This window comes from Rhinopithecus roxellana, chromosome 5, assembly GCF_007565055.1.
Source record: "Rhinopithecus roxellana isolate Shanxi Qingling chromosome 5, ASM756505v1, whole genome shotgun sequence".
Lineage (NCBI taxonomy): Eukaryota > Metazoa > Chordata > Mammalia > Primates > Cercopithecidae > Rhinopithecus > Rhinopithecus roxellana.
Window position 1 is genome coordinate 9,156,467 of NC_044553.1, and position 60,807 is coordinate 9,217,273.

The window sequence follows — 60,807 nt, forward strand, 5'->3', positions numbered from 1 at the left end:
ATTTCTGAAAACCTAATCTGAAGCTTACCTGCATAATTTCATAAATAGCTGGGGATGATACAACACATTATAAAATGGGCTGTAGCACAGCAATACTTTTAGGTGATAAGATTTAGAGAGACTAGTGGAACCAAACCTTTTTCTACAGTGATAATTCTTAAGTAGATAACTGACAAGCTTCCTTAGATTAAATCAGTTTTTTCATATGTGGTTCTTACATATGTGGTTCTTACATGCCACCTCCTTCAGAATTATAGGGGAGCTTATTTAAAAATTAATTATCCACTTCATTAATAACTTCAAGGTGGCATCCACACATCCACATTCTTACAGATACTGAGGTCTGGTGACCAAATTAATTCATCTTTCTTAAATTTCAGATACCCTAGTAATGCTTTGGCAAGTATTCCCGGTTATGACAGGATTCTAGGTTCAGCCTAAAGTCCTGATGAAGTTGGTGTTCTATAAATAACAGAAGTACAGGAAGCAGAGTTGACATTCAGTTGAAGAACTTTTCACTGTAGAAAGGATTTTGTTTTTCCTTAGAACACAAAAATGTTCTCAGTCTTCTGGATGCCTTCTTTTATGCATCCAGAAAAGTTTTCAGTTGTGACTCAAAAAGTTGCCATTAGAAAGCAAGAATGGGGAGTGAGATGAGCAAAAGAAAACCTAAATAAAGCAAGAACATCTAATTTTCACCTTAGTTTACGTAATGAGCAGAGTGGCAAAGCAGCGTAGACAAGGAAAATCTCAGGTGACAGATATTTTCAGTTATTTTCTAGGGACTTGCTTAATGAGCCAATTAAGATCCTGTATTGTGTTTCCTGATAATTCTGACTCTCTGGTGAATTTCTTGAATTAAATTCTGGAGCAGTTTGTTGGGAGTCCCCTTACCTGGTTATGGCTTTCTTCCTACATCCTTCTCACTTTGATACAGGCTCATGATTTTCTAGTGGAGGTTTTGCCAATGATAGAATAATAATACCTGTAAAATATGTATGAAAGACCACAGATTTTATACTGTTGCTTTATTTTTATATTAGTTAGTCATGTTTATGGTTGTTTTTAAAACCAACAGATGCCTGTTGTATGCGTGGCACATAGTAGGTGCTCAAAACGTGTTTGTAAAATGAGAGTACACACAGTTGTGTTCTCACAGGAATGACATGATTCTGCAGCCCCCCTCACCAAATGTATCGTGGACATTCTGTATCAGTACAGAAAGAACACCTCAGAAGACCATAGGTTTCAGTTCATGGAAGTGGAATGGTCTCAAAACTATAGCCCTCCAAGACCATTTTAGAATCTAGATTTAATGAGAGTATTTTGGCATACAGATACCTTGAGTTGTTAGAGGCTTTCTCAGAGACTGACCCTAAGTTTGTATGAAACCATCTAGTATCAGAATAAGGAAACTGAAAGTATGGTGAGGAGGAGATGCCTAGTATTTTTTCTTTCAGACAGAGCCTATACTCTGAAGTATACTCTCCTTGGGACATCTGGATCGTTGTGTAAAGTAAATTTACGATAGTAAAAAGAAGCAAAATAATACAAAGTAAGAAGGTGGGGATAAAAAGTAAAGTAGATGAATTAGTCACATTGTTTTTAAAGCATTTAGGTCAGAGTATGTATTAAGAAATTTAAGATATCCCTTGCACTTTTGAAAGCGAAGCTGGATTTTTTAAGTCCCATTCACAGCCAGGATTTCTCCAGTATGACTCATAAGGACATTTTGCATCAGAATTACCCAGAGCAGTGAGTAAAAATGCAGATTCCAGGCTGGACCCCAGACTTCCTGAATCAGGATCTCTGGAGTAAACCTAAGGATCTGTATTTTTGACCAGTTCTTCACTTGATTCTTTTTTTTTTTTTTTTTTTTTGAGACGGAGTCTCGCTCTGTCGCCCAGGCTGGAGTACAGTGGCCAGATCTCAGCTCACTGCAAGCTCCGCCTCCTGGGTTTACGCCATTCTCCTGCCTCAGCTTCCCGAGTAGCTGGGACTACAGGTGCCCGCCACCTTGCCCGGCTAGTTTTTTGTATTTTTTTAGTAGAGACGGGGTTTCACCAGGTTAGCCAGGATGGTCTCGATCTCCTGACCTTGTGATCCGCCCGTCTCGGCCTCCCAAAGTGCTGGGATTACAGGCTTGAGCCACCGTGCCCGGCCCACTTGATTCTTAATATACTCTGACATTTGGGACCTGAGGACCTCAACCTCTACCTCATTTTCCATAATTTATGAACATGGACATTTCTACCATTGTAAGATCTCATTTCAGCACAATTGAAGTAGCCAGAGACTATTCATTACCAGTCACTAAACCTTAAAACACAGAAGAACATTGGTAAGTGGCCTCAGATTAGTTCACTAAATGCTCCCATGAAATGAATGTATTAAATGAATACTTCAGACATTTGGAGCACCATTTGTTGCTTTGAAAGATAACTGATTAAGATTTAAAGGTTCTGCTGACCTTTGTAGAAGACTTAAGGTTTAACATAAAAATCTATTAGATTATGAATATTGGTTCTAAGTCACTTACTGAAGTATATTTAAAATCAATAACTATTCTGTATCCCAAAATTTTCCTATCTACATATGAGTAGTCACCACTACTGACTGCTCTCTCTCCACCCCTCCCCACCCACGCGTATGTGGGTATCCATGTGCATACTCACGTACAAACATTCTTACATATGAGAATACAGAGCATTGAATCGAGGATGGGGAAAAGGTGGAGCGTTAGGTTTTGACATAGTAATGATGACTTTCTCCTGGGTAATAGGAGCAAGGTACAGCATTCAGTGTTCATCCGTTTCTACAAAAGACCTTATGCATATTCTATATGTCCATTCAATATTTCTTGATAACAGGCCCTGTTATAGACACAGGGAAGATTACAATGAAAAAAAAAAAAAGTCAAATCTCTGTTAATGTGAAATACAGTTGAGGACAGTTAACTCTCTTAAGTCTAAGGGCCCCCAAACGATGAATTCATTGGTGTGTGTCCAAAGACCCTAGGTCTTTTGTATAAATATTTATTAGCAGGTTTAGGATATTGATTTCAGGTGCCATGCCCTTTATTTCCTTTCGTTATAGTTCCCAGACGCTTCTGTCTTTTCCAATTAGGTACTGAAAAGCATTCAATATAGATTCAGATAGTAATTTCATCTTAGAGTTTTACAGTTATAGCAATTATTTTAATAAAATAATTCTGGTTTCAGTATCATATCAATAAGCTGTCAATCATGACGTCAGAGAATCATTTGAACAACAGTGACAAAGAAGTTGATGAGGTTGATGCTGCCCTTTCAGACCTGGAGATTACTTTGGAAGGGGGTAAAACGTCAACAATTTTGGTAGGATGAATCTTTTTTTAACCTACTAATTTAGCTTGAATTGATGCGTTCCATTTTGTGGATTTAGGTTCAAAGTATTTGGGGGGTGGTGGAGAGAAATATTTAATGCTTTAGAGAGAGAAATCAGATGTTAATTTTTCAGGAACTTTGAGCAAAGTGGTTTTGTTTTGAGACAGGGTCTTGCTCTGTTGCTCAGGCTGGAGTGCAGTGGTGCACACCATAGGTCACTACATCCTCAAACTCCAGGGCTCAAGCCATTTCCTGCCTCAGCCTCCTGAGTAGCTGAGACTACAAGCATGCACCACCACACCTGGCTAAATTTTTAATTTTTTTAGAGATGGGGTCTGACTGTGTTGTCTAGTCTGATCTCAAACTCCTGGCCTTAAGCAGTGCTCCTGCCACTGCTGGGAAGTTTGTTTGTTTCTAAAGTACTAATGTATTCGTCTCTAGTGCATTCAACACAGTAAGAATAGATCTAATACTCTTAATACTCTGCAAATTCTTTTACAAGTGATGAGAAGACATTTCTGCAGAGGAAAATAATCTTAAGTCATGGTAAAAATCCACTTAGTGATGTGCACATTTGAAATATTACAAAAAAAAAATAGATCTCGGGAAAATTGTGAAATGCTGGGTTTGGTTTTTAAGTATAGGGATTAGTTACTGCTGAAGAAACACTTCGGGCCTTTTACAATGTGCAGATTTATATGCAGCTACAGTTTCAGCGGTATTAAAGATAACGTATTCTTATGAGTTGTATCAATTGCCATTTTGATGAAAATTTTGTTAACCTTTTATGCTATTTGAAAATGCCTTTGTACCAAGAATATGGTCCATAAGACCATGTAATGTGATTGTGTTAAAATCTTTATCATCTGTATTTTATGTCGTTCTGTTTATTAAGTAAGCTAGTTCTTGATATCAGATACCAAACATTAGAAAGAATTTCAAATACTAAAAAAAAATAAAAAAGGATTTAACTCTCTCCTAGGGTGACATTACTTCCATTCCTGAACTTGCTGACTATATTAAAGTTTTCAAGTAAGTACAAAAAGAGGAGGGATTCCAAATATTAATGACTGTCAGTTTTATAGTCATGGTCACATTGAAACTAACTGTAAGTTTGACTAACGCATCTACTGTAAACAGATTTACCAGTTAGGTGAACACCAAATTACCGAGAGAAAATAACCACTTTTATGAAATTAAAATCACAATGCTCATTCTTTTATCAGATAAACATTTTTCTTTTAAAAAAAAGATTGTGGGCCGGGCGCGGTGGCTCAAGCCTGTAATCCCAGCACTTTGGGAGGCCGAGACGGGCGGATCACAAGGTCAGGAGATCGAGACCATCCTGGCTAACACGGTGAAACCCCGTTTCTACTAAAAAAATACAAAAAAAAACTAGCCGGGCGAGGTGGCGGGCGCCTGTAGTCCCAGCAACTCGGGAGGCTGAGGCAGGAGAATGGCGTAAACCCGGGAGGCAGAGCTTGCAGTGAGCTGAGATCCGGCCACTGCACTCCAGCCTGGGCGACAGAGCGAGACTCTGTCTCAAAAAAAAAAAAAAAAAAAAAAAAGATTGTGAAACCTAGATTGCATCATACAGATGCTGAAACGGTAATACAGTGAGTGGCACAGCCCCTCTGGGCCTCAGTTGGAAGCAGTACATAATGAACCATGTTACTGCCAGCGATTATTTCCTCGTTCACAGCACAAGATTCTGTTGAACTCTGTTCATTTGTTCATGGAACATTTTATATAAAGTTCTAGTATATCTGATCAAGATTTGTAAACACTATCCAGCTACATTCCACAGAATCAGGAGAGCTCGGCATTAAGGCAGAGAGGAGAAAAAGGAAAGGAGGTGATGTGGAAAATACTGTTTTCTACTATATAAGATAAAACTACTCTAGAATAAAACATTTACCGTAGCTGAACATACAACAGTTCAAAATATGGAACATTTCTGAGATAAGGGCATGATTTCAGATGCCACTACCCTACTCTTTCTCCTTCCCCCTTGACACATTTCTCATCTACCTGCACATTAAGGTCCTTACACACCCTCATGACTGCTCTGTCATCTTCCTTCTGTATTTGACATTGGAGTGGCAAGTTAATGTCACCATTGGAATTTACCCTGAAGAAAGCAGCACTTCCCCCACTTTCAGTCCTGCCAGGTAAACTTGCATCTTTATAGAGGCCCCAAGGCAACTCTGCAGACACCCTAACCTGCAGGTAATTACAGGATTAGGACTCTTCCAATTACTGACATTTACTTCACCTTTCTTTTCCTACCCTTCCCATGTGACCTCCTAGTTAGTGATAGATGTGATGACTACAGCTGCAGAATACTGGAACATAGGCACGCTGTTCGTGTGATCTTCTAGAGTAGATTGAGAAGGGAGCTCGATCCAGTAACAGCAGCACTGACTCTAAGACACTGACCAAGGGGGATCGATGTCAGCACGTGTAAAACTTGACCCAGACCTTAATATTGTGAAAACTTTGCTAATATAGCGTTAATAAAGTTACTTCAAAGTGATTTTGTTGTTAATTCTGTTTCATACATAGGCCAAAAAAAGCTGACTCTGAAAGGTTACAAGCATATTGGTGCACCTTCAAAGACACATTCCATTTCTTGTTATAAGAGCAAAGAAGAATCCAGTGGCACGCCAGCTCATCAGATTGAACCTCGAGGGGGTAAGGAGAGCCTGTCCACGGCTGTTGATGGTGGCATCCCCATTGGCCTAACAGTCCAATGAGCCACTTGCTGGGATAAACAGGTTTTTTTAAAAATCAATTTCTTTACTCCTTTGGGTACCTTAAAAATGTATTTAGATATGTCTTTTTTTACACTATCGTCTTTTCACAGTTTTGAAGTACTCAATTCCACATAAATATTTCGTTGTAATCTCTTTGTGCAGACACTGACCTGAAATGTATGACTCAACTTTTCTTTTTTGTTTTTTGAGAGGGAGTCTTGCTCTGTTGCCCAGGCTGGAGTGCAGTGGCACGATCTTGGCTCACTGTTACTTCTGCCTCCTGGGTTCAAGCGATTTTCGTGCCTCAAGCCTCCCCAGTAGCTGGGATTACAGGTGTGCACCACCACACCCAGCTACAAGGGTTTCATCATGTTGGCCAGTCTGGTCTCGAACACCTGGCTTCAATTGATCTTGCCCACCTTAGCCTCCCAAAAGTGCTGCGATTATAGGGTGTGAGCCACCACACCCAGCTGATTCTGCATTTCTAACTTGTCAAGGAAGCGTATGTGTCTTTCCAGCTTCAGCATTAAGGACATTTAGAGTTCCCTTATTCTGCAGGGACTGCCTCCTTGTCTGTTTTTGGATTCTGCCTTATTTTCAGCCACGTTGTAGTCATCCCTGGGCTTTTCATCTTCAACACTCCTGCTCTTCCTTCACCCTCACTGATGACAGGCTGGTCCCACTCAGGGTCCTGAACCTCTGAATTTTCCTCTGGCTCACCAGTAGGGTCCCTGACACTTTCAGAGTTTGGGCAGGTCCTTCCCTTCCTCTTCCCCTTACCCAACACCTCTTCCTCACATAGTTTTTTCTTTGCTCTCAGCCTGGCTTCTGAGGCCACTCCAGGATATTCCTCGGAGGCGTTCTAGCTGACACCTTGAGTCTCCTTGGTTTCCTCTTGTCCTGTCTTTTCAAATCCAAAAGCTATCTCAGACCAGGGGCTGGTATTTGGGTGCTCATTTCTTTCCCTCAGGGCATTTGTGGCAGGCCTGCTTTCCTACAGCCTGGCCTAAGCCTGGATGAAGGCTAAGCTATTGGCTTTGTTTTGGATTTTTGTTTTTCCTTTTCTTCAGTAAGGTCTATGAGCTACAGCTTAATTCCTATTTCATTGATTTCTTTTATTGGTTCTTTGTACTTTCTCTTTCACCTTTTTCATCTGATGATGGCTGGCTCAGCGGTAGGGCGAATTTCCTTCTCCAGATTAGTCTGGTTCTCTCTGCAGATAGATGGCATTCTGCTGCTTGTGATTTCTTGCAGAGCATTAATGAGCCTCTCACTTGGGGTATACTTTTCAATAAAATCACCTGGTTCGCTTTCAGTTTGGATACCACTTCCTCCAGAAAGCTGTATCCCCTGAGGACCACTCCTCTGTGAGCACACCACCCTTGGCCCCCTGGCATGCCTTTTGGATGATGCAGGTCAATCGGCTGGCTCCTCACTGTCTGTTCCATAGTCCTCTTACTGTATCTTCCCTTAGAGCAAAGACTAAAAAACTAAAATACACTTTCTAGACTCATTTCCAGTGAGACTTAGATCCTAGTCAGATGCATTCATGGGAGACTTGAATTAGGAATAGAGTTAAGACACAGAAAATGAAAGGAGGGAGGTATTTCTAGGCGCTGGAGCTAACACCTGCAGCCATAGCCTCCTGGTTTCCCACCTGCTTGATAATAGCAAAGGTTGCACCACCCTTGGAAGCCAGTTCAGAGTTATTCCTAGTGGCCCAGCCCATCTCTTCTTTGGGTACATTTGTACATATACATGTTTTTGTAGGTAAGGCAGTATATGCCTTTCTAACTCGAAGTACTCAGATGTGGACAACAGCACCAAGGAAAAGGGCTTCAGACTGATTTCACAAAAATGACTCCCAAAACAATTTCATTTAACACTTAAAACACAGACGTGCTTTTCCTGATTCATATTTCTAAATTGTACTTGGTACCGTCATGTATCATTTAACAGTAGAGATACATTCTGAGAAATGTGTCACCAGGCAATTTTGTCATTGTGTGAGTATTATGGAGTATGTGTACTTACACAAACCAAGATGGTATAGCCGACTGCACACCTACGCTGTAGGGTATAGCCAACTGCATACCTAGGCTGTATGGTATAGCTGATTGCTCCTAGGCTACAACCTGTATAGCATTTTACTGTACTGAATACTGTAGACAACTGTAACACAGTAGTATTTGTTATCTAAACGTATCTAAATCTAGAAAAGGTACAACTTGGGGGGACACGGTGGCTCATGCCTGTAATCCCAGCACTTTGGGAGGCCGAGGCTGGCGATCACCTGAGGTCGGAAGCTGGAGACCAACCTGACCAACATGGAGAAACCCCATCTCTACTAAAAATACAAAATTTAGCCAGGCATGGTGGCACATGCCAGTAATCCCAGCTACTTGGGAGGCTGAGGCAGGAGAATCGCTTGAACCCGGGAGGCGGAGGTTGCAGTGAGCCGAGATCACGCCATTGCACTCCTGCCTAGGCAACAAGAGTGAAACTCTGTTTCAAAAAAAAAAAATGGTACACTTGTATAGAGCAGTTTCCATGAATGGAGCTTGCAGGACTGGAAGTTGCTCTGGGTGTGAGTGGGTGGTGAGTGAATGTGAAGGCCTAGGACATTACTATACACTACTGCAGACTTTATAAATACTGTATACTTAGGATGCATGAAATTTATTTTAAAACTTCAGTAATTTTCTTTCTTCAAACCTTTGCTTACTGTAACTTTATAAACAACTTTTAACGTCTTGACCCTTTTCTAATGACACTTAGCTTAAACATTGTACAGCTATACAAAAATATTTTCTTTATATTCTTAACCTTTTGTTAGCTTAAATCACAGGCACACACATTAGCCTAGACCTCCATGAGATCCGGTTCATCAGTATCACTGTCTTTTACCTCCACATCCTGTCTCACTGGAAGGTCTTCAGGGGGAGTAACAAGCATGGAGCTGTCATTTCCTCTGGTAACAATGCCTTCTTCTGGAATCCCCTGTTTAACAGTTAACTTTTTTATTTAAGTAGAAGTACATTGTAAAATAATGATAAAAAGAATAGTATAGTAAATACATAAACCAGTAACGCAGTCATTTATCATTATCAGGTATTATGTACTATTTGTAATTGTACATGCTGCATTTTTCTGTGACTGGCAGCAGAATAGGTTTGTTTACACAGATGTGAGCTATGATATTATGACAGCTACAGTGTCACTAGGCAGTAGGAATTTTTCAGTTCCATTATAGTCTTACGAAGGCACTGTCGCTGTCATATATGCAGTTTGTTGTTTACTGAAATGCTTTTATGCAGTGTGTGACTGTATATCGTACATTAGGATAGATTTACTGTATTTCAACACAGTGTTGAAATCTGTACCCTAGTACGTGAGCTCTGCCTGGTAGTCACTTAAACTGTTGCTTTTAAAGTTACACAGGGCGGGCGCGGTGGCTCACGCCTGTAATCCCAGCACTTTGGGAGGCCGAGGGGGATGGATCACGAGGTCAGGAGATCGAGCCCATCCTGGCTAACGCGGTGAAACCCCGTCTCTACTAAAAATACAAAAAAATTAGCTGGGCCTGGTGACATGCGCCTGTAGTCCCCGCTACTCCGGAGGCTGAGGCAAGAGAACGGGCGTGAACCCAGGAGGTGGAACTTGCAGTGAGCCGAGATCGCGCCACTGCACTCCAGGCTGGGCAACAGCGCAAGACTCCAACTCAAAAAAAAATAAAAAATAAAGTTACACAAATTAAAAAAAGAATAGAAAAACTCATTCCTGAGTAGAGAATTGCTGTTCCCACATGTTGGAATTCTGTAATTTACCTGAAATTCTTAATTAGGCTCACTGCCTTCCTCCCTCAGTCACGGGCATTTCACTTTTGGGTGTCTGTCATTCTTTGCTGCCCTCAGGATCCACTGCAGCCTTCTCCTGCTTCCCTCTTCAGCGGCCCAGGACCAGCATAAATGATCCACTGTTGACTTTGAGACTAGATCTGTCTTCTGGCCCCTGTTCTCACTGTCTCTCATCTTAACCTTCTTTCTGTGTAACTGAGAGATCAAGTCCTGGCATGGAATTAATAAGTTTATAAGTTGTTCTGTTTTCATCCCGCTGTTCCCAAGTCCTCTGAAAGGACTCATCACACTGATGATCACAGGCACCACACTGATAACACCTTGACCAAGAATCAAATGGCCTAGATGCTGCTCTTCCACTAAACAAGCCCTGTGATTTTTGTTGTTTCATTTTTTGAGACTGTGTTGTACATGCTTATCTCCAACTCTTGGGCTCAAGTGATCCTTCCACCTCAGCCTCCCGAGTAGCTGACACTGCAGGTGTACACCACTACACCTGGTTGAGATCTGTGATTTTGGAAAGATAGGACATCTGGGCCTATAGTGTCTTCTTCTGAGAAATGAGAGTGTTAGACTGGATGCCAAGGCTTCATAGAGATCTAAAATGCAAAGTTCTAAAAATTCATTTCAGCTAATACTAAGTGAACTCCTGTGCCACAAACTACTGGGTAGTAGAGATACAAGGGAGAACCACTTACAGTCCCAATCCTCAAGATGGTTTAGAGCATGTTTGGGGAGATAAATTGCAATTGGGGTAATAAATAGTACTTTGGAAAGTAAGGAAAGGAGCAAGGGGTAAGGGTGCTCTATAACTTAACCTTCAGTGAGGATGGAGAGACCTCATTGGGGATAGAGAGCCAGGCACAGTGGCACATTCCTGTAATTCCAGCTACTCAGGAGGCTGAGGTGGGAGCATCACTTGAGCCCAAGAGTTAAAGACCAACCTGGGCAACATAGCCAGACCCCATCTCAAAAAAACAAAGCCTAAAGAAAAGCACCAGCAACTGCAGAGAGTTTTGTGCTGCTGGAATATAGAATTTAAGGGAAAGGATGAATACTTCCTTAATAGCTGTTGAATGTGATTCCTACTAACATGAGAGATAGTCGCAGAAGAATCTGGCAGACATTAGATGATAAAAATGGTAAGGAGATTGTTTTTTGAACTAGCAGCAGTGACATGTCACTGAAAGAATATTAACCACAAAATGACAAGATCCATATTTATACCAGTTATGGTGCAGAGGAGTCATTTTAGAGAGATGATAGTAATCCAAATTAAGGTAATCAACATGAGATGAGAAAAGGGGCAGACTGAATAGATACTGAGGAAGTTTGGTCAATAGTCTGGGTGATTTATTTGGGAGGAGGTTGAAGTGGGGTCATTTTTCTGACTTGTGCATTGAGTGGATAGTGTGATACTGAGATAAGAATGTAGAAGAGCGAGCTGGGTTGGGGAAGAAAGATGAGTTAATGTGGGGGTATTTTGAATTTGAGGTGCCTATGGGATATCTGTTTGCAGCTAGCCTGTAGACATTGGGTTGGGGAAAGATGCACATGCTCCAGATGCTGATAGGGTAGCAGTTCGCAGTAATGGTAAGTGCAGCCACTGGAATGGTGGTCTGTAAATGTGAGAAGACAAGATGAAGAACAGAACCCTGCAGATCACCCATGTTTAAGAGACAGGGCAGGTTAGAAGAACGGGACCTTGCAAAGGAAACAAAAAAAACGCATAGGAAGACTGTGGCAATGAGGTATGATGAAAGCTAACATAAAAGTCATTTCAAAAGGACAGAGTAGTCAACAGTGTCCAATACTGTAGTAAAGTAAGGTAGTTAGGCCAGCATAGCATCTAGCCATGTGGTTCGTGACCTTGATAAGAACAAACTGAGTAGACTTCAGTGGTTTATTGAGTATGGAGCCGAAGTACAGTCATTGAGAAGTAGATAAGAGATGGGCACGGTGGCTCATGCTGGTAATCTCAACATTTTGGGAGGCCAAGGCCAGTGGTGGATTGCTTGAGACCAGGAGTTTGAGAACAGCCTGGGCAACATGGTGAAACCCTATCTCTATTGAAAAAAGACAGAGAGGAGACAAAGCTTTTTAATGAACCTTATCTGTGACAAGGAAGGGGGAAAGAGGTAACAGAAAAGGGAGGTATGTTGTGGTATAAGATGGGAGAGATTCGAGGAAATTAAATGCTGATGGAGATGTGGCAGTAGAAAGAAGGAAATCTAGTGTCTGAGAGAGAGGATCTCAGTGGTAGAGCGGGGTTCCTGGGATGGTAATGAACTCAGCCCACTTGGATAGGAAAGCTGGAGGATGACAGATGCCTCTCGCACTGTGTGGAAGCAAGGACAGCTAAGTTTATCTTCTAGGATGGCAGGAAATGGATGGACTTAACTTCTGGTGGCTTTCATTTTCTTGGAGACATAAGAGGTGGAGTTGTCCCTTGAGACTAAGTGACACTGTTGGATGTCTGAGAAGATTTGAAGTAGGCATTGTTGAAAATGTCTGTATAAGCACAGAAGGATGCAAGCATAAAGGGCCCAGTTGAGGTTGGTATCCATGAATCTCTAGTGAAACCTTTTTTACTTCTTCCCATCTTGCAGTGCTAAGCAGCCTGAGTGTAGGCAAGGAAAAGATAGAGGGATTTATTTACCTAGGGGGCAGATTTTACTAGGAGAATGTATAATGTGAAGACAGTGAGTCTCGGCAGTTGGAGTGGATGTCCAGTGAATGTGGTCCATGCTGGATTGGGAAGGAGGGAGCTGTTGCTTCCTTCTGTTGCTGTTGGGGAGAAGTAGAGAGGTTGCAGGATAGGGTTCCTCAAAGAGTTTGATAAGAGTTAGGATTGGCCGGGCGTGGTGGCTCAAGCCTGTAATCCCAGCACTTTGGGAGGCCGAGACAGGTGGATCACAAGGTCAGGAGATCGAGACCATCCTGGCTAACACAGTGAAACCCTGTCTCTACTAAAAATACAAAAAACTAGCCGGGTGAGGTGGCGGGCGCCTGTAGTCCCAGCTACCCAGGAGGCTGAGGCAGGAGAATGGCATGAACCTGGGAGGCGGAGCTTGCAGTGAGCTGAGATCTGGCCACTGCACTCCAGCCTGGGTGACAGAGCCAGACTCCATCTCAAAAAAAAAAAAAAAAAGAGTTAGGATTAGAGATTGTGATCAGAATCGGCTGTTTGCATTACACCTTTCAGAAGTACACTAATTGGGTAACTGAGGAAGTCCAGTGGTTGCCGTGGAAGTAGGTAGCTGAGGTGGCATGGAATGGGTGTTTGTTTGAGATGTGGCCCAGTGTATGCCTCTGAGCCTACACTAGTGGCTGAGTTACCACCCACTTTCTCTCTCCCTGTTTAGTTTTCTTGTTTTTTTAAAAGAGGCCTAATTATTATGGAATTGTATACTGTAAATCCTCTTGAATTATTAATGATACTTGTGCAAAAGATTGTGTACTTTCAAACAACTGTTTCAACTTTGTACATTTAACAGTTTGTCACACACGTTCTCATCATTCTAAAGCCTGTATAAAGGAGATACAAAAGAAGACATTTGTGTGTAGTAAATATTTTAAAAAGAAAACAAAGGGCAGGAGGGAATCCACCAAATTCATGGTACGAGTTGCTAGGGAGGAGAACGAAGAGGACCTCTCCTTTATTTAAAGTGTTTTTATTTAATACTAAAATATTTATGTAGAGGGGAAAATGACAATTTTAACGTTTGTTCTTTTGGATATGGAGTGTGTATGATCTTCTTATGTTCTGTGCCAAGAGGAATTGAAAAGGCAAGCCCTACTAACAGTTTAAAATTTTCCTCATCAAGCCTATTGCATGATCATATGACACTGTGCTTTGTTCATGTCATTCTCAGACAATTGGAATAAACTTTAGGAAGCTTCGACATGTGTATTATCTTATTTATCCTTAATCATCCCTGTGAGGTAGAGTTCAAGGTCAGGAAATGTAGACTTAGATAAGTTAAATGGCCCATAATTATTAATAAGTGACAAAGAAAAGTCTGGAACCCACATCTCTCTGCAGAGCTCTACTTTGCTGTATTTGTTACACTGTTACTACTTGTTTATGCCCGCTGTTATGCCATTATCTAACACCTAGTTCAGTAAATCTGCATTGCCTTCTGTAAAGCCTCCTACAAAGTGAATTCTGAATAGAGTTTTTGTTTGTTTATTTGTTTAAGAGACACAGTTTTGCTTTTGTTGCCCAGGCTGGAGTGCAACGGCGCGATCTCAGCTCACTGCAACCTCCACCTGCTGGGTTCAAGCGATTCTTCTGCTTCAGCCTCCCAAGTAGCTCTGATTACAGATGTCCACCGCCATGCCTGGCTAATTTTTTGTTTGTTTGTTTTTGTTTTGTTTTGTTTGAGACGGAGTCTCGCTCTGTCGCCCAGGCTGGAGTGCAGTGGCACATCTCTGCTCACTGCGAGCTCCGTCTCCCAGGTTCACGCCATTCTGCCTCAGCCTCCCGAGTAGCTGGGACTACAGGTGCCCACTGCCATGCCCGGCTAATTTTTTTGTATTTTCAGTAGAGATGGGGTTTCATCGTGTGTTAGCCAGGATGGTCTCCATCTCCTGACCTCAGCCATTTTTTATACTCAGTAGAGACATGGTTTCACCATTTGGTCAGCTGGTCTCAAACTCCTGACCTCAGGTGATCCACGCACCTCGGCCTCCCAAAGTGCTGGGATTACAGGCTTGAGCCACCATGCCTGGCTTATTTTCATTCCAGCTTCCCAAGTAAATGTGTATTACCTTCTGCAGCAGATGCCTTCATAAAATACTATGGCAAAATCCAACATGTTAAGATGCCACAAAATGAGAGCTGCTTATATTGACTTGAGACTTCTTAAAAGTAAATTTAGCCATTTTGATAATTAAAAATTTTTTGTTACAGGATGTGAAGTTACCCCAGATGTAAACATTTCGGGCCAAAAATTTAACATTAAACTCCTGATTCCAGTTGCAGAGGGCATGAATGAAATCTGGCTTCGTTGTGACAATGTAAGTCTTTCAGTTAAAAATACACTTCAATTTTCTTGGATTTCTAAATGAGTTGACCAGTCATCCTTATATTTTATACTTGAAAGACCCGTCTCGTGATACATTGCACACATCAGTATTTCTTTTCTCCAGGAAAAACAGTATGCACATTGGATGGCAGCCTGCAGATTAGCCTCCAAAGGCAAGACCATGGCGGACAGTTCTTACAACTTAGAAGTTCAAATATTCTTTCCTTTCTGAAGATGCAGCATTTAAACCCAGATCCTCAGTTAATACCAGAGCAGATCACGACTGATATAAATCCTGAATGTTTGGTGTCTCCCCGCTATCTAAAAAAGTATAAGAACAAGCAGGTACTTGCTTCATTTTACTTCATCTACTGTTTTCTGCTGGTTTGTTCTTATAATTTTATACATAACCTTGTTTTCCCCTCTTAAACAAAACTTTTTAGTCTTAATTTTATGTCAGGTGGTTAGAATATAAAATAGAGTAAGAGTATCCCTAATCTGAACCTCTGAAATCCTCCAAAATCTGAAACTTTTTGAGTGCCAACATGACTCTCAAATGCTCATTGGCACATTTTGGATTTCAGATTTGGGATCCTCAGCCGGTAAGTGTAATGCAAATATTCCAAAATCCAAAAAAATCTGAAACCCAGAACACTTCTGCTCCCAAGAATTTTGGATAATGGATACTCAACCTGTAGGAAATAAAGTCACCTTTAGTCAAGTTTAAATTGGTCATTTAAAACAAATCTTTATCATTTTAATAGAACAGATAAGGAGGCAGAATAGTTGAGAACTTACTCTAAGCAACTTGCAGAAATCATTCTGTTAACATGATGATGTTCTTTCAGACATTTTAAGGAATTGAATATGGTCTCAGTGCTTTGTGTTCCTTTATTTAATTTTATTCCTTATATAATTAAGTCAATGTGCCGTAAAGTGCAGCCAGCATTTCCCAACAAAATTCATAATACCAGCTGTTGTTGAAATTGGCTTTTCCAACTTTAGAATGAAACTTGACAATGAGTACATTTTTAGCTGTGTCTTTTCTTAACATTATCAGTCAGAACCTAACCAAAATTTTATACATAGTTACACAGTTTGGTAAATTTTCATTGAAATTTGCTTTTGTCCACTCTGTTTAGAATTCTTTTCTTTGGAAATTAATACCATAAAAGGGTTGCTACTTAGGAAAACGGTTCTTTGGTACAACATAAGAAGTCCTTTACAGGGGAATTTCACTTGGGATAGGCCCTGATATTCTCTGCACCCAACATCATGCCATAAAAGGAAAAGGCTTCAGTTTGGGGGTAGGGGGGATGAAGACCTTTAAAATAAATATTTCATTTTTATCTAATTGTGCTTTAATCTTTGTTAAGGAATAATTTTAAAACATACTAAAAAGGCTCAATGAAATGCCCAGAACACTTATTAATTCCTTAACTTTAAATATAATATTGATTATATGGGTCTGAAATTATTTCTACCTAAATGTTCAGAGGTTTTAATCACAAAGTATTTGTCTTTAAGTCTCAGAGGTTGTGTAAGCCTAGAAATTGTTTATCCCATGGTCATATGATGTGGGAGTAGTAAGGAATGGAGGAAATGCTGCCCTGGGGAACTGTGTGGAATGTAGATTGTAAGTTAAAAAGGGAAAGTAAAGTAAGTGCTAATTTCATTTTTCATATTCGTAGTTATTTCATTTTAAAATTATTTATACAGAATCTTGTTTCTAAAAGTGAATATATTTGCCTTCAAAGGCAATAAGTAATTTCAAACCTGACCAGTTTTATCATTTCACAGTAAGGCATCAGGGAGATAGACGAGCTTAAACGAGAACTGCCACACGTTGCTTTCACTGTCAACTCTTTGTTTTCTCAGAAGCCTTTTAAATGATAGTTCTTTTTTTTTTTTTTTTTTTTTTTTTTTTTTTTTTTTTTTTTTTTTTTGAGACGGAGTCTTGCTCTGCCTCCCAGGCTGGAGTGCAGTGGCCGACTCTCAGCTCACTGCAAGCTCCGCCTCCCGGGTTCACGCCATTCTCCTATCTCAGCCTCCCGAGTAGCTGGGACTACAGGCGCCCGCCTCGTCGCCCGGCTAGTTTTTTGTATTTTTTAGTAGAGACGGGGTTTCACCGTATTAGCCAGGATGGTCTCGATCTCCTGACCTCGTGATCCGCCTGTCTCGGCCTCCCAAAGTGCTGGGATTACAGGCTTGAGCCACCGCGCCCGGCCGAAATGATAGTTCTTGACTAGAAACTATCAACTGAAAATTCTCCTGAGAACAAAGATGAGGATTCATCTTTAACTGACAGGAGGACAGTTTGTGTGTGGTCCATGGTTAAAGATCCTTCTGGCCTTGCCTTTCATATTGCCATCTAATCAAATGCACATTTTTAACCCTCCTTTCTCTCACCAGAGTGATAGGTTAGGTTTTTGGTGTGTATTTTGTTATTTTTGAGGCAGAGTCTTTCTCTGTCTCCCAGGCTGGAGTGCGGTGGCACCATCATAGCTCAAGCGCACTGCAGCCTCCATCTTCCAGGCTGAAGCAATCCTCCTACCTTAGCCTCCCTAGTAACTAGAACCACAGGCACACACTGCCACTCCAGGCTAATTTTTGTATTTTTTGTAGAGACGAGCTCTCACTGTGTTGCTTAGGCTGGTCTCAAACTCTTTTTTTTTTTTTTTGAGGCGGAGTCTCACTCTGTCGCCCAGGCTGGAGTGCAGTGGCCGGATCTCAGCTCAGTGCAAGCTCCGCCTCCCGGGTTTACGCCATTCTCCTGCCTCAGCCTCCCGAGTAGCTGGGACTACAGGCGCCCGCCACCTCGCCAGGCTAGTTTTTTGTATTTTTTTAGTAGAGATGGGCTTTCACCGTGTTAGCCAGGATGGTCTCGATCTCCTGACCTCGTGATCCGCCCGTCTCGGCCTCCCAAAGTGCTGGGATTACAGGCTTGAGCCACCGCGCCCCGCCGATCTCAAACTCTTGAGCTCAAGTGATCCACCTGCCTTGGCCTCCCAAAGCACTGGATTACAGGCGTGAGCCACCACACTTTGCTGGAATAGACTTACAAATTGTTGGCCAGGCACAGTGGCTCACACCTGTAATCCCAGCACTTTGAGAGGCTGAGGCGGGCGGATCACTTGAGGTCAAGAGTTTGAGACCAGCCTGGCCAACATGGTGAAACTTCATCTCTACTAAAAATACAAAAATTAGCCAAGCATGGTGGCGTGCACGCCTATAATGCCAGCTACTGGGGAGGCTGAGGCAGGAGAATTGCCTGTACCTGGGAGGTGGAGGTTGCAGTGAGACATCACACTCCAGCCTGGGCAACAAGAGTGAAACTCTGTCTCAGGGAAAAAAAAGAAAATTGTTTCCCGATATTACTGCCCTGGCGCCTAGTAAGTAGTGATCCTCAGAAGCTTAGTTGCTACTGTGTGTCAGGCACTACACTGGTCACACTGGACGTAGTGAGTGCTCAGTAATTATTAAGCTATATATTTTAGTTGCATTCTGGAGTCTGTAGGAAGATGTGCAGGCCACAAGGACATTCTTACCTTCCAGGGCATATCGACTGGTAGTTTTCTTTTGGGTCTATCAAAATAACCTGTTGTATTTAACCTACTTTAATTCTCTTCAATTATACATATATTAACTAAATATTCTATGGGTATTTTTAAACAAATACGACTCTCAAACTGGCTTTTAAATTTTGAAGAATTATTCTATATGTTGATTTATGTTCATCTAAATGGAAATGACTAATGCCATAAAGCCGAAATTCCTCATGTAGTATACGGCATCTCTTTATTTTCCCTTCCAGGAAAAAGGATGCAAAAAACACATGGTAACTGAGGGGTTTGCTTTTCTTGTGTAAAAAAAGAAACAGATGGGCACTGCACTTATTTTATGCCTTCAAATTCTTATTTCTGAAAAGCAGTGCATGGATCATATTATCTGACTAAATCTGAGAAAACTTTAAAGGCTTTTGAATACTTTTATTTTGCTACTAAAATAATTGGCTTTATCCTAACCAGTGAGAACTGGGTACATGATGTAGGGGAAAGAAATATTGGCTCTTTTTATTTTCTCCCTACAAATTTCTACCCTTAGGTTCTTTAGTAACATTTAACATTCTAAAATAATGTGGAGTGTTTCTCAGTGTTCTAAATGGAAAGTAATTGCTGCTTCCTCATTTTCATTTTTCATTCTTGCATTTACTTTGCTTGGTTTCTACCTAAAGTAGTTTTTTGCATGACTTTTGGCTGGAATTTTGGTTTGCAGGTGACCGCAACTTTTTCTTTGCTTCATTACCATTTTTTCTGATTGCCTTTTTTTTCTTTCTGCTTCCTTTTTCTTTCCTCGCATTGCCATCTACAGCCAGGCTATGTAAGAGATTTGGTAAGTTCTCCATATTTACCAAAAAAGAAAAAGAAGAATAAATAAAAATTCATAGCCACAACCTTCCCTGATGGAATTTACTCCTGTAGTGAAATTTAAAATAAAAATGATTACGGTGATTTCAAGTACCTTAAAGCTGCTAACAGATAATCCTGCTAGAAACTTGTATTCCAGGTATTCATTCTGATTATAGACATAGTGCTAAATTTAATTAAAACTCATCTATATGTGGATTAGAATGTGCTGTTCTATAATAGTAGTACCATTATCTGTATGCATTTGAAATATGTCTCAAGTGTGGCAACTGTGTACTCCTAATAGTACTTTTTGTTGATATGTGAAAACTGAAATTGACTTATTTTGAAAAATCATTATATAATACATTATTAAAATTTCCAAATGTAGCTTCAGATATTTTGATTTCAACTCTTACAATGTGATTTTGGGGTACAGGGTGTGTAATTCAATCTTTTGATCTTTTGTCTCGATTGTCCCATGAGAGAATAATGTTCAATGGTAAAGGTGATGTTTAATCATGTTTAGATAACAGCGAGAATCTTGGAGGCCCATCAGAATGTAGCTCAGATGAGTCTAATTGAAGCCAAGATGAGATTTATTCAAGCTTGGCAGTCATTACCTGAATTTGGCATCACACACTTCATTGCAAGGTCAGTGGTTCTAAGCATCTATGTGTAAACCTTAATCTGCATTTTTGCTTAATCTGTTATGTAATTAGATATTAAACATTTAAAGCATACCTGTGTAGACCCATTAACTCATATTACAGTAGAATTCAAAGACTGTTAGAATGTATTTTGTAAGCTTTTAATTTCTACATTAAAAATTCAAGATAATTGTGTTTGTTTTACTACTAAGGGAATAGCACTCTTTTAGGGTTAGAGAACACTTACCTTGAAGAAAAGCAGTCCAACATGTTCCCCCACAACATGTTTGTAACTGTTCTTTTCTTAAATGTTATAGGTTCCAAGGGGGCAAAAAAGAAGAACTTATTGGAATTGCATACAACAGACTGATTCGGATGGATGCCAGCACCGGAGATGCAATTAAAACATGGCGTTTCAGCAACATGAAACAGTGGAATGTCAACTGGGAAATCAAAATGGTAAACTCGTCACAATGTTACTTGAATATAGTCCTTCTGATACAAATTAGCACATTAGGAATAAAAAGGCCTATAAATTCTGATGATTGTTTGTACCACCACCTCTTAAAATACAGACATACCATAGTTGACTATTCATTTCTCACTTAAATTTGCCTATTTCATAATTAGCCCAGTTACTAAAATTCTAAGCATATAATTTGCTTAGAATGTTACCTTTTTTGTCTTTCTGTAATGGATAAAGCCCTTCTACTCTGAAATAGCAACTACTATTTGTTGAATGCCTACCCTGTGCCAGACATAGAGGCTTGCATTAGTACCCCATCTTGAAACCTCATCACAGCCTTTTAAGGTAGTTGGATTACCGTACGTTACAAATGAAGACACTGCAATATAGAGGCCTGAGGGCCACCATTGTCTATGACCACGCACAAAGTAACTACAGAGTCATTTCAAACTCAGGTGATTTAGGCTTAAAAACCCGGCACATTTACCACTGTACATGATGTTGCCCCTGGTCTTGGAGTACATGAATATCATTTAAATTGAACTATCTTTTACTAATAAGTCATTTGGTTTAGGATCATATTGGATTTATTGTATCAATTCCTGTTACTTCAAAGAATCTTATATTTCTGAAATATTCAAACGTGATACCTAAATTTGAAATATCTGAAGCAAATATTAAAACACAGGAAGTAGGCTTTCCTCCAGGACTTGAAGAGAGGCATTCTCATTGATTGAATCGCCAGAGACCGTTTGAGAACTGAATGACCTAAACCCTTGCATTCCTAGTCTTCCTTTTCAGAACATGAAAACTTAAAAAAGGGTAGGGGAAGGGCAATAAACTTAGCTGCTTCTTTGGGACTTAAAGGCATTATTAGTTTAGGTTTTAAACAGACTAACTGAGGATCAACAAGTGTTTTGTGATGGGACAGGCTTTAAGTAGCGCAGTAGTTGAGTGAGTAGTTTTGTGTGGACCCCGCGACCTGGCATTCGGGACAGCACTGATGATTCTTGTCTTTGTTCCAGGTCACCGTAGAGTTTGCAGATGAAGTACGATTGTCCTTCATTTGTACTGAAGTAGATTGCAAAGTGGTTCATGAATTCATTGGTGGCTACATATTTCTCTCAACACGTGCAAAAGACCAAAATGAGAGTTTAGATGAAGAGATGTTCTACAAACTTACCAGTGGTTGGGTGTGAATAGAAATAATGTTTAATGAAACTCCACGGCCATAACAATATTTAACTTTAAAAGCTGTTTGTTATATGCTGCTTAATAAAGTAAGCTTGAAATTTATCATTTTATCATGAAAACTTCTTTGCCTTACCAGACCAGTTAATATGTGCACTAAACAAGCACGACTATTAATCTATCAGGATATAATAAACTTGAATTTGGCACACATTCCTTAGGGCCATGAATTGAAAATTGAAATAGTGGGCAAATCAGGAACAAACCATCACTGATTTAAGCTGTAAGAAACAAGCCATCTATTTTAAAGCTATCCAGGCCTTAACCTATATGAACTCTATTTATCATGTCTAATGCATGTGTTTTAATGTATGTTTAATTTGATACCATGTTTTAAAATACCCTACTTCTGGTAGCCATTTAATTCCTTCCCCCCACCCCCAAATAAATCAGGCTTGCAGGAGGCCTGATGTTTAATAATGTCATTGTGTTTGACCTTGAAGGAAAATGCTATTAGTCTGTCGTGCTTGATTTGTTTTTGTCCTTGAATAAGCATGTTATGTATATTGTCTTGTGTTTTTATTTTTACACCATATTGTATTACACTTTTAGTATTCACCAGCATAATCACTGTCTGCCTAAAATATGCAACTCTTTGCATTACAATATGAAGTAAAGTTCTATGAAGTATGCATTTTGTGTAACTAATGTACAAACACAAATTTTATAAAATTGTACAGTTTTTTAAAAACTACTCACAACTAGCAAATGGCTTAAATGTAGCATCTCTGCATTAATTAAATGCCTTTAAGAGATATAATTAATGTGCAGTTTTAATATCTACTAAATTAAGAATGACTTCATTATGATGATTTGCCACAATGTCCTTAACTCTAATGCCTGGACTGGCCATGTTCTAGTCTGTTGCGCTGTTACAATCTGTATTGGTGCTAGTCAGAAAATTCCTAGCTCACATAGCCCAAAAGGGTGCGAGGGAGAGGTGGATTACCAGTATTGTTCAATAATCCATGGTTCAAAGACTGTATAAATGCATTTTATTTTAAATAAAAGCAAAACTTTTATTTAATAGTTATTTTTGTACTTGTTTTTAATGTTTACATAGTATCAATTTAGTAGAAATGAACTTCTGCCTTTTGGAAATGCTTTGCCTACATGTTATTTTGTGAGAACAACTGGTTAGTATTCCACATCATCGCCAATTAGAGACACTTTATCTCAAAGGTAGTCTTTCACCTCAGTTGAAAAGCCCTCATTTTCTTAATACTTAAAAATGAATGTGTAATACCTAAATGTTAGAAATGTACTTATAAATAGAAGTTGGCTGTGGCAAAATTTGTTTTAAACAACAAAATTATTCTTGGTTTACAAAAAAAATACATTTACGAATTTACTGCCAGTCATTACTGCTGTCATCATTCAAGACTCAGACTTACAGTCCTTTACCGTTTGCATATAGACCAATTCCTGATTTTCCCCTCACACAGCCTTGCATCTTTTCTCTTGTCATTGCTGTCACAATCAACCAAATTCAGTTCTTTGTCCTGTGCCTGCTGTAGTGTGGCACCATCTTAAGACAAGGCTGAGATCACATTCTCCATGACTTTTCTTTGCACTCTAAAGCCATAACAGGCCTTGCTCCAAAATTTAAGAGCTCCTTTCCACTAAACGTTTTAAAATATACTCCCTTTCTTCATCTTTAGTAAGTGACTGTGCAAGTCACCAACTTGCATATTTAGCATCTTGCATGTCACTTACTGAAAGCCCCAAAAGATTCCATTGAAACCACCCCTATTCAAGTGCTTTCTAGTCCCACGGCCTCCACAAGTGAGAATAGCCTCTGTGCTGATTGCCCCACCTCTGGTTTGCCCTGCTGCCCTCCCAGTGATTTTGAGATTAATCCAGCCCCAGCGTAGCACTGGCTGCATTTCAGCTCTAAAGACTTCTTATTGCCTACAGGATAAAAGCCAAAGTAAAGTGCTCAGAGGTTTTGTATGGTCTCCCAGCCCACATTTTCATCCTTATCTCCCAACAATCTGCATTCCAGTCCAGCTGGGCAGCTCACATTCTCCACTTTGCACTCATCCCATCTCCCTATCATTCCCCAAGTCTGGAATGTCTTTAGTCCTGTACCTTCGTCCAGTTTGTACCTGTCTACACCTCATCTGTCTAGCATTTTAGAAAAAGGTCAAGTGGGCCTGGCGCAGTGGCTCACACCTGTAATCCCAGCATTTTGGGAGGCTGAGGTGGGTGGGTCACGAGGTCAGGAGTTCAAGACCATCCTGATCAAGATGGTGAAACCCCGTCTCTACTAGAAATAGAAAAATTAGCTGGGCATGGTGGCACACACTTGAAATCCCAGCTACTGGGGAGTCTGAGGCAGGAGAATTGCTTGAACCTAGGAGGTGAAGGTTGCAGCGAGTTGAGATTGTGCCACTGCACTCCAGCCTGGGCAACAGAGCAACACTCCGTCTCAAAAAAAAAAAAAAGGGGGGGGGGCCGGGCGCGGTGGCTCAAGCCTGTAATCCCAGCACTTTGGGAGGCCGAGACAGGCGGATCACGAGGTCAGGAGATCGAGACCATCCTGGCTAATACGGTGAAACCCCGTCTCTACTTAAAAATACAAAAAACTGGCCGGGCGCGGTGGCTCAAGCCTGTAATCCCAGCACTTTGGGAGGCCGAGACGGGCGGATCACGAGGTCAGGAGATCGAGACCATCCTGGCTAACCTGGTGAAACCCCGTCTCTACTAAAAATACAAAAACTAGCCGGGCGAGGTGGCGGGCGCCTGTAGTCCCAGCTACTCGGGAGGCTGAGGCAGGAGAATGGCGTAAACCCAGGAGGCGGAGCTTGCAGTGAGCTGAGATCCGGCCACTGCACTCCAGCCTGGGCGACAGAGCGAGACTCCGCCTCAAAAAAAAAAAAAAAAAAAAAAATACAAAAAACTAGCCGGGCGACGAGGCGGGCGCCTGTAGTCCCAGCTACTCGGGAGGCTGAGGCAGGAGAATGGCGTGAACCTGGGAGGCGGAGCTTGCAGTGAGCTGAGATCCGGCCACTGCACTCCAGCCTGGGTGGCAGAGCAAGACTCCGTCTCAAACAAAAACAAAAAAAAAAAAAAAAAAAGGCCAGGCACAGTGGCTTATGCCTGTAATCCCAACACTTTGGGAGGCTGAGGCAGGCGGATCATGAGGTCAAGAGATCGAGACCATCCTGGCCAACATGATGAAACCCCGTCTCTACTAAAAATAGAAAAATTAGTCGGTCATGGTAGTGCGCACCTGTAGTCCCAGCTACTTGGGAGGCTAAGGCAGGAGTATCGCTTGAACCCAGGAGGCGGAGGTTACAGTGACCCAAGATCTCACCACTGCACTCCAGCCTGGGTGACAAAGTGAGACTCCATCCCCCCCCCCCAAAAAAAAAGCTCAAGTGTTCTTTCTTCCACAAACACCTTAAAGTTTCTTTGCAGTCAAAAATTCTCTTCCTCTTCTGAACTGCCATTGAATTTGGTCCTTCTGTGGAACTGAAGAGTGATCATCCTTATTATGGTTGAGTATATCATGTTGCCCCTAACAAATTATTACATGTTTGAGGATTTGGTTGAATTTGGTCCTTCTGTGGAACTAGAGTATCCAAATTATTACATCCTTGAGGACTGGATCTCAGTGCTATAGTTCCTACTTAGGATCACTTACACATGGATTTATTGAATATAATGATGGTTATTTTGGAAATAATGAAATTATTAACCAAACCAAATAACCAAAGGAATTATTATTAGAACTAAGAATTTGTGTAGCCTCAGTATAGTTTAATACAGAGCAAACTAACTTTTTTTTTGGACACCAACTATGCAATAGGAAGCATGCTAAGTACTCATATTCTCTCAAGGATGCATACAGTCCAGCCTCATCATTTTTATAGATGAGGCTCAAGGAGGCCAATTGACCTGCTTAAAGTCACACATCTATGATTACTGCCAAGGCCAATCATCTCCCTGTCTAGTAGTAGTAAAAACAAACCTTACATGAAATCTGAGAACACCATTAGTAGTGACCTCTCTAGAGAGAACATAGGTGTGTGAGAACACCAGCTGGGACTCAGAGACCTAGGTTCAGCTTTCTGCTCCATGTGACTCAAGCTCATATGGACATGAAAGCACTGGTTACAGGACCCCAACCTAGCTCCCATCCAACTCTTTCCCTTAAATCAGCAGGTTAGAAACCTGCTGGAAGCCCCTGGCCAGGCGCGGTGGCTCATGCCTGTAATCCCAGCACTTTGGGAGGCCGAGGTCAAGAGATTGAGACTATCCTGGCCAACATGGTGAAACCCCGTCTCTACTAAAAATACAAAAATTAGCCCCAACTACTCAGGAGGCTGAGGCAAGAGAATCGCTTGAACCCAGGAGGTGGAGGTTGCAGTGAACTGAGATTGCGCCACTGCACTCCAGCCTGGGCGACAGAGTGAGACTCCATCTCAAAAAAAAAAAAAAAAAAAAAAAAAAAACCTGCTGGAAGCCCCTGATGCTGATGTAGTTAATCAGTAATCTCAACTCAGTACAAATTATGTTGTACATGCCTTGAACTTTCGAAGTCAAGGAGCTAGAGACATGAACTTTATCAAGGAAAAGCCACTTGCCATTCTTGACCCTCTACTCTTACAGAGGACAAAAAGCAAGTATGTCACAGACTATACTGTTATTCTGTATACTGTATTTCTACTTTTTAAAAAAACATTGAATCTTATTTAAGATGCTTTTAATGATCAGTTAGTGATGCAGTGAGATCATAATATCTATTCCTTAAAACTAAGTTTTTTTGTTTTGGGCTTGTTTTTGAAACAGAGTGTCACTCTCGCCCAGGTTGGAGTGCAGTGGTGTAATCTCAGCTCACTGCAACCTCCGCCTCCTGGGTTCAAGCAGTTCTTCTGCTTCAGCCTCCTGAGTACATGGGATTACAGGCACCCACCACCACGCCTGGCTAATTTTTGTATTTTCAGTAGAGACAGGGTTTCGCCTTGTCTCTTGTTGGCCAGGCTGGTCTCAAACTCCTGACCTCAGATGATCCTCCCTCTTCGGCCTCCCAAAGCACTGGGATTACAGGCATGAGCCACTGTGCACAGCCACCCTTATAACTAAGTTTGATAAATGATACAGCTGTTTTACACTCATCACTTAAAACATGTTAACGTCTTCACTCATCACCTCAATAATTCAGAAAGTCTGAGCATAGGGTTTTCTGAAATCCATCCCTTTGTGACGTACCAGATCACTGATACTGAATGGATAACCCTGCACAGCTGCCATCTTATCTCTCCTTAATTCTGAAAACATAGACACGAGTTAAAAATCTATCACTCACAGAATGTTTTTGGAGCTATTGCATCGTCATCTCTTTTTGTCCTATAAATGGTGGAAGAAAGGCAAGGATGAGTTGACTTGCTACATTGGTGTAGACCTAATGAACATGGTACAGTAAGCTGATCCAACTCTTACTCTGCTATTTCCAGTCATCTCTACAAAGTAAGATCCAGGAAAAAATTGTTTACTGGAGAGCTCTGTTCTCTTCAACAAATTAACTGTGCCTTTATCTGTTTGAACTGTTTTGGTCTGGCAGCTCAAGAATGAGGGAGGTGGCAGAGATAAGTGACAGGAAATGGGAAATTTGCAATCTGGGTAAAGGGAGTAAAATTCTCAGTGAATTGCAGAGCTACCCAGAACAGGAAGCAGTAGCCAAAAAGCCTTATCTGGTGACCTTATTTCCTGCTGTGTTGATCCTCTCTTGTTTTCTCTGCTTTATTTAATAAACAGTACAAAGTTTCCCAGGCTGAATGTGTACATTAAAATTCCCTAAAGAAACATTTATCAGCAGACAGACACACACACACACACACACACACACACTCAATTGGGTTTCCCTTTTGATATTTGTTCATGGGCCTGCATAGTACTAAAAATTACAAGCACTTAAAATAATTTGAGACCATTGTTTCATGAAATCTAATTATAGTCTCATGTGGCTTCACTGGCCAGGCATTATCTGTTTTACTGCTCAGGGAAGTGGTCCAAGTTCAATGTTAATTAAATTTGTGATTAAAAACAGCACAGCCAACCAAACAAGTTTAAAATCGTATCTGTATTAATACGGTTTGCAGATACTGCATGATAAAGAGGAGGTCTGAGCATAAAATTCTCATCTCAGATCTCAATTTTGTGACCTTTATGACAAGTGAGATTCAAGTGAACACATTTACTGTCAGGTTTATGGATCAGTGTATTTCAACAACCTTGTTTATGTCTTGCTGGCCATATTATAAATCCAATTAGAAGGAACACTGGGAAAACAGAAGAGCAAGGGGCCAGGATAGCCAAAACATTCCTAAACAATAGGTGAGGGGACTCGCCTTACCAGATAACAAGTAGTATAAAGTATATTGAAAGTGTAGCGTTGGCACAGAGATCAATAAAACAACTAGAGAATCCAAACAGAAACTCCAGAATACATATGCGCACATACAGACACTTGTTTTCTGAGAGGTGGCCATGCAGATTGGGACAAAACAAAAGGGCTTCCCAGTGAATTGTGCTGGTGCTTATCTTTATGAAACAAGAATTTGGACTACAACCTCATACCTGTATGTAGAAGTCCAAATCAGTTCCAAATCGGTCAAAGTCTTGGATGTGAACAGCAAAACCACACAACTTTTAAAAGATGACAGACCATTTATATGACATTGGGGAAAGATATTTTGTGTTGAGGCACAAGTAGTACAAACTGATTACATTAATGAGAACTATGAAGCTGCTATAGAGAGTGAAAGGCAAGTCCAATTGAGAGGATATTTGCAACACATAATTGACAAAGGATTGGTATCCAGAAAATGAACCCGCACACAGATCAATCAAAGGAGAAATGGACAAAACATTCGGTATTTCACAAGAGGAAATCTGAAATGGCCAATACATGAAAAACTGTTCAACTTCACTAGTATTCTGGAAAACATGGGAGAAATAAATTTTAAGTACAATTAAAGTACGGTTTCAGATCTACCCATATTAGTAAAATATTTTAAATCTGACTATCAAGTATGGACTCATTGGAATACATATTGTTGGTGGAAGTATAAATTGGAACAGAGCACTTCAGAAACACTTCGACATCATCTGGTAAAATTATATTTATCCTACCCCCATGAAATTCCACTGCAAGGTATACAAACACCCTGGGGAAACTCCTGCCCATACACACCAGGAGACAAGCACAAGAATATGCAAAGCACACAAGTTATAACAGGAAGAACCTAGGAACAATCAAATGTCTCAACCATAGACTAGGGGCCGGGCGCGGTGGCTCAAGCCTGTAATCCCAGCACTTTGGGAGGCCGAAATGGGCGGATCACGAGGTCAGGAGATCGAGACCATTCTAGCTAACACGGTGAAATCCCATCTCTACTAAAAATACAAAAAACTAGCCGGACGAGGTGGTGGGGGCCTGTAGTCCCAGCTACTCGGGAGGCTGAGGCAGGAGAATGGCGTGAACCCGGGAGGCGGAGCTTGCAGTGAGCTGAGATCCAGCCACTGCACTCCAGCCTGGGCGATAAAGTAAGACTCTGTCTCAAAAAAAAAAAAAAAAAAAAAAACATAGACTAAATTATAATCCAGTCCTAAGATGAAATCAAAACAGCAATGAATAAAATGCCAATGCACAAAACAACACAGATGAATCTCAATCTGATGCTGAACGAAAACCTCTAGATGCAGAAGATTATACTATGATTAAACTATTTTAATGTCCAAGATTTTAAAATGTTTTCTTTAAAAAAAACATTTTTTCTATTATGTAGAAAACTACTGTATTTTTAAAAGACTTGATGGTTCTGAAACCCACTGCAAAACAGAGTGACACTAAAAGTCACTGCAGCCGGCCGGGCGCAGTGGCTCAAGCCTGTAATCCCAGCACTTTGGGAGGCCGAGACGGGCGGATCGCGAGGTCAGGAGATCGAGACCATCCTGGCTAACACGGTGAAACCCCATCTCTACTAAAAAATACAAAAAAAAAAAAAAACTAGCCTGGCGAGGTGGCGGGCGCCTGTAGTCCCAGCTACTTGGGAGGCTGAGGCAGGAGAATGGCGTAAACCAGGGAGGCGGAGCTTGCAGTGAGCTGAGATCTGGCCACTGCGCTGCAGCCTGGGCGACAGAGCGAGACTTCGTCTCAAAAAAAAAAAAAAAAGTCACTGCAGCCTAATGGACGTCAGTCTTGCTCTTGACAGCTGCCACTCTGCTCTTTTGATGTGCTTTCCTGAGCCTGGATGAGATCAGCACATGGCTCTGGCCTCTGCTGCCAAGTGAACCTCTAATTGACTGACTGTTTAGCTGCCGTGGTTTAAGAATGGAGTAATGAGCCCAGGGTCAGGGGTTCAGTCCCCTTGTGGTCCAGTTGGCTTTGTTCTCTGTTTCATACTCACAGGCTGTACCACTATCCTGTAAATCCCATAAGAGAGAATAGACAAGAACAGACCTATCAGCTCTATTAGAAAATCAACTCTGGCCGGGTGCGGTGGCTCAAGCCTGTAATCCCAGCACTTTGGGAGGCCAAGACGGGCGGATCACAAGGTCAGGAGATCGAGACCATCCTGGCTAACACGGTGAAACCCCGTCTCTACTAAAAAATCGAAAAAACTAGCCGGGCGAGGTGGCGGGCGCCTGTAGTCCCAGCTACTCTGGAGGCTGAGGCAGGAGAATGGCCTAAACCCGGGAGGCGGAGCTTGCAGTGAGCTGAGATCTGGCCACTGCACCCCAGCCTGGGCAACAGAGTGAGACTCTGTCTCAAAAAAAAAAAAAAAAAAAAAAAAAAGAAAATCAACTCTAAGCTCAAAGATCTGGTCAGTATACAGATTACAGCATTGTGATGCATTGTATGAAAAGTTCGGCCGGGCAAGGTGACTCACGCCTGTAATCCCAGCACTTTGGGAGGCCGAGACGGGTGGATCATGAGGTCAGGAAATCGAGACCATCCTGGCTAACATGGTGAAACCCCATCTCCACTAAAACACACAAAAAAATTAGCCGGGCGTGGTGTTGGGCGCCTGTAGTCCCAGCTACACGGGAAGCTGAGGCAGGAGAATGGCGTGAACCCGGGAGGCAGAGCTTGCAGTGAGCCGAGATCGCACCACTGTACTCCAGCCCGGGTGACAGAGCGAGACTCTGTCTCAAAAAAAAAAAAGGTCAGCACGAATGTTACTAAATGACCCAAGTCATGGCTGAGGAGTCAAGGAGCTTACCAGACACCTTCTCTTGCAGCCTGGATATTAAAGGCATTCCTGTACCGTAGACCCAGGCCTTCCATAAATGCTAACTTTATCAATAGGAATTCTAAAAATGATGTTGATTCTCAAGAAATCATCCTACACTTTCACTATTTGAAAGTGCTTTATAGATGTATAAACATGAAGACAACAGTACAGGAAAGTTAAAGACTGTTGCCGTATAGCAAAGAATCTTGAAAACACCTAGAATCTATTTTGTTTTGCTTTTCAAATGCCCCTGGTTTGGCCGGGTGCGGTGACTCATGCCTATAATCCCAGCATGCTGCGGGGGGCGAGGCAGGTGGATCATGAGGTCAAGAGTTCAAGACCCACCTGGCCAACATAGTGAAACCCCTTCTCTACTAAAAATACAATGAAAAAAAAATTAGCTGGGCATGGTGGCAGGCGCCTGTAATCCTAGCTATTTGGGAGGCTAAGGCAGGAGAATCGCTTGAACCTGGGAGGCAGAGGTTGCGGTGAACCAAGATTGCGCCACTGCACACCAGTAGAACTGTGAGAACTATGAAACTGCTGTAGAGAGTAAAAGGCAAGTCTCTGTCTCAAAAAAAGACTCTGCCTCAAAAAAAAAAAGAAAAAAAAAGGTCCTGGTTCGTATAGAGAGGACCAGCAGAAGCAGTAATTACAGGTACGTAAAACCATTAGGAGACTTAAAGATATACATATATATTCGGTAAAACTAGCTCAGGGCAGCTTCAGTGAAAATGGAAAAGGCAGAGTATCGTAGACTAAAGGAGACACACCTGAGCTTTGTCTACAAGGGTTTATTTTGAATGAAAAGCCATCATTTTTACCAGCAGTGGCAATACCAATTGATCTGTACCAAAGATGGAGAAAGGGAGCCCTAACTCTTCAAAAACAGCCTCAACAGGGAAGAAACTTACTTGCCAAGAGCAAATCGGTGACTAATAGGAGGCTAATGTTGAGATCCTCCTTGTCACTTAGATATGACTTTTGTTTCTAAACCTCATACCCAAGGAATAACTTTGTATAATCAGCCTAAATGTCTTCATGGAAGGTTTATCATACTTTAGTTTCAGGTATTCTCAAAAGAGCCTGTCTTGTCCTATGTGTCACTTTTCTTTCTGATTGGGCTTTAGTCTCTAGCTTCCGGGCTCCAAGTACTCGCCATCTGGCAGTACTTTAGACATTTCCTTCTACTTTCTCATAGATTCTGCTGAAAGCAACCACATAATGAAAAGTAAATGTCTTCTGCTTATTCTTAGCAGGAAGCTGGAACTAAGTTCCTTGCAAGGCCCCATTCCAGACCTTGCAGTGCTACAGATGGAGCCTACACTGTGACCTTGACCTCTTTCACATGCCCAGAATTCCTCCTATGAAGATCTTTTAAGAGGGAACTGGACAGATGTTTTCTTTAATCTTCTCTGGTTAAGACAAATCCATGCAATGTAGAACTTCTAGAGGATTTTTGTTTTTTGTTCTTGAGGCAAACAACATGAATGAAAATTGTCTCCTCTACTTCCAAGAACTGCTTGAGAGCAAATTATGTCGATCCTTAAAAACGATTTCTAAACCTGTAAGATTTGATTGTAAAACTTGCTCTTGAGGCCGGGTACGGTGGCTCACGCCTATAATCCCAGCACTTTGGGAGGCCAAGGCGGGTGGATCATTTGAGGTCAGGAATTCGAGACCAGCCTGGACAACATGGTGAAACCCCATCTCTACTAAAAATACAAAAGTTAGCCAGGCATGGTAGTGGGCACCTGTAATCCCAGCTACTTGGGAAGCTGATACAGGAGGATCTCTTGAACCCGGGAGGCAGAGGCTGCAGTGAGCTGAGGTCTCGCCACTTCATTCCAGCCTGGGAGAAAGAGCAAAACTCTGTCCAGAAAAAAAAGGCCGGGCACGGTGGCTCACGCCTGTAATCCCAGCATTTTGGGAGGCCAAGGAAGGTGGGTCACCTGAGGTCAGGAATTCAAGATCAGCCTGACCAACATGGTGAAACCCCATCTCTACTAAAAATACAAAATTAGCCAAGCATGGTGGTGCATGCCTGTAATCCTAGATACTCGGGAGGCTGAGGCGGGAGAATCGTTTGAACCTGGGAGGCAGAAGTTGCAGTGAGCCGAGATTGTGCCATTGCACCCCAGCCTGGGCAACAACAGCAAAACTTCATCTCAAAAAAAAAAAAAAAAAAAAAAACCAATGCTGGTTGTGGTGGCTCACGCCTGTAATCCCAGCACTTTGGGCGGCTGAGGTGGGTGGATCATGAGATCAGGAGGTTGAGATCAGCCTGACCAACATGGTGAAACCCCATCTCTTCTAAAAATACAAAAATTAGCCAGGCGTGGTAGTGTGTGCCTATAATCCCAGCTACTCAGGAGGCTGAGGCAAGAGAATCACTTGAACCAGGGAGGCGGAAGTTGCAGTGAGCAGATGTTATGCCACTGCACTCCAGTCTGGGCAACAGAGCGAGACTCCATCTCAAAAAAAAAAAAAAAAAAAAAATTGTTCTTAATTTATATCCTGAGAAATTAAGCTAAGAAGCTATCTGTATTCCATAAAAGCCTGGAGCATAGTCTTTTGCAATCTGTTAAGGCAACTATTCTTTAAAAAGGGGGTGGGGGTTTTAATAACTAAATGTTTATTACATAATTGAGTGATGTCTCTATATAAGAGGTCACAAATCATGGAGGCCAGTGAATTCATTTTGTTCCAAGAGATCTACAAATTCAGAGCTGTTCCTCAGCCTGCACTGACCCCAAGGAAGCAAGTAAAGCTGTTTGGTCAACATATTCTTTTGAGAAAGGGAAGAAACTTCCCTTGGAGAGCTGAAGACCACAGCAGGTTACTAAAGTTGAGCAGGGAGAGGTAGAAAGCAAGGGGCCATTATCCTTTTAACAAATTGGGTACTTTTAGTGTCCAGAAGGAAGAGAATACTATATTCAGTGAGGGAGGGCCCAGGGATGAAAAGACTCTTCGAAGACAGCACACAAGCAGTTTGATACATATCACACGGCCGGCTGATTATGACAAGCTGCTGGGTGCATGATGGCAGGGATAAGCGTTCAGCAGGCAAAGAGAGGCCGTGGGCCACAGCAACCTGGCCCAGGGGAGAGGGCAGGAAGGCACAGACACAAGGCGGGGAAGCAAGGTTCCAGGTCAGTGAGGAACTCCAGACCCTGACATGAAAAAATGGTAGATGCTCAATAAATATTTGTGAAAACCTCCAAAAGGGATTTTTTAAAAAAAGAAATTGGATAAAATCCACAAACGAGGAAGTCATGTGGAGTAATGTAGCACATGTTTGAGTTATTCAAATGAAGCTAAACTTAGCCAACTATTTCCCAAGTGCAGATGGGTAAACCAGAACATGAGGGAGACCCTATCATTTAAAATCATCCTGAAGAAAAACAGGAAAAATAATAATGTGCCTGTGGCCAGGTGTGGTGGCTTGTACCTGCAATCACAGGACTTTGGCAGGCTGAGGTGAGAGGATTGCTCGAGCTCAGGAGTTCCAGACTAACTCTACAAAAAAAAAAAAAGAAAGAAAAAGAAAGGAAAGGAAAGGAAAGGAAAGGAAAGGAAAGGAAAGGAAAGGAAAGGAAAGGAAAGGAAAGGAAAGGAAAGGAAAGGAAAGGAAAGGAAAGGAAAGGAAAGGAAAGGAAAGGAAAGGAAAGGAAAGGAAAGGAAGAAAGGAAGAAAGGAAGAAAGGAAGAAAGGAAGAGCCAGGTATGCCGGGTGTGGTGGCTCAAGCCTGTAATCCCAGCACTTTGGGAGGCCAAGGCGGGCGGATCATGAGGTCAGGAGTTTGAGACCAGCCTGGCCAATATGGTGAAACCCTGTCACCCTGTCTCTACTAAAAATACAAAAATTAGCCAGCCATGGTGGTGCTTGCCTGTAGTCCCAGCTACTCGGGAGGCTGAGGCAGAAGAATAGCTTGAACCCAGGAGGCAGAGGTTGCAGTGAGCTGAGAGATCGTGCCACTGCACTCCAGCCTGGGCAACAGAGCGAGACTCCGTCTCAAAAAAAAAAAAAAAAAAAAAGAATTAGCCAGGTATGGTGGTGCACACCTGTAGTCCCAGCTACTTGGAAGGCAGAGGCAGGAAGATCACTTGAGTCCAGGACCTCAAGGCCACAGTGAGCCATGATTGCACCACTGCACTCCAGCCTGGGCGACAGAGGGAGACCCTATCTCTAAAATAAATAATAACTTTTTAAAAATACATGCATGTGAAGCATCAGTTGTAACCTAAATTAGTTTAAATGCTTGTATTGTTTGTTTGTTTGTTTTGAGATGGAGTCACTCTGTTGCCAAGGCTGGAGTGCAATGGCATGATCTCAGCTCAGTGCACCTTTGCCTCCCGGGTTCAAGTGATTCTCCTGCCTCAGTCTCCCGAGTAGCTGGGATTACAGGCATGCGCCACCATGCCCAGTTAATTTTCATATTTTTAGTAGAGATGGGGTTTCACCATGTTGGTCAGGCTGGTCTCAAACTCCTGACCTCGGCCGGGCGCGGTGGCTCAAGCCTGTAATCCCAGCACTTTGGGAGGCCGAGACGGCCAGATCACGAGGTCAGGAGATCGAGACCATCCTGGCTAACACGGTGAAACCCCGTCTCTACTAAAAAATACAAAAAAATTAGCCGGGCGAGGTGGTGGGCGCCTGTAGTCCCAGCTACTCGGGAGGCTGAGGCAGGAGAATGGCGTGAACCCAGGAGGCGGAGCTTGCAGTGAGCTAAGATCCGGCCACAGCACTCCAGCCTGGGCAGCAGAGCGAGACTCCGTCTCAAAAAATAAAATAAAATAAAATAAAATAAAAAATAAAAATAAAACAAACTCCTGACCTCGGGTGATCCACCCGCCTCCACCTACCAAAGTGCTGGGATTACAGGCATGAGCCACTGCGTCCAGCTAAATGCTTGTATTTTTAAAAAAGCAGTGGAGGAACAAAAATGAGAAAGCAACAAAAAAAAGTTTCACAGAAGTCTAAGATAAAGGGGTATAACACACTGAAGCTTCCCAAACAGGATGTCATGGAGAAGACCCGTGGGAAGCCCAATGTCCATTAAAGACACTCCTTACATTTAGGATGAGGAGACAGAGATGGGCCAGAAACAGACACCAGCACGTGAGCACATCCTCAGGGGAGGACAAAAGGGAAGGAACAAGATCACAGATAACCAGCAAGAGAGCTGAAGCGTGGGAATCTTTTTGTGACACAGCTAGGAGTGCACGGAGACCTTAGACCCAGGGCAGATGTGCTTAAATCTGCTTTTCTAAAACAAAACATGTTGTGGTGCTCAGAGCAACTTCTGTGAAGGGATTTGGAAAGCCCGTGACCCTAAATAAATCGTCAGAGACAGCTCTTTCTGGTAAATTCCATCTAGGTCCTCTAGAGAAAAAAAATGACACCGGTAACCAATACTATGCGAAGCAAGAGAGACCAGCAGAGCCCTTCTCATCCCACAGCTCTGCACTCAAGACATCTTGAGGGGACCTTCCCTGACAACCCTCTCTAACGAGTCCCCACAAGGGTCTTATTAGGTCCTCAGCGTCTGTCTCCTAGGCTGAGAACTGGGAGGCTGCCTTCATCCGCACATCCCCAGTGCCTCACAGTGCCTGGCATAGAGAAGGTGCTTAAAACTAATTCCTTGACTGAAAGAAGAAAAGAACTCCAGCCAAAGGAAAAGATTAGCCCATAACAATGTGAGAACATGGAAGTGAAAGCTGCTAATAAAAGAAACTCAGAACGGTATTCCAGGCCCGGGGTTGATATGATTCTATGCTTAGCTGATTAGCTGGAGAGATTTGTTTTTCCTTTTTTCCGCTATTTTTGGGTCTAAAATCTTAGCCTTCTCTATTACTAGCTGTTGTAAAGACAGGAAATAGAGCCAATTTAAATATTGACCCAATCAAAACAATCCAGAGATAGGTGGCCTCAAATTCAAAAGGCAAACAAGAAAAAAAAAGTTAGGGTCGTCTGCATTATCCCTTTATGTGCTATTTGTCAGGAATGTGGAGACAGTGTCATGGGGACAAAGTTCAGAAGTTAATTCTCAAGTTAAGTGTGAAGGTGAAGAGTCTACTGCAAGGGCAGAGTCCTTTCTCATTTATTCTTACCCAAATCTCCTGCAGTGTGACCCTATCATGCCAGTTCCCAAGTATCAGTCACATTCAAAATAAACAGAAAAGGATTTTTCCAAAACCAAATAAGAATAGTTTTTTGTTTTGGGTTTTTTGTTGTGTTTGTTTGGTTTGGTTTTGTTTTGTTTTCAAGACAGAGTGTTGCTCTGTCACCCAGGCTGGAGTGCAGTGGTGCGATCTCAGCTCACTGCAACCTCGCCTCCTGGGTTCAAGCGATTCACCTGCCTCAGTCTCCCGAGTACCTTGAATTACAGGCATCCGCCACCCCACCCAGCTAATTTTTGTATTTTTAGTAGAGACGAGGTTTCACCATGTTGGCCAGGCTGGTCTCGAACTCCTGACCTCAGGTGATCTGGCAGCCTCGCCCTTCCAAAGTGCTGAGATTACAAGCATGAGCCACCGTACCTGGCCAAGAATACATTTTCCTAAAGGTGATCTCTGCCCCACTTTCCCTCCATGAGCGGTAATGAACACTTATTGAACAAGTAGTGCATCACAGGGGCTTGGCATTGCACTTTACACCAGAGGCGTGTGATCTCACATGAACGTTACAGGCCTGAAGAGGGAACCAGACTACGGAGAAGTCAAGAAATTTTCTCAAAGCCACATAGCTGCAAAATGGCTCCAAAGCTTGTAATAGTATAATGTGTTCTGTCCCCTTTATATGGATAATTGAACATTGCCCAGGAAAAGTATAGAGATGGCAGCAAACTATGATCTAGCCAATCAGTTGGTTTTTATATTTCATGCTTTTAAAAACTTACTATGAAAACATTCAAATATATGCAAAGAAAATACAGTATATAATGAATCACGCATGGCCTGCATAGATTTTTAAATCATCTTTTCAGCTCCTATTAATACATTAAAGACTGCTGGGATTATGCTTGAGATTGTACCGAATCTCTGTTTTACTTTGGGGAGAACTGACATTTTAATATTGAGTGTTTCAATTCACAGGTATGGTATTTCTTTCCATTTATTGGAATCTTTAAGAGAAAAACTATTATTAGAAGTATCTTATTCCTAGGCCAGGTGTGGTGGCTCACACCTGTAATCCCAGCACTTTGGGAGGCCAAGGCGGGCAGATCATTTGAGGTCAGGAGTTCGAGATCAGCCTGGCCAACATGGTGAAACCCCGTCTCTACTAATAATACAAAAATTAGCTGGGTATGGTGGCACACATCTGTAATTCCAGCTACTTGGGAGGCTGAGGCAGGAGAATTATTTGAATCCAGGAGGCAGAGGTTGCAGTGAGCCGAGGTCACGCCACTGCACTCCAGCCTGGGTGACAGAGTTAGGCTCTGTCTCAAAAAAAAAAAAAAAAAAAAAAAAAGTAGATGCTGAATGAAAGATAATGGAAAGTAGAAACTCCAGTTTCCTAGTGATAACACAGGGCGGCCTCTCTCATTAACTTCTTAAAGAGAGTTGTGTGATTTGTCATAGAGAAAATCATTGGCTAGAGTGATTTGTGATTTTTTTTTTTTTTTTTTAAGACAGTCTCTGCTGTCACCCAGGCTGGAGTGCAATGGCATGATTTCAGCTCACGGCAGATGCTGCCTCCCAGGTTCAAAGCAATTCTCCTCTATCAGCCTCCCAAGTAGCTGGGATTACAGGTGCCCACCACCATGCCCAGCTAATTTTTGTATTTTTTAGTAGAGATAGGGTTTCACCATGTTGGCTAGGTTGGTCCTGAACTCCTGACCTCAGGCAATCCACCCACCTTGGCCTCCCAAAGTGCTGGGATTACAGGCGTGAGCCACTTCGTCCAGCCTGTGATATCTTGTATAGTTTCACATGTCAACTCTTGCAACTCTACAAAGACTAAGGAGAGAGAGAGAATTCATTCTGAAATAGAAAAGGGAAAATCCTTATCAGAGAACAAAAAGAGTATGCTTTTGGTACTTTTTATGAGATTAACATTCAGCAATGGTTAACTTCCCCATGGCCAAATTAATTAGATTAAGGAGGCATTAATGAGACACATTTTGAATGTGATCCAGATACATCTTTCCCTTTGTGAATAAAAGGTGCTTTAGGGATAACTAAACCAAATTCTAAAACTATTTTTCTCTACTGTGTAGTAGAGATGATTTGGGCTAGAAGTTTACAGGATAAAAAGTCAGCCTTTAGTAATTTAAAAAACACCTGAATTCTTGAAATGTATGAATGGAACTATTAACATATCCAGTACTCTAGCCAGGTGTGGTGGCTCACACCTGTAATCCCAGCACTCTGGGAGGCTAAAGAGGGAGAATGGCTTGAGTCTAGGACTTTCAGACCAGCCTGGGCAACATGGCAAGACCTCATCTCAACAAAAAATATAAAAATATTTAAATATTTAAAAATATATAAAATATAAAAAATTGGCCAAGCGCTATGGCTCACACCTGTAATCCCAGAAGTTTGAAAGGCCAAGGTGGGTGGATCACTTGAGGTCAGGAGTTCGAGACCATCCTGGCCAACATGGTGAAACCCTGTCTCTACTAAAAATACAAAAATTAGCTGGGTGTGGTGGCTTGTGCCTGTAGTCCCAGCTACTCAGGAGGCTGAGACAAGAGAATCGCTTGAGCCTCCCAAAGTGCTGGGAATTCAGGAGGCAGAGGTTGCAGGGAGCCGAGATCACGCCACTGCACTCCAGTCTGGGCAACAGAGTGAGACTGTCTCAATCAATCAATAAAAATAAATTAGCTGGGCGTGGTGGCATGTGCCTGAGGTTCCAGCTATTTAGAAGGCTGAGGTAGGAGGATCTGTTGAGCCTGGGAGGTCAAGGCTGCAGCGAGCCGTGACTGCCACTGCACTCCAGTGTCACCCACTGCACTCTGGGTGACAGAGCAAGACCTGTCTCAAAACAAACCACAAGCCATCCAGTACTCACCAGAGGTATCCCAGCATCAATAATACACTCTACATCTTAAATATCTTGTATTTAAACAAGTGCAAGCAATTCAAATTAGAATCATTATAAAATCATGACAAATCCCACAAGGAGATAATTGTGTGTGTGAATGTGTTGGAGATGGAGGTGAGGGTCACAGGAAGAAAATTCTCTAGTTAGAGGTTTTTCAGCACTACCATCTTTTCATTTTTCCTCCAAAGATGGACTGGCCAGACAATATCTGAAAGAAATGTTGCCAGGCCTGGGGAAGTGTCTGGTGCTGCCAGGACAGCATTAGAATAAACAAAAGAGGGCCGGGCGCCATGCATGCACATCTCTGGATTACTCATGCTCACTCTCAGGGCCTCTTCCTGGCACAGCTGTGAAGTAGGCAAAATTTATCTTTAGACTCTCCTACTTCCCCTTATGGGTCTTGGTCCTCTCTCCTGGTTCCATCCGAGCTACTCAATGCCTCGTGCTGTCCAGGGTAGCACACACCCAGGCACCCACATTCCTCCTTGGAAGGTGACCTTGTCCCCAAAGCAAAGTTTCTTCCTCTCCCTCTCCTTCTCCCCAACCCTCCACTAAAGTTAAAGTTAAAATTCTCCTCCTCTCAGCTAACTGCCTGGGAGGAAAGCAATGTAAATGAATTCATACCGGTATGTGAGTCACTAATATTTTTTATTCCTTCCATGTGTACTGGCATTTTAAAAGTTTCTTAAGACAGGGCCAAGCACTGGTGGCTCACACTTGTAATCCCAGCACTTTAGGGGGCCAAGGCAGGTGGATCATGAGGTCAAGAGATCGAGACCATCCTGGCCAACATGGTGAAACCCCATCTCTACTAAAAATACAAAAATTAGCTGGGCGTGGTGGTGGGCGCCTGTAGTCCCAGCTACTCAGGAGGCTGAGGCAGGAGAACTGCTTGAACCTGGGAGGCAGAGGTGGCAGTGAGCTGAGATCCGGCCACTGCACTCCAGCCTGGGCGACAGAGCGAGACTCCATCTCAAAAAAAAAAAAAAAAAAAAAAAAAAAAAAGTTTGTTAAGTTAAAGGAATGTTTCCTTTAGAAGGAAAACTCAATCTGTAGGATATCCAGCAAAGGAAATTTGGGGAGGCCTGAGTTTCCTCAAACCATCCAAAGGCCATGGAGCCAATAGAGTCACTCCCTAGACCAGGTCTCCTCACCCCTACTGCAGACAAGTTCATGACCCACATTGACTCTTGGGCAAAGGGCTGGTGAAAAACTGTGGCAAATGCATGGATTTTGAAAATGTATTAAAAAGTGAAATATAAATCTAAAAGGTTGGATTTAACAGTTGTCTTTTCTCAATGTCAAATAAAACAGAATGATTAACAAGGATATCAAGACCATTCAGTGGAGAAAAGGACAATCTTTTTCAACAAATGGTGGTGGGAAAACTGGATATTCACATGCAAAAGAATACAACTGGAGCCTTATCTTACACCTCATATGGAAATTAACTCAAAATGGACCAAAGACTCAAGTGTAAGAGTGAAAACTATACAACTCTTGAAAGAAAACATAGGAATAGGCCGGGCACAGTGGCTCACACCTATAATCCCAGCACTTTTAGAGGCTGAGGCAGGAGGATTTCTTGAGGCCAGGAATTTAAGACCAGTCTGGGCAACATAGGAAGATACCATCGCTACAAAAGATAAAAAGTTAGCCAGGCACAGTGGTGCACACCTGCAGTACCATCCATGTGTAGGCAGCAATTAGCAAGGTTGAATTTCCTACAGATCTCTCCTTCAGCTGCTAGCAAGTAGTCTAGAGCTAATCCATTCTGATAGATAGCATTTCTCATTTGAGTTTCTTGCGGGGCCAGAATAGTCAAGGTTCTGCCGGTTTTATTAGTGATTGTTTTTAAGATAGCTTGTAACCATATGATTTGGTTGATCATGTAAATGGGGGTCCGGCATCCCCACAAGCCGTCTTGTGCCTAAGTAGCAGCCCTCTAATATTGTATGATTCTCTCAGGAGGCCATTTAAGGCGGGAGAATTGCTGGAGCCCGGGAGATTGAGGCTGCAATGACCCCTGATCACACCACTACCCTCCAGCCTGAGTGATAGAGCAAGATCCTACCTGAAAAAAAAAAAAGAAAGAAAGAAAACATAGGAGTAAAACTTCATGCTATTGGATTTGACAATAATTTCTTTGATATGGCACGAATAGCATGGGCAACAAAAGAGAAAAATAGCTAAACTGAATTTCATCAAAATTTAAACCTTCTAAAGGAAACTATCAACAGAATGAAAAGGCAACCCACAGAATGCGAGAAAATATTTACAAATTGGCTGGGCATGGTGGCTGACACCTGTAATCCCAGCACTTTGGGAGGCCGAGGTGGGAGGATCGCTGAGCCCAGGAGTTCGAGACCATCCTGGGTAACATAGTGAGACCTCATCTCTATGGGAAAAAAAAAAAAAGTAAAAAAAGAAAATAGTTGCAAATCATATGTGATAAAGGATTAATATCCAGAATATATAAAGAACCCCTAGGCTGGATATGGTGGCTCACACCTGTAATCCCAGCACTTTGGAGGCTGAGATTCGGGGATCACTTGAGCTCAGGAGTTTGAGACCAGCCTGGGCAATATGGTGAAACCCCACTTCTACAAAAATTACAAAAATTAGCCAGGTGTGGTGGCACTCACCTGTAGTCCCTGCTACTCAGGAGGCTGAGGTAGGAGGATTGTTTGAGCCCAGGAGTTGGAGGCTGCAGTGAGCCAAGATTGCATCGCTACACTCCAGCCTGGGTGACAGAGTGAGACACTGTCTCAAAAATAAAGTAAAATAAAATAAAGGAAATTCTAACATATGCTACAATGTGGATGAATCTTGAAGACATTAGGCGAAAAGAAATAAGCTAGTCACAAAAGGACAAATAATTATATTATTCCACTTATATGAGGTGCCTAGAGTAATCAAATTCTTAGAGTCAAAACCTAGAATGGTGAATACCAGGAACTGGGGAGGACAGAATGAGGGGTAACTATTTAAGGGGTATAGAGTTTCAGTTTGTGGTGATGGGAAAGTTCTGGAGATAGTGGTAAATGTGGTTGTACTTAATGGCACTGAATTGTACACTCAGAAAGGGTGAAAATTGTAAATTTTATGTTTTGTATATTTTAACACACACACACACACACACACACAACCCTACATGAGCTTTTAAGATAATTATCTCACCCCACAAGGTCAGGTTTATAATCTAAAATGTATTTTCAACTTTTTAATATCTAAAACTAATACAAGGTGATTTGATTAGTCCATTTTGACCCTAGAATATAAATCAAGACTTCCAAGTCTCTCTGGATCCAGTTTAACAGCAAATTGTTTGGCTGGGCTGGTAGAAGGCCTGGAAGCTCTGGCTGACACCTGAGAATAACTGGCCCAATGCTTGACCCTGCTGGCCCCAGCAGCACTGGTATCTACCTTTCAGAAGAGACATCACGGCCCTCACATAGAAGCCCTGTGTTTATTACCTCCCAAGCACAAGTCTGAGAAAGGCTTTTCCGCCTCTCAGATGAACTGCACCAGGGCCTTCACTCCCCACTTCTGCAGTGGGCAATCATATTTAGTACGTATGACAACAGCCTTCTCCTTCGCCAAGCTTTGGTCAGCCTCCTCTGAGTCCTCTTCTCAACAGGCCTGGACCTTGGACCCTGTTGTCACCAGCTGAGGGTGTCCAGCCTCCTGCTGTTTTGAAAAAAGAATTGGACAAAATGCACAAAGCAAGGAAAGAATGAAGCCACAAAAGCACAGATTTAAAGAAACAAAAGCACGCTCCACAGGATGGGAGCTACCTGAGCAAGGGGCTCAAGGGCGGGGTTACAGAATTCTGTGGGTTTAAATACCCCCTAGAGGTTTCCCACTGGTTACCCGGTGTATGCGCATGTAATTGAAGAAGCTGAAGTGAAGTTACAAAGTTATTTACTTGTTGTACCCCCTATGCAAATGAAGAAGGTGAAGTGAGGTTACAAAGTTATTTAGTTGGTGTACCTCCTATACAAATGAAGAGGATGTTTCCTGTCATAGCTGAAGTAGAGTTACAAAGTTATTTACTTGGTCTTAGAAAGCTGGGGTTTTTCTGTTGGATTTAGCTCTAGGAAATCCTTAGGTTCCCTGCCCCAGACCCTATTCTCCTGCCTCACTGCCCTTGCTGGGTCTCCATAAATCCAGTTTTAGCAAGAATCCTGCCGAGTCCATACAGAGAGAATCCCCATCCCTCAATATCTGACCAAGTTCCTCATCCCCCGGGGACCTTTGACATGTAAGTCCTTGACCTGTCTTCAGCAAGAATCCTGTGTTATCAGTTTAGCAAGAAGCCCCCTATCCTTGATGTCTCTTAGTAATTTCCATCCACTGACTCCCTCACTCTGCTTGCTGGCCATCAAACCTCAGCTGTCTTGATTATATTCAGAGTTGAGCTCAGTCTCTCTGTTTCAAAGCTTTTACTGCAATTGTCCTGAACAAAGTCCGCCTTACTATTTTAACAAGTGTGTCAGATTAGTTTTTTCTTTAACACATAGCAGGAACCTTGGAAGGCTTAAAAATGTTGGCATTTCGGCCGGGCGCGGTGGCTCAAGCCTGTAATCCCAGCACTTTGGGAGGCTGAGACGGGTGGATCACGAGGTCAGGAGATCAAGACCATCCTGGCTAACACGGTGAAACCCCGTCTCTACTAAAAAAAAAATACAAAAAACTAGCCGGACGAGGTGGCGGGCGCCTGTGGTCCCAGCTACTCGGGAGGCTGAGGCAGGAGAATGGCGTAAACCCGGGAGGCGGAGCTTGCAGTGAGCTGAGATCCGGCCACTGCACTCCAGCCTGGGCAACTGAGCGAGACTCCATCTCAAAAAAAAAAAAAAAATGTTGGCATTTCAAAAGCAATAGTCCCATGGGAATCATAGTTACTGGCAAAGTAACCAATGATTTATCTGATCATCTAATTGCATTCTGGTAAATAAAATCCAACAGTATTTGTCCTATGAGCCCATAGGTTCATGACCTTCTAAAAGCTAGAAAATTTAGTGATTATATCCAAGCCCTCTTGGGAGAATAGAAAAAAATTATTCAGGCTGGGCCCAATGACACACCTGTAATCCCAGCACTGAGGGATCGGCAGGCGGATCACCTGAGGCAGGCGGATCACCTGACGTCAGGAGTTCGAGACCAGCCTGGCCAACATGGTGAAACCCCGTCTCTGCTAAAAATACAAAAATTAGCTGGGCGTGGTGGCAGGCGCCTGTAATCCCAGCTACTCGGGAGCCTGAGGCAAGACAATCACTTGAACCCAAGAGGTGGATGTTGCAGTGAGCTGAAATTGCACCATTGCACTCCAGTCTGGCCGACACAGAGAGATTCTGTCTCAATAAATTAATTCATTAATTAAATCAGGAATTTAGAAAACAATGCCTAAGGCTTGAAATCCTGTTGCAGGCAGTCTAAATCCTACACACATTTACTGTCACAACCTGCCTACCCCACCCCTGACCCAGCACACTTTCAGCCCTCGCCCCCACATACGGGCACACGTGCTGCTCTTGTTAGGTGACGCACAACAGTCCTTAGTGACCCGCATTTCCCTCCCACTCTGTAGGCTCCTTAGACATGTTCCTTGGTTTCTCAGGGCCGTGGCACCTGGCAGAGTCTGCAACCCACTCCAAGAAATTGGAGGGGGCTGCCGTCACTGTCGGTGACGTGGGAGGCCATTGCTGGGACGCCACCCTGTCTGTGCTTAAAAGAGAACACACCCCGGTGGCTGGAGGGTGTCCGTCTGCATGACTCATTGGAGAAGCTGTCTCCTTGGGAGGAAGTGTGGAGCAGCCTCTCTAAATTTCATTTAGGTAAATTAAGGGGTGGAAAACCACTTGAAGTAGGAAGGCAAAGGCCAGAATTTATCCCTGGACATGCAACTGCTTTCTACATTTGGCCAGTACAGAGTCATTCAGATGGAAACAATTTATTCCCTTCAAACCATGAGAAAGAAACATGCCTTTGTCCTCTGTCAAGGTGTCCAGGGACTCATGGGTGGCTCTCATTAATGAAAACAACTGTTTCGCATTCACATCACACCTAATCTCCCGTATGGTAAATAATGGAAAGTACTTTAGAAAAGTGCTTGGAAACCTCTATTTCATCAAAGATGCTTCTCTGCATGTAGTATTAGCAGACCTCTCTTTGGCCCAAGGCCATTTGGGTTTCCAGGGAAGAGGCATTGATGGGATTAGGTAACTAGGTCATTTGTCTTCATTAACTTTATTACTAACTTCCTGACTCTGGTTATAGGTCCCACAATTAGTTTGTTTCTAAGTGAGAATCATATTTAGGGTTTTCAATGGCAATTGTTTTATTCATTAAGTTTTCTAAGTAACACAAAAAAGCTTTCTTTTTCACAAAAATAACATCTGCTACCTGGGGATTTCTGCCTGGTAATTAGCTAACTGGTAATCACCTAAATATGTACCCACCTCATCAAATTTTAATATTTTTCCTGTTTTTTTTTTTTTTTTTTGAGACGGAGTCTCGCTCTGTCGTCCAAACTGGAGTGCAGTGGCCGGATCTCAGCTCACTGCAAGCTCCGCCTTTCGGGTTCACGCCACTCTCCTGCCTCAGCCTCCCAAGTAGCTGGGACTACAGGCGCGTGCCACCACGCCCGGCTAGTTTTTGCTTTTTTTTTGTTTGTTTTGTTTTGTTTTGTTTTTAAAGTAGAGGCAGGGTTTCACCGTGTTAGCCAGGATGGTCTCGATCTCCTGAGCTTGTGATCCGCCCGTCTCGGCCTCCCAAAGTGCTGGGATTACAGGCGTGAGCCACCGCACTCTGCCTGTTTTTTCTTTAAAAAAAAAAAAAAAAAAAAATACGGCCGGGCACAGTGGTTCATGCCTGTAATCCCAGCACTTTGGGAGGCCGAGGCGAGCAGATCATGAGGTCAGGAGATCGAGACCATCCTGGCGAACATGGTGAAACCCTGTCTCTACTGAAAATACAAAAAAATTAGCCGGGCGTGGTGGCGGGTGCCTATAGTCCCAGTTTCTAGGGAGGCTGAGGCAGGAGAATGGCATTAACCCGGGAGGCGGCGGAGCTTGCAGTGAGCCGAGATCGTGCCACTGCACTCCAGCCTAGACGACAGAGCGAGACTCTGTCTCAAAAAAAACAAAACAAAACAAAACAAAAAAAAACCCACTAAGCTATTTTCACAGGCCAAAAGAAAATGCCTTTAGTTTTTTTTTTTTTTTAATGCCTAATAATTCAGAATTCTCCTTAATCATGTTCTGTTCTGTTATCCAAAGACATATTTTCTAAAGTATGATGTGAACATCTCTACATTCATCCGTAACAAAAACATGCCAACACAATGAGTCAGCCAAAATGAAGATGTAATGTGGTACACTAGATGACTTCCATTTTTGGACCAAAGAGTTCCATGACAGCAATTTCAACTGGACTATAAAATATATTTCAACCAGCACATAAAAATGTATTTCAGATGCGAAACCCCTTTCCTTAGTTATCTGTATTACATCATGTGATTCTTTGTTTCCAATTAACTATTCAATATTATCTGTCTTTATGCATCTAATGGATTTTTCCCCCATCAAACGTTTTCAGCTGAATAGTAATTTAATCAAATGTTCCCCTCTGTTAAAAAAAAAAAAAAAAAAAAGCCAGAGCTTGCTATGGGCTAAATGTAGCTTAATTATATTTAGTTTTTTATAAAATACATTAGATAAGGCTTAAGAGAACATATTTTGGAAAAGCCTGTTGCCAGTGACTTCAATGTCTTCTCATTAATTTTTTAAAAACTGAAGCCCTTAGTTTTGTCTTATGTTATGAACTAATTAGCTGAAGAACAGATCTGGTTCTAATTCCCAAGTCCAGCTCTAATTCAGAATTAGCTCTTTAGTCACTAAACTTCAGACGAAAGTCTGTCGTACCCACTGACTGTGCCCAAGGCATAGAGGAAAACCTAGATGAGGAAAGCATAGTAGAGAACCATGGGGCCACGAGATTCATTTAGTCAGGCATCTGTAGAGTATATGTTTCATATCGAGGATTCTGTGGAATCCTAATGAAGTTCTAGTGGGGAAATTACATCTGACATTGATTTATCTTTGACTCTGAGTTTTGTGAAAACTGCCTTTAACTGAACAATTTCCCTAGAAATTTTGCATCAAAATTGATGGCACATGGAGCCAGGCACAGGGGAGGGAGTTGGGAGTTGGGGGGTGGGGGGTGGGGAGGTGGGGGGACGGGGGGAGCTCACGCCTGTAATCCCAGCACTTTGGGAGGCCGAGGCAGGTGGATCACCTGAGGCCAAGAGTTCGAGACCAACCTGGCCAACATGGAGAAACCCCATCTCTACTAAAAATACAAAAATTAGCTAGCCGTGGTGGTGCATGCCTGTAATCCCAGCTACTCGGGAGGCTGAGGCAGGAGAATCACTTGAACCCAGGAGGTGGAGGTTGCGGTGAGCCAAGATTATGCCATTGCACTTCAGCCTGGGCAACAAGAGCAAAACTCCATCTCAAAAAAAAAAAAAAAGAAAAAAAAGAAAAAAAAATTGATGACATCTATGTTATACAAGGCAAGGGAAGGTTGTAGAAATGTTCCAGATTAGAAAGACATGGTAACTTGATCTCATACAAAATAAAGGGGGGAAAATGCTTTAAAGGGTAATATTAGACTAATAGATACTATTGGAATACAGATTATGTCAATGTTAAAATTACTTTAGTTGTTAACTGTATTGGATTAGCAAGAGACTATCCCTAGTCTTAAGAAATACACACTGAAGCGTTTAGAGGAAAAGAGTTGAAGTATATGCAACTGACTTTCAAATAATTCAGAAAAAGAAATACTGTAAGTTGCATACATGAGTATGTGCACAATGATCAACTTAATGGGTAAACTAGGTGAAGTTGGGTAGAGTATACAGGTTTTCTTTGTATTATTCTTGCAAGTTTTTTGTAAGAGTAAAATTATTTCCCAATAAAAAGTAAAAAAATAAATCAATGACACTTGAGTATAGTCTGATTAGGAGATAAGTACAGTGGTTTACTGGCTAAGTTATTTCTCCTTTAAGATCTGTCACTTTTTCAAATTGATAACCAGATAGTAGTTTCCTCAGAGGTTACTATAAAAATGATATAGCTCCTTGAAATGTCTTACAGTCTTGTTATCCTTTATTGTGGATTTCTCTTTTTTTTTTTTTTTTTTTTGATGGAGTCTTGCTCTGTCGCCCAGGCTGAAGTGCAGTGGCGTGATCTCAGTTCACTGCAAGCTCTGCCTCCCGGGTTCATGCCATTCTCCTGCCTCAGCCTCCTTAGTAGCTGGGACTACAAGGCATCCACCACCATACCTGGCTAATTTTTTTTTTATTTTTTAGTAGAGATGGGGTTTCACCGTGTTAGCCAGGTTGGTGTCGATCTCCTAACCTCATGATAAGCCTGCCTCAACCTCCCAAAGTGCTGGGATAACAGGTGTGAGCCACCACACCCTGCTATTATAGATTTCTCATACTTCTTAGCCAGGGTTCTGTAGAGAAACAGAACCAATAGGGGAGACACACACACACACACAAACACACACACACACAGATTGACTTTAAGGAATTGACTCACGTGACTGTGGGGGCTGGCAAGTCTGAAAACTGAAGAGTAGACCAGCAGGCTGGAAATGCAGATAAGAGAGGCTGTTGCAATCCAGAGGCTGAATTCCACAGGGCAGCAGGCTGGAAGCTTGGGCAGGGTTTCTGTGTGGCAGTCTTGAGAATTCCTTATATTTCAGGGAGCCTCAGTCTTTGCTCTCAAGGTTTTCAACTAATTGAATGAGGCCTACCCATATTGCAGAGGGGTCATCTGCTGTACGCCCTGCCTATTGATTTAAATGTTAATCATCTATAACATACCCTCACAGCAACATCTTGACTGGTGTTTGACCAAACAACTGGGCACTATAACTTAGCTAAGCTGACACAGAAAATTAACTATCAGACTACTGGAAACAGGGTATTCAAGGATCAGAGTGAGTTAAGCCCTTGTAGGAAAATGGCAATAAAACCTAGCATGCTCCCTGCCTTCAAGAAAAGGAAACTCTAGGGACAAGCCTGTACCATGTACACACGAAATAACTACGACAATTTAAAACGACAGAACGAAACCCTCAATGCCAAGGTGCGGAGCACAGGGATTCACAACAGGTGAGAAGGGTCGGGAAAGGGAGAGGACTCACAGACAAACGAGTAGGCAAGATTTAAGGAAGAGAAGGCTTCCTGTTGGGCATGGGGCCATGGGTTCTTCAGATGAACTCAATCAACTCCTTACTCTATTCTTTTTACTTTCTCAAAGAATTAAACAAGCAAAGAAACATAACCCTCAGTATTATGTTATAGGGTTTTACGCCCTCCTAAATCAGCATCCTCAGTTCATAAATCCAGCAGATTTATCATGGAACTTTCATACTATAAGGGACTACAGAATTGAGAGCCTGATTCATAATTTCCCGATTGTCTTAATTACTTAAATATGTAAAATTTTAGAAGCCTTTTGTTTGTCTTTAATAGGAATGCCATATAATTCAATTTTCTAATTCAGTATTTTTTACTCAATAGATGTTTTCAGACCTTTGAAACTTGTTATTTTATTACTTTGTCATGGTTTTCTTAATTGAAAACTCAAGCATAATTTTAAGTCTAATCACTATATCTAATTACAAAAAATGCTAAGTAGTGACATTATTTAACTTAAATACAACTTTTTAAAATAATGACTCACAGATGGCCAGGAAGCTATTAGAACAGCTGGAGTTGAAAGATGCTTCTGCCATTACAGAAGCCCTCTTTAAAATCTCAACTTAATCTATGTTAACTTTCCAATTGCATTTGTCAATTCAGTTTAAAAATATCAGGAAAATTTTGGAATCCTTTGACTGCTTTTTTTCCTTTTCTTTTCTTTTCTTTTTTTTTTTTTAATCAACAACAGCTCTTCCACAAGAAAAATTAAAAAAATATATATGTGCCTCTACAGAAGACAAACACCCTTTAAAATCTGGAGCAACTTCACACAAGTCAATGGGAGTATTGAGAAGTCTTCTTAAATTACTTTTTCATCTACAAATAGAGAAAAACCTTGCATTACCCCGTGTCTTGCCCATATTAAGTATTTACTCATTCAACAATCATTTATTATATGCCTGTCTAGATTACTTTCATCACCTGACGCTGTTCTTCCTCATTTCTGTTACAGCCCCTTAAAATCAGGACTCTAGGGCGGGGCGCAGTGACTCACGCCTATAATCCCAGAACTTTGGGAAGCCAAGGCAGGAACATCACTTGAGCCCAGGAGTTCGAGACCAGCCTGGCCAACACACTGAGAACTTCCCCCTGCCAGCCCCACACCCCATCTCTACTAAAATTAAAAAAAAAAAAAAAAATTGGCCAGGCACGGTGGCTCACACCTGTAATCCTAGCACTTTGGGAGGCTGAGGTGAGCGGATCACCTGAGGTCAGGAGTTCAAGACCAGCCTGGCCAACATGGTGAAACACTGTCTAATTGCAAAAATTAGCTGGGCGTGGTGACAGGTGCCTGTAATCCCAGCAACTCCAGAGACTGAGGCAACAGAATAGCTTGAACTTGGGAGGCAGAGGTTGCAGTGAGTAGAGATCATGCCATTGCACTCTGGCCTGGGAGATAAGAGCAAAACTCTGTCACAAAAAAAAAGAAAAAAAATTAGCAGGTTATGGTGGTGTCCAACTGTGGTCTCAGTTACTTGCAAGCCTGAAGCAGAAGGCTCACTTGAGCCCAGGAGGTCAAGACTTGCAGTCAGCCATGATCGTGCCGGTGCACTGCAGCCTGGGTGACAGAGTGAGACCGTGTCTCAAAAATAATACTAATAATAAAATGCAATTGCTTTCAGTGGTTCCCTATCACTGGCAAATTAAGTATTTATATGTATATACATAAAAGATAACGTGTATTGTAAGTGTGTCCATGTGACATAAGCACCGGATCTCCAGAGAAGGCCCCTGAGGCCTTTTCAAGGCAGGATAGTATAGCATTTCGGTACACAGACTATGGAGTTTGAATTCCTGAGTTCAAATCTCAAATGTATATCCCACCACACCCTCCCGCATCAGCTCCCCTGACAGATTCTGCCTCCCAGGCTTTCTGAACTGCTTGTCTTTCTCTGAGTAAGTTATGTGAACACGTTTGTGCCCTGGCCCTCGGCTCTGCATGCCTCTTACTTGATATTTTTCCTCTAACTCTTAGTGGTCCTTCTTTGAGCACCTCCCCAGAACCTCTAAGCTCCTCCCCAGAACTTCTTAGGCTGTGGAGAGCACCAGGGCTCCCTCAAGCCGAGCACTTGCCGCAGAGCTGCTTTTCTCCCCATCTAGATCACGAGGACAGGTGGCACTCCCTCCGGTAAGTGTTCCCTCCTTGGGCAGGTCTCCCCTGACATTTCCAGACAGAACCAGGGGCTCCTTCCCAGGTGATCTCTTGGAACCTTGAGCATATTTCTGTGTGTGTAACAAGACTCTGTAATTATCTTTGTCTCCCATTGACACTGAGAGGGACTTTGTCTTATTCCACTTAGTAGCTTCAAGCACAAACATAATTCTCAGAACACAGTGGGTGTCTGTGTTCAAACAGATAATTTGTTGAACAAATGGATACATATCTACAACATCTAAGAATATTTTTAAAATATAGGAGAAGAGGAATCACAGAAAAATCAACCAAAACGTCAAGTAAATTGTAGATTTCCCTAGGCAAGCTCTGGCCAAAGAAGTTACACTATAATATTTACCTGAGATGCCCAGAATTCTGTTGTCTCATAATCTGCTTTTGTCTTCATCTCTAATTAAGCTACATTTAAAATGATAAACTATGTTTATAAACTGTTGAGTAGCTCTAAGAACTTTGAGAGAAAATAAAACCTATTCATTGTTTACAATTTACAAGGCTAAGGCATAGAAAATTTCCCCTTTATTTAACACACTTTTACAATATCTTGTTTAAAGGTGAATTGTTTCACTATTAATGCCTTTAAATATAGTTTCAAAACAAAGCACCCAGAGATAAACATAAGAAGTTTGCCTATAAACACACTGATAGCCAAAAATGGAATACAACTCAGACCAAAGAAATCATTTTAAAAACAGCCACAAAGGAAATCTTAACCTGAAATCTATTCTTCAACAGCTACTCAAACATAACAGGCAAACTAAATGACGACTTTGTGATTTACCATCAAAGCATGGTATGTTGATAATACTGGAATGAACAGAGACGTAAAGATAGATGCTCATGGTGTTAAAAGTAAATGCCTTTGGCTGCTGTCTGAGGCACTGTCACAGTCTATTGTTTCTTAAATCTGATTTTTGTTTGTTTTGTTGTTTTTGTTATTATTTATTTTTTTTTTTGAGACGGAGTCTCGCTCTGTCGCCCAGGCTGGGGTGCAGTGGCCGGATCTCAGCTCACTGCAAACTCCACCTCCCGGGTTTATGCCATTCTCCTGCCTCAGCCTCCCGAGTACCTGGGACTACAGGCGCCCGCCACCTCGCCCGGCTAGTTTTTTGTATTTTTTAGTAGAGACAGGGTTTCACCGTGTTAGCCAGGATGGTCTTGATCTCCGGACCTCGTGATCCGCCCGTCTCGGTCTCCCAAAGTGCTGGGATTACAGGCTTGAGCCGCCGCACCTGGCCTGTTTTTTGTTTTTGAGACAGTGTCTCGCTCTGTTGCCCAGCCTGGAATGCAGTGGTACAATCTTGGCTCACTGCAACCTCCGTCTCCCGGGTTCAAGCAATTCTCCTGCCTCAGCCTCCTGAGTAGCTGGGACTACAGGCACATACCACCATGCCTGGTTAATTTTTTGTATTTTTAGTAGAGACGGGTTTCACCATGTTGGCTAGGATGGTCTCGATCCCCTGACCTCATGATCTGCCCGCCTCAGCCTCCCAAAGTGCTGAGATTACAGGTGTAAGCCAACGCTCCTGGCCTTAAATCTGTTTTTATAAAATCTCATGGTAGCCTCACCAACGTTTTTGTTTGAACTTCATCCTCTCTACACTATGAATATTCCTGTTCTCCTTGGGTTGGATTTTCTCCACTTTTTGAAGAATGTCTTTATAATCTGCAGTAGCCTTCAAGAGCCAAAGTTAAGTATAGTATTGTTGGACTAGCAGGCCATGTGGTAGGTATTTCTTTCTAGATGAAGAACCCTGTCTTGTGTCCCCTCAAATCACATCACATAGGTAGCCATCTGTGTACTCTATCTCAAAAGGTAGGCCCCGGAAAGGGAGGAATAGGGAGACAATGCAGGAATTTAGACACTAGAGTTTCACTAACAATTCCCTATACATGACTGCTGCACCCTTCCAGAGGTGTTTATGACTGATACAAGACATTATTTTAGGGGTTCAGCAGCAGTTTCTTTTTTTTTTTTTTTTTTTTTGAGGCGGAGTCTCGCTCTGGCGCCCCAGACTGGAGTGCAGTGGCCGCCGATCTCAGCGCTCACTGCAAGCTCCGCCTCACGGGTTCTGCGACACATTCTCCCACCTCAGCCTCCCGAGTAGCTGGGACTACAGGCGCCCGCCCACCTCGCCCAGGCTAGTTTTTGTATTTTTAGTAGAGACGGGGTTTCCACTGCGTTCGCCAGGATGAATCTCGATCTCCTTGACCTCGTGATCTGCCCGTCTCGGCCTCCCAAAGTGCTGGGATTACAGGCTTGAGCCACCGCGCCCGGCCCAGCAGCAGTTTCTATGCCCCTAGATCTAACACTTAAGCAGTGTTTTCTCTGAGTAACTGTGTTAGTCTTTGGCTGCTAACACAAAACACCATCAACGGGGTGGCTAATAAACAACAAACATTGATTTCTCACAGTTCTGAAGGCTGGGAAGTCTAAGATCAAGGTGCTGGCAGATTCAGTGTCTGCTGAGGGTCTGCTTTCTGGTTCATCAATGGCATTTTCTACTTGTGGCCTCATGGTGGAAGGAGTAAAATGAGTTCTCTGTGTCTCTTTTATTAGGGCACTAATCCCACTATAAGGGCAACACTTTCATGACCTAATCACCTCCCAAATGTCCCACCTCCTAATGCCATCACCTTGGGGATTAAGTTTTCAACATGTGAATTTAGGTAGGATAGGGCACAAACATTCAGATCCTATCACTAAAAAAACAGAAGTAAACAGTGGCTTCTAAACTGATGGGATCTGGGTGCAAGCTTGTAAGACAAGGGCCCAGGAGGTTCCTGTTGTAGACATCGTCATGAAGGGACACAGCAGAAAAGCATTTCAGAATCGGAAGGAATTTTTTTTTTTTTTTTTTTTTGACAGAGTCTCACTCTCTCACCCAGGCTGGAGTGCAGTGGCATGATGATGGCTTACTGCAGCCTCAATCTCCAGGGCTCAAGCAATCCTCCCACCTCAGCCTCCTGAGCTGTGGCTGTGGAGGCAATGCTACCACACCCAGCTAATTGTTAAATGTTTTGTAGTGATGGGGTTTCACTCTGTTGCCTAGGTTGGTTTCGAACTCCTGGCCTTAAGCAATCCTTCCGCTTTGGCCTCCTAAAGTGCTGAGATTACAGGCGTGAGCCACCATGCCTGGCCAGAAGGGATCTTAAACATATAGAAGTCATGTGACCCAGATTTTCCACTGCAAGCGCAATTCCAAATATTCCTCCCCTCCATCAGACCATGAGCCACAGGTCACCTGGGCTACCATCTTAATTTAATTTTACTATTATTTTTTGAGATGGAATCTCACTCTGTCACCCAGGCTAGAGTGCAGAGTGCAATGGCACGATCTCAGCTCACTGCAACCTCTACCTCCCAGGTTCAAGTGATTCTCCTGCCTCAGCCTCCCGAGTAGCTGGGATTACAGATGCCTGTCACCGTACCCGACTAATTTTTTGTATTTTTTTTTTTTTTTTTTTTTTTTTTGTAGAGATGGAGTTTCACTCCCTTGGCCAGGCTGGTCTTGAACTCCTGACCTTGTGATCCACCCGCCTCGGCCTCCCAAAGTGCTGGGATTACAGACGTGAGCAACTGTGCCCGGCCAATTTTTGTATTTTTAGTGGAGACAAGGTTTCACCATGTTGGCCAGGTCTTGAACTTCTGACCTCAAGTGATCCATCCGCCTCAGCCTCCGAAAGTGCTGAGATTACAGGCATGAGCCACTGCGCCCAGTCCCATCTTAATTTTATAGGCAAATAAACTGAGCATAAATAATTTGCCACTGTGGAAATGCGGATGGTGAAAGAAAAATAAATTAAAACAAAAATTTTGAAAAAATTGTCAAATATCACACAAGTAGTTAGTGGCAGATGGAAATGCTAAACTGTTACTTCCTAACTGTCCTTCTAACCAATCTCCAGGACACATGTGAAGGTCTCTTGCTGTGTAATTCTAGACTTTTTCACTACTTACACTGAATATGCATTTTATGATTTTCATCATTAAGAAGACAATCTGAATTTTAAAAGGAAGTTTCAGATGAACCAATATTTTCTCCTCCAAAAATGAATGAATGTTTTTAGTATTGAGAGTTAGCAAGAGTCTATTTTAAGTTGAGAGCCTTTTTAGTCATTGGTTTTAGGATAAACTAAGGAGATGTTCACAAGACATCTGAATGTGTGAGCTTCACATTAGAACGCTTGATGAGTTATAATGCATACAATTAAGTTGTAATAATGGAGTCAATAAAAAATCATAAAATAAGGCCAGGCACAGTGACTCATGCACTTAGGGAGGCCAAGGCGGGTGGGTTGCTTGAGCCCAGGAGTTTGAGACCAGCATGGGCAACATGGCAAAACCCTGTCTCTACAAAAATACAAAAATTAGCTGGGCATGGCAGCACTCACCTGTATTCCCAGGTACTGGGGAGGCTGAAGTGAGAAGATCGCTTGAACTGGGGAGACTGAGGCTGCAGTGAGCTGAGATCGCGCCACTGCACTCCAGCCTGGGCAACAGAGCAAGACTCCGTCTCAAAAAAAAAAAAAAAAGTTGAGTCATACATTTCAGGTCAGGTCTGCACAAAGAGACTACAACGAAATATTTATGTGGAATTGAGTACTTCAAAACTGTGAAAAAGACTATGTAAAAAAAGACATATCTAAACATTTTTAAAGTACCCAAAGGAGTAAAGAAATTGATTTTTTAAAAACCTGTTTATCCCAGCAAGTGGCTCATTGACTGTTAGGCCAATGGGGATGCCACCATCAACAGCCGTGACAGGCTCTCCTTATCCCTGAGCCTCCCGGGTTCACGCTATTCTCCTGCCTCAGCCTCCGGAGTAGCTGGGACTACAAGCGCCTGCCACCTCGCCCGGCTAGTTTTTTTTTTTTTGTATTTTTTTAGGTAGAGACGGGGGTTTCACAGTTGTTCGCACGGATGGTCTCGATCCCTGATCTCGTGATCCGCCCGTCTCGGCCTCCCAAAGTGCTGGGATTACAGGCATGAGCCACCGCGCCCGGCGGAAAATTTCATAAATCAATAAAATAAAATTTTAAACTTGTCACAACTGTATAATACTGTTGCAATAACTTTGGAATGACAATACCTTCTGTAAAATGATTCGTACATTAAACACTTTACCTAAAACAGGCTTTAGTCCTGGCTCTGCCTCAAACCAGAATTTTTATCTTGAAACAAAATTTCAATGAATCTTAGTTTATCTGTAAAATAAGATGGTTAATCTTTGAGTCCAACCAATTTAAAAACTAGGCAACTTGTGCTTACAAAACACAATACACAGCACCATATAGAGGTGAAAAGGACTATACTTTTGTACATTTTTCATGTATTAAAAAATGATTTTTTAGCCTTAAAACCACAATAGTAAGTCAATATATTTTATGCCTGCAGAAAGTGCCTGGGTAAATGTATGAGAATTGTAACAGGTCTATCACATCGGATAAAACTTTTAGAATGAATGTCACAGTTGTCAGGCCTCTGAGCCCAAGCTAAGCCATCATATCCCCTGTGACCTGCACATAGATACCCAGATGGCCTGAAGCAACTGAAGATCCACAAAAGTGAAAATAGCTTTAACTGATGACATTCCACCATTGTGATTTGTTTCTGCCCCACCCTTACTGGTCAATGTACTTTTAATCTCCTCTACCACTGAAGAAGGTTTGTTTGTTAATTCTCCACACCCTGAGAATGGTGTTTTGTGAGATCCACCCCCTGCCCGCAAAACATTGCTCCTAACTCCACCACCTATCCCAAAACCTGTAAGAATTAATGATAATCCCACCACTCTTTGCTGACTCTTTTCAGACTCAGCCCGCATGCCAAGTGAAATAAACAGCCTTGTTGCTCACACAAAGCTGTTTGGTGGTCTCTTCACATGGACACGAGTGATATTTGGGGCCAAAGACCCGGGTCAGAGGGACTCCTTCAGGAGACCAGTCCCCTGTCCTCACCCTAACTCCGTGAAGAGATTCTCCATACGACCTCGGGTCCTCAGACCCACCAGCCCAAGGAACATCTCACCGATTTTAAATCGGGTAAGCGGTCTTTTCACTCTCTTCTCCAGCCTCTCTCGCTACCCTTCAGTCTCCCCCTCTCGCTACCCTTCAATCTCCCTGTCCTTCCAATTTCAGTTCTTTTTCCTCTCTAGTAGAGACAAAGGAGACATATTTTATCTGTGGACCCAAAACTCTGGCACCAGTCACGGACTCAGGAAGACAGTCTTCACTTGGTGTTTAATCACAGCGGGGACGCCTGCCTGATTATTCACCCACATTCCATTTATTGGTGTCTGATCACTGCAGGGATGCCTGCCTTGGTCATTCACCAACATTCCCTTGGTGGCAAGTCAATTGCGGGGACGCCTGCTTTGGCTGCTCACCCACATTGCAGCCCAGCGCTGCTCCCCGCCCCCCTTCTCTGTGTCTCTACCCTTCTGTTTAAACTTGCCTCCTTCACTATGGGCAACCTTCCACCCTTCATTCCGCCTTCTTCTCCCTTAGCCTGTGTTCTCAAGAACTTAAAACCTCTTCAACTCTCGCCTGACCTAAAATCTAAGCCTCTTATTTTCTTCAGCAACAGTGCTTGGCCCCAATACAAACTTGACAATGGTTCTCCATGGCCAGAAACCAACACTTTTGATTTCTCCATCCTACAAGACCTAGAATAATTTTGTCCGAAAATAGGGCAAAGGGTCCGAGGGCCTTATGTCCAGGATTTTTCACACTTGTCCCTCCCTAGTCTCTGTTTCAGGGCACTCGTCCCAAATCCTCTTCTTTCCCTTCCCGCCTGTCCCCTGCGGTCCCAACCCCAAGCTTCACTGAGTCTTGTGAATTCTTCCTTTTCTACTAACCCACTGACCTAGACCTCCCCCCAGACTTGTCTCCTCAGGTCGCTCCCGCCAGGCTGAATAAGACTCCAACTCTTCGTCAACCTCTGCCTCCCCTAGCCTATAACCGTTATTACCTCCCCTCCCTACACCCGGTCTGTTTTACAGTTTCAGTTCTGCAAAAACGCTCTCCCCAACCTGCCCAGTAATTCCTCTTAGAGAAGGTGGTGCGAGCTGAAGGCATAGTCAGGGTACATGCACCGTTTCTCTATTCAGACCTTTCCCAATCAGCCAGTGTTTTAGGCTCTTTTCATCAGGACCCCACTAAATATATACAGGAATCCGATATCTAACTCTGTCCTACAATTTAACCTGGAGTGACTTAAAATGTCATCCAACTTTTACCCTCTCCCAAGATGAATGGGAAGGAGTTTTTCTCTAGCCCAATCTCACGCTGATAACTGCCGGCTTCATGAGCCAGACCTCCAGGAAGGCATTTAGAGCAGTTCCTAAGAAGATCCCCAACTGGAAAATATCAAGCAGATTCCCCAGTTGATAGCAGGTCAAGATGATACATGGTTTCAGAATAGTTGACAAAAAAAGCAGCTTACAAGCTGTAATTATAAAAAACTTAAGAAAAACTACCAAGGTAAAGATGAAAACCCAGTGTCATGGCCTGGTGTAGCAGAAACCCTTAGATGCTTTCTGCCCTAGACCCAGAGGGGGCAGAAGGCCCCGCCTTATTCTTAATATGCAATTTTATCACCCAGTCCACTCCTGACATTAGAAAAAAGCACTCAAAAATTGGAATCAGCCCTCAAACCCACACAACAGGAAGTTAATCAACTTGCTTTCAACCCTGTGCTATCCTCTACAAAATAGGAGGTGCCCACACAGCTACACATTTCTGAGTACAGCTACTTGCCTCGCGTGTAAGACAACCCCACAATCCATGTCTCCAGAACAACAAACTTCAGAACATCCAAGCACAGCTGTCCCAGGGGCTTAATTACAAAACATCCTCGTGGACCTTGTAAAATGCCAAAAAGCCTGGCCATGGACCTCAGAATGGCCCGCAGCCCGGAATTCACTCCTAAGCCATGCCTGTATGTGCAGGCCCCCACCACTGGAGGTCGGACTGTCTGACCTCACATTGCCAATGCCTCCAACAACCCTGGAGCCCAAAACCAACGTTCCTTGGCCAATCCTTCCCAGATCTCTAGCTTAGCAGCTGTAGACTGACGCTGCCCAATCGCCTCCGAAGCCCCAGGACCATCACGGACACCGAGCGTCAGGTAACTCTACAGGGAGGGTAGCTCGTCTCCAGTTACATAATATGGGGGCGTACCCAAGCTCCACATTACCTTCTTCGCAAGGGCCGTTGCCCTGCCCAGATGAAAACTGTGTGGTGGTATGGGAGGGCCAAGCTTCAAAACCCTTAT

General features: G+C 42.6%; 1 protein-coding gene and 1 long non-coding RNA gene across 2 annotated transcripts; both read left to right on the forward strand.

Annotated features, from left to right (window-relative positions):
• The first annotated feature begins 2,897 nt into the window (after window positions 1-2,897).
• LOC115897718 lies at window positions 2,898-5,983 on the forward strand. The gene is made up of 3 exons (XR_004057496.1): window positions 2,898-3,356; window positions 4,348-4,397; window positions 5,931-5,983. It is a non-coding gene; the product is annotated as an uncharacterized LOC115897718 (long non-coding RNA).
• Window positions 5,984-7,710: 1,727 nt separating this feature from the next.
• On the forward strand, window positions 7,711-21,826 carry LOC115897459 (fermitin family homolog 2-like). The gene is given in 9 exon segments (XM_030930065.1): window positions 7,711-7,724; window positions 8,989-9,095; window positions 14,894-15,000; window positions 15,133-15,217; window positions 15,220-15,353; window positions 19,380-19,400; window positions 19,944-20,068; window positions 20,382-20,523; window positions 21,556-21,826. Coding segments are annotated over 9 exon segments (909 nt in total). The 3' UTR covers window positions 21,730-21,826.
• The last annotated feature ends 38,981 nt before the right edge of the window (window positions 21,827-60,807 follow it).